The sequence below is a fragment of the Thermobia domestica genome, chromosome 6 (genome assembly GCF_964235325.1).
Source record: "Thermobia domestica chromosome 6, izTheDome1.hap1.1, whole genome shotgun sequence".
In the NCBI taxonomy this organism is placed as follows: Eukaryota; Metazoa; Arthropoda; class Insecta; order Zygentoma; family Lepismatidae; genus Thermobia; species Thermobia domestica.
In genome coordinates, this window is record NC_137459.1 from 236,730,133 (window position 1) to 236,802,221 (window position 72,089).

Below are 72,089 nucleotides of genomic sequence, written 5' to 3' on the forward strand. Positions count from 1 at the left end.
TACAAGATTGCATTTCTATTTACATAATGTCTGAAAACCACTGAAAAGCCTCTTTAGTTACGGAGAAAAAATGGAGAGACTGATCCATCCATCGTGAACAACTTTCTGAAAAAAAAATAAATAAAAATAGCCCCTTACCTTGTATCAGAGAATTATACACGAAAGTGCTCAAAAACCGACTTTTAATATTAACAATTTCCAGCGGGAAAACTCCTGGACCACACACTCGAATGAGGGGTATTTCAAACTCCTGTAAGATTCGCCCCCACTGCAATCCCCTAAATCCGCCCACGCTCAAACCACGACGCTTATAAGACTTCAGACAAGACGACATACCAACATACGAAAGAAACAATTCAATATGGCACATCAAAATATAAACTAATGAACTTCTTTGAAAACACCTCATTTTACAAACAAAAGGTAGAAAAAGGTAAAAAAAATGTCAGTATTGTCAACTTAGAAGTTACTTCTACATGAGAAATAAAATCTTTGTCAATATATAAAAATGGATTTATTAAAGGTATTTAGCATGTATTCTTCCCTGAAGGTATATCTTGATCACTAAAAAACCAGAAACGGTATGTCTCTATCACTGAAAAAAAAAACAGAAGGGTATGACATACCAATACATATAGTCTCACTTGGTTCACTGCCAATAACATTTCACCAGAATAAGTTAAATGATATCTGATTGCACATTTGACATCCTCAGAACATTTTAGTGCATGGCCATATATCACACTACCCACTTATCATCCGTATTACAATTTCGAATCTAAGATGGCGACCGTCCGCGTGATGTAATCCGAAAGTATCCCTCTGGGCCTAATGTGTATCTCTTATCTCGCATTCAATGAAACTACATCCCTGTAGTTTTCAGAAAGGATGACAAGGGACTTCTGATGCATCCTGTATATAATAGTTGTATCAATAATGAAGTTGGAAGTGTGTGATCTAGATCGTTGTTTCCAATTTAACCTAATGTCTTGCTGAAAAGGGAATAGTTGTTGAAATCTGAGTTTTACGTGCGACGGGTATACCGGCTAGGCTAAAGGAGACGCTGATGATGATATAATGAATGAAATGGTGGAATGAAGAAAGTGGGAGGAAACGGGAGAACCCCGAGAAAACCCACTCACACGGGGTTTGTCCACCACAAAGTTTACTTGGCGCGAGCTGGGATCAAATCAAAGACCCCAAACACCAGAGGTGAACGCTCTACCACTGAGCCATCGAGGCCCGATAGGAATATTTGTTGAAGTCCACTGTCTTCTTCACTACCAAGGTTACACAAAAATGAGCCTATGGTTTGATGGAATTCGAACCAACATTATATGTATACTCTCTAAGCGAGAATCAAAGCTGGCACCAAGTTTACATATGCGCGCGCATTGTATGTTACTTATATAGCTCACAGAGCTATGGGCGAGCAAGCAAGGCACGTGCCCCGGGCGCGTGGTTGGAGGGGCTACTAAAAGAGAGGTTATATATTAGTACTTTTCCGTTTTGGTGTTTAATACTTTTCATCAGAGTGCGAAATCATGAAATCAAAGTGGGGGAGACTGAAGGACTGAAGAGAGCGAGAGAGAGGAAAAACAAACAAACAAACAAACAAAAAAAAAAGCTGTGCAGTTTTACACTTCAAAGAATTGTAGTGAAATGAGAAGGTCAGAATTCAAGATGACATTCGGATGCTTGGCACGAAGAAAAACATTGCAAGCAATTAAAAAAAAAAAACTTAAATAATGCGATATATTTTGTAGGCTTTGGATATGTATGTTTTAGTTGGCATCAACAATTATTGGTGTGTTTTGTCACAATTGACAGTTTAGCGAGAGACTAGGCTAACTGACAATTTTAACTTTCTGAAAGAAAAGGAAACAAATGAAAACAGCACGTTACAAAGGATACGTCTGATATTCATAGTTTGGCTTAGTATACAACAGGAGTGGATCCAGGATGGACTACTGGGGGGCGGTGGGTTGTAATGCCACTACTTACAAGCTATCGCTACTTTTAAGAGATTCAACTCTGGGTGGATTTTATTTTATATTAAAATACACAAAGTTTCGTCTTCTTGGGGGCGATAGACCCTCCCTGGATCCGCCCCTAACTCAGGACAAGCTACACCGACAAGTGGTTGAGGCAAAGGTCAATTAATGACATTGGTATGCTGTTCCGTCAAAATCTCAATCTTGACCTGGATGTAGGTTAGCCTGGTCCTCACTGAACCCCTCAATTGAATGTTTAATATGTAAATTAGGCACTCCTACATAACAAACAGTAAATATAACCTACCTTATTCTACGTTTTTAAATGCATTTCTACAACTGATTGTAACTTTAAAGGTTCTCGTGAAGATTAGCTGGCGGAGGTTACCTAACATAACCATGAGTTATCAAATTAACAGTTGTGCATCGTGGGCGATAATAATGATCCTGAGGTTAGATGTTAAATTGAACTCGAGAGCGGAACAAGGGCTGATGTTATTCGTGTCTCAGACAGCATCAACAATTATTGGTGTGTTTTGTCACAATTGACAGTTTAGCGAGAGACTAGGCTAATTGACAATTTTAACTTTCTGAAAGAAAATGAAACAAATGAAAACAGCACGTTACAAAGGATACGTCTGATATTCATAGTTTGGCTTAGTATACAACAGGAGTGGATCCAGGATGGACTACTGGGGGGCGGTGGGTTGTAATGCCACTACTTACAAGCTATCGCTACTTTTAAGAGATTCAACTCTGGGTGGATTTTATTTTATATTAAAATACACAAAGTTTCGTCTTCTTGGGGGCGATAGACCCTCCCTGGATCCGCCCCTAACTCAGGACAAGCTACACCGACAAGTGGTTGAGGCAAAGGTCAATTAATGACATTGGTATGCTGTTCCGTCAAAATCTCAATCTTGACCTGGATGTAGGTTAGCCTGGTCCTCACTGAACCCCTCAATTGAATGTTTAATATGTAAATTAGGCACTCCTACATAACAAACAGTAAATATAACCTACCTTATTCTACGTTTTTAAATGCATTTCTACAACTGATTGTAACTTTAAAGGTTCTCGTGAAGATTAGCTGGCGGAGGTTACCTAACATAACCATGAGTTATCAAATTAACAGTTGTGCATCGTGGGTGATAATAATGATCCTGAGGTTAGATGTTAAATTGAACTCGAGAGCGGAACAAGGGCTGATGTTATTCGTGTCTCAGACAGGGCATGGAATGGAACGAATATGAAAATAAGGTTCCTGTAATAGTTTTCCACAGGGTTTGTAAGATTTTCGAAACACTTGGCATTTTTTTTTTATCAAGACTTGACATTTTTTAAAGAAAGAAACCAAGACTTGGCAATTTCAAGTTTCATCCCCCTCAAAATCTTGTAATGCTCGCTACGCCGCTGTAAGCAATACATATTTTCGACAATATTCGTTGTTCATCCATTTCCGCTGGGTTACAACGTGGTAAGCTGCATATGGGACTTTTAATAGTGTTATTATAATGAGAAAGAATTGCAAATTATGTTGATGTTCCTAAAAGAGGGAAATTGAAAGAGAAATTAAAAATAAATAAGGGAGAGAAAAGTAATTGCTTGAAAATAAAAATAAAGTCCTTGAGTTTAATGTCCCACGATTATGCTGTTAGGCTAAGGGAGACGGTGATTAAAGCAAGTTAATGGTTATAGAATATTTGGTGGAATGAGAAAGTCGGAGGAAACCAAGTCCCCGAGAAAACCTACAAGCACGTATATGAAAATGAAGTAAAACATACACTGGACTATGCTTTTTTTGTCTAGCAGAGTCATAGTTTGGAATCGAAAATGTGTTTTGAATCCTTGTATTTAGAGATTGAGAGTGTAAGTAACGAAATCACTTAATACATCCATTAAGATTTCGGAAAGCGAAATCTAAATTTAGGTAAGCTAAGTCCATGTACTAACTGCTTGCATCCGCTTCGTACATTGTTCGAAGGGTCACGAAGCAAATCACCTCATTTAGTCTACACATACCTAGTACTAGTGTTAATTACCTGCTTCGTTTGGGTTCGATCCTTCTAAACTATTTTACTGGTAGCATATATTCGTTCGTTTAGCCAGGATTTCGTAATGGAAGGGGGTATGTGACTTGAAATACTGTGGTTACAACACCACAGGGGATCGATCAATCTAAACTATTTTACTGACAACATATCAATATTGATTTGTTAGGACAATAAAATGAGGATATGTTAGTAAGTATTTTAATTAAAGAATTATGAAGAAATCTTGCGTAAAAGAATAGAAAAAAGTATTAACAAAGACATAGTCTTCCGAGGTCATTCGAACTCGGTTCTTCTCGTCTTCTTTCTATTTCTCTTATCTTAGTTTAATGCCGTCAAGGATAGCAACGAGATCTCTTTCGGGAGTAAAGACATCCTATAAAATGGATTAGTGTTGCCGCGAAATTCAAAATGGTTCATATTATTGGTAATTCTGGGCATTGCTTAAGTTCTAACTGACAGGCTATCTGAAAGAACCGGTTTATCGATCGTCATTTTAGTCCATAGGGTTACCGGCGCAAATCCCGGGGGGATGAGGACATGTCCCCTCCAATCTTAGAACTGGGGGGGGACTTTCCCCTCAATAATCCGATTTGAAATGCGTTTTTGGGGGAGAAATGTGATGATTTGTGTCCGATTGCCACAAAGGAAAGTAAGATGAAATGATGTCCCCACCCCAGAATAAGCCTTCAATCTGCCCGCCTCACAATTTTGAAGACAACTCTGCTCCCCTGATCCTCCGCAGCATTGTTTTTCAACTTCATAAATATTTTAAACATCTTTAAAAAAAATATGAGAACTGTCTTACGCGTCCCTCTCAATGTTGAAGACAGATTTGCGCCGCTGCATAGGGTTAACATGGAGCTAGATGGAATTCGGAATGTTCCGTTACAATAATATCCAATTTCAACGTGATCCCCCCCCCCGTTTCCTCCACACAAAGCTCCTCGTAAGAAAGAGTAACCAAACGCTTCTTGTAGCTTTATATTTTTGAGGCTGATTCATCTGTTTCATCTTTCCTTAATATTTTTCATTTCTGGATCCAAAGGGGGGGTCTGGACCCACCCCTCGGCTACGTGCCTGCTTCCCGTAAAAAGCTTCATTCGAACCCTGAATCAAACAACTCCATCTGTAAAGCAGTGCTGAGTTGATTTTAATATCCTTTCCTGCAACGAGGCTGTATGAGACGTGGACTTACTGATTAACATGGACTCCGAACCACTCCCGCCGGGAATCGAACGCGGGTCTCCCACACCAAAGGCGCGTACGCTAACTACTTAGCCATGAAGGAGCTCATCTCTAAAGCAGTGTAAGCAACAACAACAACAAAAAAGAAACAAACACACACACACACACACATACATACATACATATATATATACATACATACATACATACATACATACATATACTAGAAGTTTGCGCAATTGGGGATCAAAACATTCTCAATGAAGTATGAGAAATAGTAAACGTCAATCAAAGTGGGCTTCTGCTTATTCTTTACTTCGTTAATACTTAATTCCTTCTAGAAATAGTGAAACAATACTATGAAGTCACAGTACTTAAACATAATCGAAAGAATAAGACAAGGAAACAGAGTAATTTCCGACTGATTAAACTAGTCATATATACTATACCTAACTGTTACATTGTATTTCTTACCATATTACGAAAGCGATATAACTTTTTTACCAGCGATAGAAGCTGGACGCAATCCAATACTGCAATTTAGACGCTGTAACGAAAGCTGCAAGTCAAACGCCTGACACTCCTAACTCTTCAAGCTGTGTAGTAGCTGTTTCAAGCGGTCTGCAACTTATGACCTTGAAACTAAGTGCTAGTAACCAAATTAATGCCAAGGTACGATACAAACACCCCAACTTGCCACAATGACGTCAACACAAGGAAAAAAGAAAAACATCTAATTTTTGGTTCCAAAATTATGAAACAATAATAATAATGTTTTAATTCTCAGTAACTCAAATATTAGTTAACTAGAGAACATAACAAGCAAAACAAAACAAAACAAAAAGAACTGACTGCTGTTTTTAAATTTCAGTGAGGCTGTAAAATATGTTTTGTTTTATTGTTAAAAAACAAAAAGAAAAAGAAAAAGAAACAAAGAAATGAAATAAATTTTGTTGCAAATATCCTAGTAAAAATAAATTTTCTAGACACAAGTGGCTCCGCGTAGCGTAGTTGCTAACGCTCTCGCCTTCGGTACGAGCGGACCCAGGTTCGATTCCGGTAGGGGCACTCAGTCGAAAAAGTATCAAAAGCTTTAAAGTCCATCCTGAATGAGGCTTTCTTGGGTTTTCCTCATTTCACCAGGCAAATGCCGGGTGGTACCCAACATATAGGTCCCAGGCCGTTTGCTTCCTTCCCTTTCCCCGGATAGTGTGCTCACCGAGGGACGTCATAACTCACATGTGACGGGCTAACAAGGTCATTGATGCCGAAAGCCCAGAAATCTAAATCCTAAATCTTCATTCACTACACAAGAAAATGTTCGCGCTGAAAACGGTTTCTTAGCAATTATGTTAAGCAGTCCTGTAGTAAATCTCCATCAAGTAATAAACCGTCACATATAAAAAGGAATGAATAAACACATAACATTCATTTTGAGTACATTGAAATGTAAAAAGTTACAAAACATTAATATTCAAAGATTTCTCAAAATTCAGATTAACCCATTCCTTTCTCCTCAACCATTAACGAGTTACAATAGTAAGAATTGTAGTCATAAATCACATTACTTGTTTAGTACTATATTAAAGCAAGTTATACTAAAGAAATATATAATTAATGGAATATTTAACTAAAGTGATAGTTCACTATTGCACTTACCCAGGCTTTTGTTTCCTTCCACTCTTCTTTTCCGTTTGTAAACAACCTCGTTTATAAACCAACTCGCAAGCAAACGACCGTTGTTTCATGACGTCATCTATGGTGCAAGAAAGAGGTGTCTATAGGAGGTCAGGACCTCACACACAGATGGACGTATATAACATATAGCTGAAGTATTTAACATACGTATACGTATGTAAAATACAGAAGATTGTTAGATGTCAGACATCCTGCAGCGACATGATGTAATATCTAAGCGGGTAAAAGGCAATACCTGTGTAGCATATGGATAAAGTACGCTCCGTACAGATTTCCTTAGTAAACATAACGAATCCTTGTATTTGTACATTATACCGCTGTCCGGATAATGGATTTTTCTCAGTGTATATGCTACTATATATTCATAATATTGAAAAGAAAGGAACGGGGTCATTCCTTTATTTAAATGATCAGAGTACCACCAATAATTTTGGCAAGTCGGTGCCAATGATATATATATTGTGGTTGTTTTCACGAACTGGTGCGAGCGGTTCCATACTTTCACGAACTGGCGAATGTGCAAAAATATGGATCTGAGAAAATCGAAGTTAAAAGATTGATAACTTCATTCCTTGGCGTATCTATGTAAAACTTTTCATAAATGAAAAAATATTACTAGAGATCAATGAATGACATCTTAAAATACAGTTCATAGCATATTTGCTTTATATTTGAGATTGTAAGCTGAAATTTATTGCTTTTAATCTATTCGTCGGTTCGTGAAATTTGTATTTACAAATTTGCCAGTTGATCGTTTGGCAGCTTTTCATAATATACAATAGCGAATTCGTATTTTCCGTAATTCGTAGGACACTAATAACGTAAGTTTCGAACAGTACAACAACAATCATAGGCGTGCGCAACGTGGGTGCCATGGGTGCCTTGGCACCCCCATTAGAAAAACTTTTTTTATGTAGAATTATTACAAACTGAGAAGAGATTACGCGTAAGTTATTTCGCGTCTGCATGTGTGCCGTTCGTCGCCGACGCAGCGTCGGGTGCAATGACGCTATATTTTCTTAGGGTAAAGGGGGGAGGACGACATTCCATATGGTGGTACTTTAGATCTGGCACCCACACTCCCAATGTCCTGCGCACGCTAGTGACAACAATTGCTTCAATTCAAGTGCCTACGCTACTACTGTACACTATTAATATATACAAGCAGGTTTTCAGTAGCGTTATTAACATCAGAAAATGTAAGTACTGGACGCATTTATTGAAAGTGGCATACACACCAATATTTAAAGTTTCGTGAAACATCCTTAAAATTGAAAACTAATTTATAATTACACACATTTACAAGGGAAATAAGGATAACAATATTCACTTACATTCATTGAGTGGACCCGCCTTGAGTAATTGCTAACGCTTTCGGCTCTGGTGCGAGTGGTTCCGGGTTCGATTCTCGGTGGGGCCACTCGGTCTAAAAGGTGTAACAGGAGAGAGGAATGCCCAAGATTTCCTGGGTTTTAATTCCTCACAACAGGGAAATGCTGAGGTGGTAGCTAATACAGATCCTAGGACACCTCCTTCCCGAATTATGTGTTCCTAGCTACGTCATTTCTTGCACATGATGGGCTTAAGGCCGTAGATGCCGGTAATGCCCATAATTCTGTATAAATAAAACTACATTGACTGAAACCAGGGTTGCAATGGAGCGTTTACTGGAGCACACGGCGTATACCCGCCTAAAATTTTCTAAGTCCAACGTATACTCAACCTTAAATTTACGAAAGAATGGGTCTATATGGGGATAGGTATATTTTATGTTTCTGAAAATGGTAAAGTACAGAGAAACAAAATGTCATCATAAGATAAGAAACATTTTCATTTTGTAACAAGCCATGGCGAGCATAGTGAAACAAAATCTTTTGATTGCAAGTAAGAAGAATAAAGTAAAAATGAGGAAAAGTTATTTTACTACAGTTTTCTTCATTTACTTTCGTAAATGCGACCACGATTGCTCTTTATACGTTTAACGAAGAGAAGAGTTTGCATTCGCCAGTTCCTGAAATTGTGGATTTCATTTTCTCAGTATTCGCCAATAGAATATTGCTAATATCTCAAACACTAAGCAGACTTCGGGTCTAAGTTTTCGCTCACTAATAGTACACATGTATCTACGAGTTTTCGTAGCACAAACTCAAAATATGCATTTTTTTCACAATCACCGATTCCTGAAAGTTTGGAGAGACAAAATTCGCCAGTTCGTGAAAACAACAACGATATATATGTCGTAATGATTTGAATAATTTTCTTCATAAATTTCTTCACATCTATTTCGAAGGTCTATATGCATTTAATACATTTAATCAAATTTAACAAATACTTTCAACAGTAACAATAGGGTTGCAGTTTCCATTGATAACTTTTCCGATCACGAGATTTGGTCTAAGGTCCAATCAGGTGAAACTGCGGCTGAGTGGAACTTTGACAAATTCCCGTGTCACACCAAAGCATTAGAACGATGCGTGAAGCTGGTAACTGAGGCGTCACAAAAAGTCGTCGGTTACAATTCCAGGGATGGTTTTATAAGATATTTAATGCTAAGTTTTCAAGCAAATCATTTTTCAAACTAACAAAATAAACTAAAGACAAGTAAAAGACTGTATTTCATTACAAACTTAAGTTTTACACAATCAGGAAAAATGTCTATTTCAATGGAAATTTGTCTTTTTTAAGTGTTTTTATAAGTGTAATACGCTGCTAATAAATTGTAAAATGTATTCCTTATACATTTATTTATCTTTTCTATAATTTTCTCTATTGAAATATGACTATAGGAACTTGTTATAGAAGTTATCTGAATTTTCTCCATGTATTGGAAAAGTTACGAAAATAGTAAATTTTTTTCAAAGTTTAGGGTCGTTACGCTACCGCCAGACGTAAACAAAAAGACATATTTCTTTTGCATTTTATTTATCTACCATAGGGGCAAGTTTTCCGCAGTACAACTTTTCAAACAAAGAAAAAAATAAATTTTCGGCCCACACTAATGTATGAGGGTCACTACGAAAGTTTTGAGATATGAAATAACTTACATACTTAAAATCAATTTAACACTTATATTTTCTCATAGTATTAACCATTACACTGTATACACTTTTGTATCCTCGAGAACCACTTTTGGAAGCAGTGTTGCCAGTCTTTTTCTTCAAGTGTTGAAAGTTCATTCTCGTAAGCCACTACAGCTTCTTCAGGGCTGCAAAATCTCTTCCCACGCATGCGATCTTTGATCCTGGGGAACATAAAAAAATCACACGGGGCCAGGTCAAAGCTATACGGCGGATGAGTCATAAGTTTGACCTCCGTAGATTCTAAAAACTGAATTGTGATGTTGGCCGTGTGTGCGGACGCGTTGTCGTGATGAAGCAGGATCCCACGCAATCCAGTTCTTGGCGCCGTTCCCGAAGCTTCTGGAACACTTTTGTTAGGCAAACAGTGAAACAGTGATGTGCCACTGAACAGTAACAGTCCTTTGTTCTTCAAGGGGAACAGTTTCAACATGGCCAGATTTGGAGAAGAAAGTTGCGACCATCTTCTTCCCCCACTTCGCGGTCGCTTCACTTTCGTGGGCGGAATTTCGTCTGGAAATATCCAAACTGAAAACTGGCGTATATTTTCAGGGTCAAATTGATAGATCCAAGTCTTAGATCGAGAATTGCCTCCACCAAATCTTGCAAGCATTTCTTCACACCATTCCATACGCATGCGTTCCTGCTGTTCAGTCAAAGTGTGAGGCATGCAACGAGATGAAACCTTCCTGAGCCGAAGATGATCATGAAGAAATTTTGTTACTGCTGGCGATCCAATGTTCACTGTAGATTCAATATCCTTGAAAGTTGTTCGAGGATTTTCTCGAATCATTTGTTCTACATATGCAATGTTTTTATCTGACACAGCTGTTGCCGGATGTCCAGCTCTCTCTTCATCTTTAAGCTATGTCCGGCCTCTTCTGAATTAACCAAACCACCGAAAAATTGTAGAAGGGAGGGGCAGGAACTACCAACCTTTCAATTACTAGTTTCGTGCTCTTCCGACTTGGCCACGGAGGAGATGAAGAAACCGTCGCTTCTAGAGGGATAAATTCTTGAGGTCTTTTGAATTTGGCTAATCAGAGTGCTCCTTTAACTCGCGTATATTCCACGATAACCGTTCGGGATAAAATCTGCTCGCCATGTAGACCTAATTTTATAACAAAATGACGACTGTCTATGTACTTTATTTTATATTTCTTCCATATTCACTTTCAAATGATCGGCGCCAGTTGCCATCTAATAAAGTTGATGCGTTTGTCGCTTCTAGTACACAACCGCTTAGAAAAAGAAGCAATAAATGCATCAAATGTGGGAGATGAATTTAGATCACCTAAATGGCACATGCCTAGCACATCTTGTGCTGTTAGGGTTTCTTCAGAAACATTTTGTAAAACAATTGAAAACACATCTAACGTGGGTTCCTGTCACCACGGCATGGCGCGTCCTCAGGTTGCGGATCGAGGAGAAGGCCTCTAGATATAGAGGTTAGCTGCGAATATACTGAATAAGCAGTCGCGGACAGACGACTAGGAGTGGTCCTCCAGCTTGGGGGTTTGGGTAAGGCTAACACCCTCATCCTGTAAAAAAAGGTACTTGTTCAGAAACATTCACAAAAGCCTCGGACAAGGACTGATAACTTGGCACGACATCAGCAAAAGAAATTGGACATGAGATTTGGAACATGGAATATTAGAAGTCTTTATAGGGCAGGCGCGTTAAAATCTGTAACGAGTGAGTTAGAGAAATACAGGATGGACTTAGTAGGAGTTCAGGAAGTTAGGTGGGAAGGAAATGGATCTGAGAATTCCGGAAATTTCACGTTCTTTTACGGGGAAGGAAATAAAAATCACCAGTTAGGAACAGGGTTTTTCGTTCACAAACGAATATTACCAGCAATTAAACGGGTTGAATTTGTTACTGACAGACTTTCTTTTATTACTCTTAAGGGACGGTGGTGTGATATTATTGTTTTAAATGTACATGCTCCAACTGAAGATAAGGGTGACGATATAAAAGATAGTTTTTACGAAGAAGTGGAACGGATATTTGACCAACTCCCGCGATACCATATGAAGATTCTATTAGGGGATTTCAATGCGAAGGTAGGACGAGAGGATATTTTCAAACCGATTATAGGGAACGAAAGTTTGCATAAGGAAAGTAATGACAACGGTGTTAGACTCGTGAACTTTGCAACATCCAAAAACCTAATCGTGAAGAGTACAAAATTCCCACATCGCGACGTTCATAAATACACTTGGACATCACCAGACGGAAAAACACATAATCAAATTGATCACGTTTTAGTAGATAGAAGAAGACAATCTAGCATAATTGACGTCCGGTCGTTTAGAGGGGCTGATTGTGACACTGATCACTACCTGGTAGCAGCGATAATACGGGAGAGATTATCGTTGAATAAAGGTAACACTCAATGTCCGAAAACGGAGAGATTTAATTTAAAGAAATTAGAAGAGAGCCAGGTAAGAGAGGAATACCAGATTGAAGTTTCGAATAGATTCTCGGTTTTAGAAGACTCGGAGTGCACTAGTGTTGAGGATACTTGGATTGAAATTAGAGATAGCATTAAAAGTTCAGCAGTAGAAAAATTGGGACACGCGGAAATACGTAGGAACAAACCATGGTTCGACCAAGAATGCATTAAACTAGTAGAGAAGAGAAAACAGGCAAAATTACGGTGGCTACAAAATCCGAATGAAATAACTACACAAAATTTCGTAGATATCAGGCGGGAAACTACCAAAACTTTTAGAACAAAGAAACGGGATTTTTTGAAAGCTAAAATTAAGGAACTTGAAGATAATAGTAAAAATAAAAATATTCGGGACATGTATAAGGGGATCAGCGAATTTAAGAAAGGCTATCAACCTCGTGCTTATATATTAAAGAAATCTGACGGAACAGTTCTCACTGATACGGATAGCCTCTTAAATAGATGGAAAGATTTCTTTGACGATTTGCTGAACACGCAGCCAAAAACTAATGTGCGTGGAGAAAAGGAGATACACACCGCAGAACCGTATATTGCAGAACCCAATCGAATAGAAGTGGAAGCCGCTATAAAGAAATTAAAGAAACACAAATCTCCGGGTGTAGATGAAATTCCGGCTGAGTTAATTTTAGCTGGAGGCGAAAAATTGTGGAACAAGATACACAAACTCATTCTCCTTATCTGGAACAAGGAAGAATTGCCACAAGAGTGGAAAGAGTCAATCATTGTTCCAATTCACAAGAAAGGCGACAAAACTGACTGTAATAATTATCGAGGCATTTCTCTTCTGTCAACATCCTATAAAATCCTTTCAAATATTCTGTTAGCAAGATTGACCCCATACGCAGATGAAATTATTGGAGATTATCAGTGCGGATTTAGACGAAATCGATCAACTATCGACCAAATATTTACCATTCGCCAAATACTCGAAAAGAAGTGGGAATACAATACCCCGGTACATCAACTATTTATTGATTTTAGAAAGGCTTACGACTCGGTTAGAAGAGAAACATTATACAACGTTCTTACAGAGCTTGGAATACCGAGAAAGCTAATTAGATTAATTAAGACATGTTTAAGTGAATCCCAAAGTAAAGTCCGGGTAGGAAAATTTTTGTCCACGAGCTTCCACGTCGAAAATGGCCTGAAACAAGGAGATGCGTTGTCGCCATTATTATTTAACTTTGTGCTGGAATACGCCATAAGGAAAATCAAAGATAGCAACCAGGGCCTAGAGTTGAACGGCATTCACCAGGTTATGGCATATGCTGATGATGTAAATTTAATAGGGGATGATAGGAGAACAGTAGAAATAAATGCAGAGATATTATTAAACGCTTGCAGGGACATGGGTTTAGAAGTAAATGCAGAGAAAACTAAATACATGGAAGTGCGTCGGGACCGTAATACGGCAAATTCTGGAGGCGTTAAAATATTAAATAATACTTTTGATAAAGTGGATACTTTCAAATATTTAGGATCAATATTAACAGACGAAAATCATATTCACGAAGAAATTAAATGTCGACTAAAAGCAGGGAATTCGTGTTACTATTCGGTTCAAAATCTCTTGTCGTCGCGAATTCTGTCGAGGAATTTGAAACTTAAAATATATAAAACGATAATCATGCCTGTTGTTCTGTATGGTTGCGAAACATGGTCGCTTACTCTGAGGGAAGAACATAGACTGAAAGTATTTGAGAACAGGATCCTGAGAAGAATATTCGGACCCAAGAGGAACGAGAATGGGGAATGGCGGAAGCTTCATAACGAGGAACTACATAGTTTATACGGTTTACCCAACATTGTTAGGGTCGTCAAGTCTAGGAGGCTTAGGTGGGCAGGTCATGTAGCTAGAATGGAAGAAAGTAGAAACGCTGTCAATGTCTTGACTGGTAGACCCATAGGAAAACGACCATTAGGAAGACCTAGGCGCAGATGGGAGGATAATATTAAGATGGATCTCGCAGAGATAGGAATACAAAGTAGAAACTGGATCCAATTAGCTAAGGATAGAAGTCAGTGGAGAGCTTTTGTGAACGCGGCACTGAACCTCCGGGTTCCATAGGCCATAGAGTTAGTTAGTTAGTTAGTTAGTTATTGAAAACACATCGCGCGGTTTGTATTTTGAAATTTTGCGAATACTTGGATTTGTTTAAGTATTTGTTTCTACTGTGTTTACCTGTAGCTTCAGTTCATAAGCCTTTATAATTAGATGCCCAACATATTTGGCAATCACGCAGAAAACAACACCGAAGGTTCTACACTTGTGTTAATGTAACACACAGGCTGTGTGTCATTTCAACTAGCGGCATTTGACACACAACTCCAAACGGAGTGTGAGTTGTTCTAACCACTTGTTTGTGTTACATTTTAACACAATCATGTTAACACATAGGCATGTCGTTGAAATAATACAACGATTTTTTACAGTATAGGCACTTCCAGTAGAACTACAACGATTAAATTTGGCAAAGTCTTTAGCCTCCTTGGACTATATGGAAAATTTCCAAAAGTGAATATTTTCCATTTTTAGCAGCTTTAAAGAGACAAAAAACTGTGTAATTTAAATAGACTTTTTGGATGTATAAAATCTCATATTTTAGGTACCGTAATTGAAATCGGAATAAAAACGAGGAAGTTTGGTATGTTAGTAGGTTTATGAGGCGCGAAGCCGTAGGATGAGAAATTTTGTATCTGGCGACAAATTCCCGCCTACTTAAAACTAGACTAATTATATAAACATTCAATTGTGCCAATTGCCAAGTTCATAAAGAAATTGAAAATCACAGCAACTGGGTAAGTAAGAAAATGCTAATCCAAATGTCAATTGAAAGTAACGTCAGTCTTTTAAGTAAATATTGGTAATAACGCATTCTAATTTTCCAACTTGGTCAGAAGTTAGCAGGGTTGGAAAAAATAGTTTTAAAAAAATAACAAAACGCGTGTTTAAAACATTAAAAAAGCGTTTAAAATGTTTTAAAACACACACGAAAAAATACATGTTTTAAACATTTTGAACGGTTTAAAACATGATTTTAAACATATTTCAAAATCGTGTAATCACGTATTTATTAAGACTTTTTGCTTTTGCAACCGATCTTTTCATTTATTTTATTCTCTTTAAGACTACACAGTGTTGGGTACAAAATATTTCAGTATAGATTAGTAATTCTTAACTTATTTCATATAGCGACCCCTTTTATTACACCCTCTTGCCAGTGACTCTCATAAGTATTTTCTTGGATATTGTAAGCTTTTAAGGAAGATTTCAAAATTTACCAACTATAGAAGTTTCACACAACCTATCAATATACTTGGCAAAACAAAAGTCCTCACCATCCTTGTGCGTTCAGAACGGGTTGAGAGAGAATGATGAAACTTGGAAGTGGTCTGACACATCATGCATCAAGCATCATGCTATCAAGCGTGCTATCAAGCATCATGGCGAACATCTTTGCTTAGTATTCGAAATTTCAAATACAAATGGTGTCATGTTACATGAGGGCTAGAATTTTACCAGAAATGCTGTTGTGCGGTTATTTTAACCATAAAGAAAATCATTTCGAGTTACCGCTTCTAAAAGTTTTGTAATTATGCCTTTAGGGGCTAAGCTAGCGTTTCGTGGAGGCGGGTGAGATTTTTGTTGCAAAATTTGATTACTATTTCATAACACTGATGCTAATAAAATTATTTTATAATAATATGGCTACGTTTTCGAAAAGTAATATTTGAAGCACACTTCATATTGTGCTAACTTTATATTTTCTGCAAGTCTGTAATTGGTTGTTTTTTGAGTAAAAAATTTATTGAAGAAAGGTAATATTTGGGGCGTTCAGAGCACAATAGATCGAAATCCATTTTGAATAAATTTCAGTTTTCCTCAGCAAATGAATTCTATTTCAAAAAATAATACTTCGCAGTCAAGAATCCAAAAAAATGTAACTAAAACCATGCGAAAAGGCGTGGGATAGTTTCATATAACAGCCGCTAGTAGGGGCGTCAGTGGAACAGGAGGGCAACCGCCCTCATCCACACCCTGCATTTCAGATTTTGGGGACAGTAAGACAGTTTTAGAAATCTTTTGATAAGCAAAGTCCAACAGAATAAGCTTGAGGTAATTACACCGAATAAATACGAAGAACATACAGATGATTAAAACTGAGAAGTTGCTTTGGTCAAATTTCCTGAATATTAAGCAGGCCCGAAACTCGAAAGTAGAGCCATCTTTGAAATCCTTGGGTAAAAAAAAAATATACAAGAAAGCAATATAGGCCTATAACTCCTTACGGCCAATGATCAAAATCCGTATTTATTCGGTGCAAGGACTTCAATTTTTAAATGTTGGACTTTGCTAAGCAAAATGTTTCTAAATCTGCATTACTGCCCCAAAAATCTGAAATTCAGGGTAGAAGACGGATGACTTCTAAACGAACGCCCCTATCCAGCGGCAATCATACAAAATTCTAGATTCCTTTTTTTCATGTAGTTTTTTCTTTCTTTCATCTCGGATTCGTGGTTGTGAAAATATGATATTTTACGTCGATGTATTCTTTTGGGCACATTCTGCATTTATGTAACGTAATTATAAATCATTGACTATGACATTCGGAGCTTGACTTGTTAATCATTCCAACGCTGCAACATACACAATACAAATATAATGTTAATATCTTAAATGTATGAGCAAGGAGGGGGAAGGGAAAATTAGCCCTCCTCCCCATTCCGTCAACGCCCTTGTCTAGCGGTTGTCCTATGAAACTCTAGTCCAGACGCTTTCCCGTAGTTTTTGTTTCATTTATTTCATACCCCATGCTACGAAGATATTACATTTGCTGAGCAAAAGTGAACCTTTCTGAAAATGAACTTGGATCCCTTGTGCTCTAAATGTTGAATTGGAGCCAAATGTATCCTGCAACCCAAGTTTGTTCGAAACATATAAAATTAGTTTGTTTAGTTTGATTGATTACAACTTGCATCAGTAGCAAGGCTATATGAGACAGGGCTTTTTGTTTAAAGTGGGATCCGACACACTAATTTTGAAATTTTACGTGGGATCGCAGTCAAAATCTATACAGCAAATTCCGACGTCTCGTGTCTCTATCCTCAAAAATTAATGTTAAAAGACTGAATATTGCACCCTGTAGCGTGGTATATACATACAAACAAACAAATTGAGATCAAATTTTCCAAGACCTTGACGTTCAGCACTAACGTTATAATAAGTATCTCACTTGGTTATTTACATGAACGACTGCCATACCTTGCGTTTCTCGCCTCGCCTCTCATACAAGCTATGCCAAGTTGTAAAGTTTCAAAAAAAAAAATTAGAACTGTGGTGGGGAAGAGGTACGAATAAAAATTTTCATAATATAATGAAAAATATATTGTTGATACAAAATTAATTGTTACCTGAAGTTTCCAGTTGAATATCAGCCACACCACTGACGTTAGATTCATCAGAAGCAATTTTCGGATCAACATTTTTACCATTTGTTTGGGTTTCCATTTTTCTACGAAGCATTGCACATTTCATAATGATTTTCGTTCTTGGAACTAAACCACCCATTTCTTTCTTACACGTTTTGCAACACACTCGTTTGATCGTTTACTTACCTGATTGAGTTTGAGTTACTCTAATAAATTTGTACCAAATTTTCGGATCAACAATTTTACCATTTGTTTGGGTTTCCATTTTTTTTTTTTTTAATAATGATTTTCGTTCTTGGAACTAAACCACCCATTTCTTTCTTACACGTTTTGCAACAAACTCGTTTGATCTTTTACTTACCTGATTGAGTTTGAGTTACTCTAATAAATTTGTACCAAATCATGTCCTTCTTTTCTTCCCGTATAACCCATGTTAAACGATTCCATGTTGTACGGAGACAGAACTAGCATGTACTGTACAAACGAATGCTTGCAATATTTTAATTTCAGAACATCAGCGTCGTAATGAATACAACACAACAACTTGTTTCGGTGGTAATTATTTTATTTATTTTTTAATATCAGTTCTATAAGTAGTCCAAGCTTCGACTACGACACTTTCTGGCAAGTTAACTGAGAAGCATTTAAATAATACGATATACGTTAAAAATAAGGTGGAAAAGAGACAAAATAAGTTGTAGATCACCACATTGACCTGCTGTAGCCACGAGAAATCAAACCATTCACATGGGAAGAAAAAAGTCTTCTGATTGGGGAGCACTTTTGGACAGTTCTCTTGCTCTGGAAGATTTTTTTTTTACAAACATAAAATAAAATGCAAATAAACATATGTTTAAGATAAGTCTTTAAAATACACGTGTTTAAAACAAAATTGTTAAAACATAAACAAAATTTGTTTTAAACAAAATCAATTGTTTAAAAAAGTTTTAATCATTTGTTTTTAATATTTTGTTTTAAACAAAACAATCCTGAAAGTTAGTAAATTTGGGACGAAGCCCAAACTAGCAAAAACTTGAACTAATTACATGAACCTTCGATTGTGCCACCTGCAAAGTCTATAAAAGAAGTGACAATTCACAGCAACTTGGTAACTAAGAAAATGTTAAGCTAAGTCAATTGAACGTAACGGTAATCTTCTGAACAAGGAATTTTCCAACTTGATCAGAAGTAGTGGCTTTTGGGTGGATTCTTCTCCTTTCTCCCCCTTTCTCCCTGCTGAGACAAGACTTAGCTTTTTCGGCCCTCCTGAATAAGTCCCCCAAGTCATAGTCCCCCAAGAAAAACTTCCTGGGTACACCCCTGTATGAATATTAATTATATTTGTCACTATTTTATTATTCAGTTTCGTTTCTATGCAATTTGGATCGTACGCAGTGTGGATCCTACGCAGTGTGGATCGTACGCAGTTTCGATCGTACGCAGTTTGGATTCTACGCAGTTTCGATCCTACGCAGTTTAGATCGTACGCAGTTTCGATCTACGCAGTTTGGATTCTGCGCCGTGTGGACTCTTCCCAGTGTCGATGCTACGCAGTTTAGGTCGTGTGGAGTCCATGAATATAACCCTAATTGATAGCTGCACAGGTTAAGAAATTAAAGAGAGAGAGAAAATATATATATATATATATATATATATATATTTTTTGAGCGCATAATTAAAACTTGAATTATTTCAGGGCAACTGCGTAGGACCAAAGCTGCGGAGGATCCAAACTGCGTAGAATCAACACTGCGTAGGGTCAGCACTGCGTACGATCGAAACTGCGTAAGATCCAAACAGGCTTTAAGCTGATTTTTTTGATCCTACGCAGTTTCGATCGTAAGCAGTGTTGATCCTACGCCGCATTCCCCGGACATAGATGTCCTAGAACACCTCAGATACTTATGTATAGCATAGTTTGGAAGTCTAATAATTTCTATTATGTTTTGTTCTCAACACTCCTACATTTTGTCGTACACGAAACGATGTTGAAAATGCAATCTGGGTTACATGGATTGGAATATTAGGAAAAGCGCCATTAAAATATGTCAAACTTAAGGTTCATGAAACCTCTTCTTTTTTTTCTTTTTTTGTCATATACTGTATTTTAAGGTAGGCTATATAAAAATGAATAAATTACATTTCGTTTTGTTTTATTATTGTTATTAAGTATTCTGACTGTCGACAGGTCCTGGGACTAATAATAATTATGTGTTTCTCTGCGCGTGTTTCTGGATGTGTTTGTGTGTTTCCTCAGGTTCGGGTCCCGAAATGTTTTCTCCACCTTTCTTGAACTTCAGCTTTCTATTTCAACTCCCAATACTTTCTTACGTTTCTCAAATCACCGACCAGTTGCAATCTTCTTTCTCCTACTCCTTTCATTCCTTCCATCTTTCCTTCTATGGTGTTATGAAGGAGATAGTTTCTTCGGAAGATGTGCCCAATCTAATTAGTCTTCCTACGAAGGATGCAGTTTAAAAGGGTCCTGTTCATAACTATTTCATATCGAGTTTTTCTTTGTTCATCTGATACCCACATAAATAAAAGGCTTTTTATATCTTTTAAAAATATAAAAAAAAATGTACAAAACGCTCAAATGAAACTAAAAATTAATGACAATCGAGACTGTTAAAGTAGGGATATGGAAACAGTTTTAATATGGGAAAATTGAGACTTTAGATTTCAGCTATTTACTTAAACACGTCCAAGAATCAGATTCATCGCTTATTAGGATTAACAATCACATATACAGGTAATATCATTCTTTAATACATATATGTGTACTTCTTTACTTTTCTTAGTATTGCAAATCCTAACGATAGTGCTTCATTTCTACACTTGAAATTGAGGGGTGTTGAAAGACAAGGTTAACCGACAATGTCAAATTTTCGAGGGAAAAGAAGAAAATGAGAATTAACCTATAAGAGAAGAAATCCAAACATATTTATTATTATTATTATTATTATTATTATTATTATTATTATTATTATTATTATTATTATTATTATTATTATAGTGGCCAAGAATTCTGTTCTAGAAAATGCTACTCCTATCAGCACAAAATATCCAAACTCATTATTAATGTATTATACACTCCAATGACACTGCAAAATGTATTACGTACCAGCGTTAGTGCTATCCAAGGATCTTATAATATACAGAATAGTATACAGAACTTACCTATCTTTGTCCCCGTAACTCAATGAGGCCAAAAAACATCTGAGATTCGCTACTTGGTTCCTCTTACTTCGCTTAAAAGTTGGCCAGGACATTTGGAATGTTAATAACATCATTACTTACCTAACAATAACGTTCTTATTCGAGCAGTTATTTGCAGGAAAGTAACTGCAAAGATTCATTAGTTAGATTGTCAAATTTAGCAATTTTGCCTCTATATCTCGGCTCACTTAAAGTTCATACATGGTAATACAAATAAGAATAATGGCGTTATTAACCTGGCAATAGAGTTCAAATTTGAGTAGTTTTCAGCAGAACGGTAGGCAAACTTATATTATTCAAATTTGTGATTTTTAAGATTATGTTCCTGTTAACTTGACATCAAGTTGACAGGGAAATTTGAAACATGAATAACAGCGTTATTTGCCTACAGTAACGTTCAAATTCGAGCAGTTATCAACAGGAAAATAGAAGTAAATATTCATGTAGTCATATTATCAAATTTAGTCAATTTGCTATTCCATCTCAGCTCACTCTACACAAATACTAATTATAGACACTCCAATAACAGCGTTGTTTACCTAGCAGTAACGTCTAAATTCGAGCAGTTTCTATAGAGATCAAAACAAATACGATTTGCAAAGTCAAATTGACAAACTTAGTAATTTTGCTTCTATATCCCAGTTCACTTAAATTTAATACGTTATAATAGAAACTCCAATAACGGCGCTATTTATCTAAATGATTGCCTTCATTCAGAGACCTTCTCCAATTCTCCTCATTCCAACATCTTTTTCTTTCTGGAGGAGAGAAGATCTTTCTTGTCACACTGAGTATGTATTGAAACTGAAATTGAAACATTTAAAAAAGATTCAACCTTGCAGGGATTCGAACATGGGTCCGCCGAACAGAAGTTCAATATGCTAACCACTTACCTACCGCGCCACTTCATCTTCTATCTAAACTTTTAGCTAGTGAAAATCGTTGCATGTAAGACAATTCAAAATACTAATGTTCGTATAAGAAGACGTTCCTTATGAGTGTCACAATGACTTACTCGAGGTTTCCTTCTTCAACTCAAAAACAAGTTATATAGACCTTCGTCAATGAGGAAAATATCACGAAACGTTCTTCAAGTTGAGACTACCTAATCGCTTTTAACTGTTCCCGATTTACATTACAACTATTCTTCATCATCGTAACTTCTAATTTCCAAAGAAGAAGAGCCGGTAGAATTTACGCCGATCGCAAGAATTTCAATATTCGCGCGCTACCCTAGCCAACTGTTTGAAGTTGGTCATGTAAAATGTACAGAAAAAAATCGGAAAGAGAACAAGTCCTAACCAACCCCTACGGGGCTTCTAACCCATTCCTACTACTACTAGTACTACTACTACTGCTGTTATTATTATTATTATTATTATCATTATTATTATTATTATTATTATTATTATTACTGTGGATCCGTATAGTAAAACTGCAAGCTTATTTTAATGAAAAAAAGTATTATGAAAATTTTAAAAATCCTTGGGAAGGGTTCGAACCCACGCAAGAAACTATCTTCATTACTAGACTGTTGCCTTAGTACGCTCGGCCACGATGGTCGACAAGTTGGCTTTAACTTCCGATATATGTACGTCATGACTCTTGATGTCCTATCTGTATCGGCCAATACGATCAGAGGATATCTGAAATTCTTGGAATCTGTTAAAATGCAAGCCGGCAAACAGGCACGTAGCCAGGATTCCGTAATAGCGGGTGTCCGTGACGAAATATTTAGGTTATCACACCAGGGGCTGGGTTATTCTGAACTATTTTACTGGTAAAATATTTTGGTTCTTTTAGCCAGGATTTAGTAGTGGGTGTGTGTGACATGAAATATTGTGGTTACCCACAAAAGGCTCGTTCAATCTAAACTATTTTACTGACAACGTACACATATTGATTGTCAGGGCAATAAAATGAGGATATGTTAGTGAGTATTTCAGTAACAAACTATGAAGAAATCTCGAGTAAAAGGATATAAAAATATTGATAAATACATAGTCTTCCAAGGTCTTTCGAACTCGGTTCTTTTTGCATATTCTTCTTCTTTTTCTTGTCTTCGTTTAATGCCGTTAAGGATAGCAACGAGATCTATTTCGGCAGTGAAAACATCATCCCGCGAAATGGATTACTGTTGCCGCAAAATTGAAAATTTCTTTAACAAGTGTCACTGCAATCTATGTGGCCAGGCTCATATTGTTCGGGATTATTGGTATTTCTTAAGTTCTACCTGGGGGTCTATCTGATCGTCATTTGTAGTTCATAGGATTAGCATGAAGCTAGATCGAATTCATAATGCTCCGTTACAGTAACATCCATTTTTAACTTGACTTACCCCCCTCCCCTGTTTTCCTCGAACAAAGCTCCTCATAAAAAAAGGGTAACCAAACGTTTGCTGTAGCTTTATATTTCTAACGCTAATACTTCTTTTTCTCGTTTCTTTTTGTTTCATCTTTCGTTATTTTTTATTTCTGGTCTCGAAAAGTGGCTTCGGACCCCCGGACCCCACCACTTGCTTACGTGCCTGCGGCAGAGATTATTTTCGTGTTCTTTGAATTCCATCAACACGTGTAAAAAAATAAAGTTGTCTTTTTATATTCCGTAACTACTAGTTCATTGTTTTATCTTTGTATGAGTAATCTGTGATAGATTGGCAAATTATGAAACTCGTATTGCAGAGACACGGAGTTCGAATTCCGTCGTGGTAGCGCCGTAACTCAGATTTTTTCTGGGGAGGGGGCAGGTGTGCTCTTATTTGTGCCCCCTAGAAAAAGTAGTTTTCCTAATTCTCGTGCACCCTCTTTCCACCCTTCTATTACTCTTTATGGACCCCCTGAGCTTGTGGGCCATCCCACACAGCAACGTATGCGGGGTCGTTAGTTATGCCTTTCCATACAGACAAATTAATTAAGGGGACAATATTGACAAATCTGACCATAATATACGAATATATATTATTTCTCGGGTTCCTAATACTACATATTTTTTTTTTACTGAAATTGACCCACACTCACTTTTGTTTTATTTACCTCTTGTGTGCTGTACTGTTTATATAATTTAGTGAACCTGTTTGATGCTTCACTTATAATTTCATGTTTGTATCGTATATGGAGTAAGAAAATTTTGTCTTAAAATGGGCCCCCCCGGTACGGCGGGGAGTTTGCCTGAGGGCAGTGCCCCCCCTGCCCCGCACAAGTTGCGACACTGCGTCGTTGCAATCATTTTTTTCTTAATTGGAATGTATTGTTTACGTAATTGATTTTCTAAGTCTATTATTTCTTTATTATTATTATTATTATTATTATTATTATTATTATTATTATTATTATTATTATTATTATTATTATTATCATTATTATTATTAATATCGAGACTTGGCTACATATTTTATATTTTATGAATTTTCTGAATGGATTTCAAGTCTTTCTGTTGAATAATCAACACACTCCACTTTAGAATGTTTGGGGGAGGGAAATATTATCCTGTTGCATTTCGTTTGTTTACTTGTACGCTACACCAAGCGTGGATACTACATTTCACCTTTCTATATCTAAGGGAAGTACCCTAAATGTTTTGATGTTCATAAGAGAGTAAAGGAATATCAGGTTGTCGGAAAAGTCATGACGTATTTCGGTAAAATATGACAAATGATGATTTGTGGATACACTAGAGTTATTCGGATCATACAATAGTTATGTCATGAACAGCTAAGATGTTGAGCGTTTTGTGTATTAATACTACTCTTTGTTTGGTTTGGTTTTACAGATTTGATCAGAGACAGCGTGGGTCAATGAAAACTTGCCCCACGACTCAATTACCCACCACGCACCGTGACCCACTGTGACCCATGATCCACCATCCACCGTGGCCCGCTCTGACCCATTACCCACCATGTCCCACTCCGACCCACCACCCACTATGAAACACTGACCCACCAAAACACATCGTAATCAACTCTGACACATGATCCATGGCCTCTTCTTTAGCGACTAAAGAGTTTATAATTGTAGTAAAACCAGGTTGTCAAATTCTAACTAATAAGAGCTTGAATTTCTACGGTAAATCGCTCAAGTACCACTCTGTTACAATAACGATGAATTTGACCTTTACGATATAAAATGGTAAAGTGTTTGTCATGGGCAAAATTATGATGAATTTAAATTAAATTATCATGGTCTAATTATTTCCTTCTTGAATTTTCAATACTTATCAGTGGAAAAAAGGATGATTTTTTTTAAAGCTCCAAATCAAGGTAAGTAGACCAACATACAGAAGCTTACAGTACAAATTTTATGTATATTTTTCTCACAACTTTATGGGTTGATTGTCCTGTGCTCTAAGCGCTCCATACAATAAACAAGCTTTAGCAATTATTATAAAGCGCATGGTAAGCATATATGGATATATGATGCGAAGTACTGTATTTCTTGTTGAGTTGAGTTTAGTTGATTTTGAGATTAACTTCCGTTTCAAGAGCGAGGCTATATAAGACGTGGACCTACCTCATGCCGTAAACGTCGCCAACAAGTAGTGGCACACTTACGGGTAAACATAGATCGTCAATATAGCGACGAGTCGTAGGATTGCCACCAGTGTCCCACTGCCGGTAGGGTTTCGTCGAGTTGGAACAGATATCTCGAGTCGAGGTGTTGAAATTATCACCGCGAAGCAGCGAGGAATTCGTTTTGGACCGCGTTCCTTTGAATCGTCGCGGAGAATTGCTAAGGGACGAACACGAACTATAGCCAGTCATGTGCATGCGGTTATTATTATATATAATTCTTTTCCTGACGAATTGTTCCTAAAGTGAGCTCCGGGGGTCAAGAATAAGATCTGCCTCCACAACATGAAGTGAAAAATCTTGAGATAATTGCGATAATTCCATTAATTTAGATGGCAAATGTCGTCGATCATTGAAAAGGGCGAAGAAAGAAGAAAAAAAGAAAAAAAAGAAATCTCTGTAACAAAAGAAGGTTGCGAAACACTTATTGCGCAAATGAGAGGCATGGGATAAGTCGTGATTGGGAACCCTTCACCCCTGGTGGGGGAATGCTCATGAAGCTATCAGCTTATATCTAATTATATATATATATATATATATATATATATATATATATATATATATATATATATATATATATATATAATTCATTTCTTTCGAAACCTACAAGGTTCAACCAAACTGAAAAAAAAATTATATCGGACTTCCGAAGAAAAGTAAAATAAATACATGACCGTGTTTATTATATATGGAATTCCCAGTTACGACCCCCTTTTCAGTTTTATTAAAAAAATAGAAGAAGATGAAGAAAGGAAAAGGAAGATAGGACAGAAGAGAAAAGAGGGAAATTAAGAGGGTGAGAAAGAGGGAAACTGTTACTGGATATTTTGAGAAATATGGTAAAGGAAAGTGAATAATTATCGAATTGGGATCATTTCCAATAGCTATTGGTTGAATATTTGGTATTAAGGTGATCAAAGGTAGACACATGTTAACCCATACCTCCCAGACCTAGATCCATGCAACCCCAACTACCGAATTATCCCAATCTAGCTCTGAGATAGATGAGAAAGTTTAATTTAACAGTTTATTAAATATTTCCAAAATTCTTGACGAGTATCCAGTACTTGAAGTATAAACGATGAAGTGGACGGCATGCTAGAATCGACCACAGGAAAAAATCAGAGTAACATATATTTGTCGAAGATTTTGACTTTCACAGTTCTCCCATGATGATCATTCGTTCAGGCTACTTCGGTCCTTTTTGCTTCCTTTATAGAACCAACTTAAGTTAGTATTGACTTTCAACGACTTTAATTGCCAACTACCATTAATTATAGTAAGTCACACATATATGTCAAAAGAATTGGTGCACTTAATACTAAACCTACATTTCACTCACACTCACATTAATACAGGACAATGTATACTTCAGGTTGCATTTAGTTGAATTAAACTAACCTAACTACATTTCTATAGACATTTATTACATTTCAAGGAAAGAAATCTTAGTTTGACATAACAGAAAAAGTTTGATACATGAAAAAAAGAAAATAATTAAAATATTATGGTTTTTAGACATGCACAGAAATCTGTTATTTTCAACAATATAGAATAATACATTTCTCTTTGTAGATGCATTAAAAAAATTGGATTACGTTAAAAAAATCGACAAAACGAAAGAAGGAGAGAGAAAGAAAAACAAGGGTTAACATTGAACATATTTGATATTCAGTACAAAACGAGTACATATCAATGAGAAAGAAGAATAAATTGGTTACTTATTTAAAAAAAAAAACTTTGGTAGCACTTTTTTTGATTCTCTATCCCAAGAGTTGAAATTTTGACAATTTTATGAGTCCTTTTTCTCACGTCGATAGTAACTCCTTTATCAACTCTCTTTATGCACTATGATTGGTGTCCATGAGAGTATTTAATCGTTTGTCTTAACTACAGACAAAAAAAAAATAGTTTCTTCATATTATATATAATTTTCATTTCGTCACTTGACGCACTTGGTAGAAAATTTCAAAATTTATTATAATTAAAAAAAAAAATATTGAATCCAGTCCCAGACATTGGGAACATATTTCCATAATACTATATGATATCTCAATGGAGTTAGGTTTTTGGACCTGTCTAGGTCCTGTATTCGCATTACGAAATTATTAATCACTTTTAGTTCAAATTAAGATCCCTAAAATTTGATTTTTGGTCTAAATCGTGGAGTCAAAAGATTTTAGTCACTGAACTGACGAATGACAAATAGTTAAGTTTCCGATCGTAGGAGAAGGATTTGCGGCGCACTGTTTCATAGTTTACTGATTTCACTATGATTTCGCAAAATAACTTTAAATACGGATTAGGGTTATTTTTACGACATGTTACTTGTTCTATTTACATGCAATATTTAACATAGTATTAAAAAATTTAATAGTTACGGACATTACTACGAAATCAATAAGGTGTCATGTTCGCAAATGTGTTATCACAAATTGCGTGGCAATATTTTAGAAACACAAATAGTTGGTCAAATATCAGGTGTCAAAATCTATGGCAACCTAAAACAACCAGGGAAACTACCGAGCCCTTGACATAAATACTCGCATATATATATATATATATATATATATATATATATATATATAATAAATTTAACTCTAATATCAATCTTAGTATTTCGTCGGCATTTAAATTCTACATAACCTTTTCATATTCAACAAGTATTCATATTTTCTTGGCTCAAAGCAAAACAAAAACCTTGACTAACAAAATTCTTTTTCTTTTCATAAGGTTGCAACATTGACATGTATATATAAACTCGATAATCATTTACTAAAATCTGCGTATAAAGAAATAGTTGATGTTATTTAATAAGTTGACACAAGAGGTGGAAATACACCAAATAGAGCAGGCACGTAACTTTTCAAACTATGTAAGTACATATATATATATATATATATATATATATATATATATATATATATATATATATATATATATATATATATACAGAGAAAGAAAAAAATCAATGTTATTCGAAACTAGTGGGCCCAAACTACTAATACATACACCATATAACCAATCAATAGAAAGAAAAAACAGAAATCAGTAATCAGCGGGTATAAGTTGTACGATCAATGAATAGCAATTAAGTTTCTGGGAATCTGAAAGCATAGTGTACATTCTCGCCAGTTTCTCCCGTGGTGGATTGAATATCGCGAAAATGGTCCTGAGTTGTGCTGAAATACCTCCACGAATTGCATCCTTCGATGTCTCAGTTAGTACATACGATCGAAATAAGTGATATGAAAATTGTATGTTTTCATGAGTTTCAAAACCGGGGGGGGAGGTTGAAATTTAAAAAAAAAACTTTAGAGAAGAAGTAGAAGAAGTATAGGAAAAAAAAGAGGAGACAAAACACTACAACTACGAAAGATAAGTGGTCGAATTTACGTATACAACATACTATAACCAAATATTCTCTTTTATACCAAAAGGGGTTCGGCTTACCAAATAAATAGCCGAAAAACAAATGTCTGCAACGACGAGACGAGTCTGCGCCCTCGATGGAATTTTCGGAAAGACAAAGGCTTTAGGGAAATCCCACCACTCACCGTATCCGGTCAACGCCATTGACGACCCCGGAATCCACCGGAAGGTTAGATAAGGCTCTAATTTAGAATTTCAAAAAGGAAAAAAATCATCCGACCTCTTAGAAACTAATAAAGTCCAGAATAGTAATGAAACTAGAGTAACAGCTAAGATATCCCTAACGATAATTTGCCAAAATAAAAAAAATAAATAAACTGGATTTTGAATAGGTGATTTCAGTGACCAAACATCACCGATGGCTACCCTGCGCAGACATGCCAAGGTCTGGGATGTCGTTAATTTCCATCATCTAATTAAACTAAGAAAAGAAACGAAAAATACTTAAGAGGGTCAGGGGTCGACATCCGGGTACGCAATGGACATAAATATTAGTTTAGTAGCGGTTGATTTAATCGGATAGCCCGATCTGAGCTGTTAGCTATATGAACACTGCACGGTAAATAAGGTAAGCAACGAAGAAAAAAGTCTCGGAAAGTCAATGAACGTTAAAGGTACAAATGACCAAACCTGTACTTTCCGATGATTCCAGGATATAGCAGTTATTTTTCTCAATTATCATTTCTGTCAAAATTTAAAAGTAATGCCCACATGATGCTACCCTATCTGATGAAAGGCTTAAGATCCGGGGCTGTTAGTATGAGGTACTTAAATACGAAGTAAAATATAATTCCAGACTACACTTTGCTATCCGATAACAAACCCAGTTGAATGAATGCATTGGTGTAGGGGCCTAAGCGCAAGAGATGTATCATCAAGCATATTCGTATTTTCGATATATATATATATATATATATATATATATATATATATATATATATATATATATATATAAGGTACACTGGGCCTATTCATTTGTTTACAGGTGTCCTATCGTCTTATTCATTTTATATTATACTCATATAATCACTATATTTTTACATCTATTAAGTTGTTTACTCATTTCCATACACGAAGCAATACTTCAGAGACACCCTGTTATGTGTATTTATGCCCAGGCCATACACTCATTATATTATACAATAACAAATCTATAATTATCATGATATGTCACGCTTAGGCCGATACACGACAACATTTATCGAACTACAGACTCTTATTACGAAACACCAAATTATATATACTTCGTAGTTTTGTTAAAAAAAAGTCATACGTGCACACACTGAAAGTTAAATTGTCAACGATGATTTTATTTCTGATTTGCTGATAAAACTAAAGCAACAATGGTATTTTTCTACAGCCACGGGAAGAGAGAATTTAATATTACATTTTGAACAAACAGTAACATCATGTGGGCGTATTTATATTAAGTAAAAAGTTGTTCTTGATTTCAGTGGATATTTCGATTGCTAATTGACATAGCAAGCTCTAATTTTCAGAACAGTAAGGTCTCATGCTATTTTATATGAATGTAGACTCATATGAACCGAAAACCATGTCCACGGGATGTAATTTAAGAAGAAGGGGCCAAAATCAAACAATCTAGATCACTAACTAATGCGATGTCGTAATGTCAACAAACAATTGACTACCGAAAACGGACACGATGGCGCTGTAGTAGAGAAATAATTCGCCGTGTACTAAAATATAGCCTCACACTTGCTAATCAAATCTATAATATTTATTCTGGTTTAGTTACTTTTAGTTAGAAAAATGGTAATGAGTTTACATACGTAACTACACTGTCCTCGCACAGTAACGTCACACATTCACAGAAAACTACTATCTACACATAACAATATATATACTAAACTACTAAACCAAACAAGCACCATTTAATCACATGCATGTTGAAGACAAGTACCTTCAAATACATTACTCCTTGTCGGTATATGAAATTGGCTATATTAAATTTTAGGGGGACAAAATGAGAAGAGTAAACCCTAGGTCCAACTGACCTGACCAATCGTTTAAAGCATGTTTACTAGAATTTGATGCCCTGAGGACACCTTAACAAGGTTTATTGAGGGACCTTTCCCCTGAGAGGGGAAAAGGCCCTAAAACAAACAATAACTAACCCATCCCTCGCTAGAAATGGTTCAATTCCGAAAAGGAGTAGGAGCCCCTTTTTGTTAGCTTAAGCTGCCATTCTGCTGATTAGTGTTTCAATATTAGTACATTCAATTACTACAAAAAATCACATTCACAATATACACTATAGAATGTACGAAACCAGGTCGTATTTCCCTAATCCCTAACTGAATTTGAAAAGATCAGAAAATCACTCTCCTATATTGTCTATCCTATTTGGGCAGCAACATGGCGTCCTAATAAACTGAAATCCGGAATTTCACAAATTGTCCACTGTTTCTTTAATGAAAATGCATATTTTGGTGCTCCTAAACAGTTGTCAATCTTCTTAACTATTAAATTAACTTAGATTTTACCTTGATGTAATTAAACTGTAGGTTCTTTGTGGCAGAAATTGAGCAGTTGATGAGCAGTGGTACTCCTTGACGCGTCCTTGCTTAGAATGATAATATTGCGCCGAAAACGGCAAGGGTTGAAGGATTCCTCCAACCAGAGCGAAATCTTTAAGCCGCGGAAATTACAAAGCGAATAGAAATTTGAGGAAATCCAGATATAACCGGATCTGGAAGTGACTATGGACTAGTGAGAGGGGGTGAGGGAAAGTTTGGGTACCTGGCCAAAATCTACATTGGTCTGAAATTAAGAAAATTTATATCCAATGGCGGAACTATATTTCGGTATGGCGTCATAATGGTAAACCTTGTAACTATTCAACTTGTATATGCGAAAATGGGATTTACAATTAATCAAAATATAAATAAATATATTATTCAGTTAAAATATGATTACTAATAAGACCTTTCGATTCATTACATTTAATTTGAAGTAAAGAGAATAAATAAATTGTGTAATTGAACCGAAATCGAATTTAAAAAAAAAATCACTAGGTACGGGGTGAGTAAAAAAAGTTGCCATTACTTTCAACTGTAATGGTACATTACATCATTAGAAAGAGAGTATGGGAGAACTATGAAATAAAGTAAATAGACACGCGTCATTTTGTTATAAAATTACATGGCGAACGCATTTTATCTTATCCCAAACAGTCATCGTCTTATATACTCGGTTAAAGGAGCACTCGTGTAGACCAAATTGAAAACCTCTCAACCATTTATTTCTTTACAAGCGACGTTTTTCTTCATCGCCTCCGTGGGGAAGTCGGAAAAAACACCCGCCTAGTAATCATAAGGTTAGTGGTTCCAGCCCTCTCCGGAGTACTTTCTCGGTACTTTTTTAGTGTTATATACACCTCAATGTAAACAAATCGCACATATATGTGATTTAACATATTTTGGGAGAGTAATTTTGTGATGCATTGGCGTTTTATCGCGTCTCTCCCACTGGTAAGACGCTGGTGGTATAATTTTCAAAACAGAAGAGGGGGCACTGCGGATCGACGCTGCGGGGCCGCCAATTTTTGGCGAGATGTCGCTAGTTGCCCATCGGTGGTCCACCGACATTTACGGCATGGGGTACGGATTAACATGAATCCGAACCACAAGAGCTTCCGACGGGAATCGAACCCGGCTGTATTTATTCTTTTTCAACTTGTTTCTCAAATAATATCGATCGTTTTCGATTATTTTACAAACTAACCCACTATCTGTTTACCATATATAGAAAGTGCACTCCTCCTCATAAAGGAGAATATTTTAAAAAATGCTAGGAGTCGTTCTGTACATTTCCAATAAAGAGTTAAATACGGAATTTGAGCTCCGTAATTTTAACAGCTTGTGAGATACTGAATTTTTTTGCAAATATTCGGATCCCCACTATCCCTTAGAGTATTATAATAATAGCCTCAATATGATAACATCACACTTTGTATTAAGTCCTAACTATATACCTAAAGTCATTTTATTTGACTGCAATTTTCCAATGATGATTAGGCACATATAGTAATATTCATTTTTATATACTAATTTATATATTACAGTGATTCAAAATGCATTGTTTCCAGTAGTGAGCTCCTCTAAAACTAACTGGCTGTATGTCTCGAAAGCCAAGTAGTAGTATACGTCCTATTGCTATTATTACAATTGCAAATATCAATATCCAGAAATGAATCAAGTTCTTTTTTCACTTACGAGGAAGGTCCATAAACCGTGAGAGTTGAATTTTGATGAAAATTTGTGACAAGATTCAGTTCGAGTTGCTAAGTAACGTAGTAATAGTCACTCGATGCGCAAATGCTTCGTTGAGCTGCTACACCGACGCCATCTTGAAATCCTGTAGGCAATGTCCAAGAATACCCTTTTAGCACAAAAATGAAAAAGCTTTTGATATATCTGACTCCAGTATTGTAAACCAAGGTAAATCATCTATATGTGAGAGTACTTCCAGTGCATGACCGCCATCTTGAAAGGCGCCATATTGAATCGTCGTCAAATATTATAAATGGCAAGGGGGTCAGGTGGGGTATCAAATAGAACTGGAATTTACTCCTGAATTCAGTTCCGTAACCAAAGTTTAGATATCTGTTTTCACTTCAGAGTTAAGAGCTCTCTCGCTCACAGGAACATACAAAAACTGAGCAAGTAAAATTTGTGATATGAAATGCGGTCGTGCAAACATTTGCTTAATTTAGCTAATGCAATAGTAGTCACTTGATGTACAATAGCCACTATACCAATCAGATCTTGAGACTAGTGAGAGATATCGTTAATTAAATTGAAATGCCTGTAGTGAAAAATGGAATAGCAGCACTGTAACTAATTATACATATTTCAAAATCGCTATACATATGAGTCTGTGTGTTGCGATTATGCATAGCATTTAAATGCTGTAATATAAGTTAGTGCAACGGCACATATGACTTTACAAGAATATGTCTTGAAGTTATTAGAAAATTACTAGAAAAATAATAGAAAAATAATATAAACTGGTGCACATAGGCAAATATTATCCTACTAATCTTTTGCTCTTCAGTTGTGATGATGGAGATCTAAAACGTAGTGATTAGCACACAGCATCATGGAGCAGTGCAAACACTTAACAAATGCACTTTCGTCGCAATCTTCATGGCCACAGACACTATTTTCTACTAGTCTTCAGAACATTTGTAAATGAACCAACTATTGCTCCTGTTACGTACTCACATTTCTGCCATTCATATGAAGCATGTCCTTTAGGTCTGGCGCACAAAATTGATGATACACAACAGAATGCATTTTCTTTATGAAAATTCTACCATATAACTTGTACACCGAACAAATGAATACCTGCTACAATAAGTTATTTATCACATTTTTGATATGAAAACTAGTCTTGCCCTTATTATAAGCAAGTGTTTTATCGTTAAAGGTGGAAAGATGCAGATTTTTAATTATTTTATATTGAAGGGAAAAGGAAGAAAGAGGCTTGCTTTATGGATTGCAACTTGGAATTGAATCTCGTAATAATCATTACTGCCACATATTCTTAGCAGTTGTGCATGCATTCTCTTATCACTAATAGCAGAACAGACACAAGAAAAGTGAATTCTAAGTTTCCAGTTGTATCTTCTAAGAATTGGCTGTGAACTGATAATTTAAATCTCCTTCATTGTTCAATGTGGCAGCAATAAATCGATTGTATTTAGAGAGACTATCAATAAATATATTAAAGTATTTTAACTTCGTAATATGCACGGTAAATTATAGGTCGTCAAATATGAGTATTGGAAAGGAACGCAATATTCTGTAACAATGATGGTCTTTGCGTAAGGTTTCTAGATTGGAGAATAAAACTTAACACACTATAATGGAACACGTAAAATTGCCTAAAAGAGATTTTTAGTTTGATACAATTCAACATCCCACACGCCTGCTACGCTAAAGGAGACGTGGACCTACTGATTATAGTGGAACCCGAACCATTTTGGTCGTTCAACTAATGCGTACCAGTTTATATAATTTTTCTAATACATATCCGAACAATCCCTTTGGTATTCTCTGCTTGTCAGTACTATTAGGCATGTGTTTCATCGACCAACAGTCTATTCCATCGCACTTTGAAATAGGTATAACTTGTAGCATGCTGATATTCCATTTATCACTACAGAAATTTCAATTTAATTAACGATTTCTCTTACTAGTCTCAAGATCTGATTGGTATAGTCGCTATTGTACTGCATTAACTACTACATTAGTTAAAATCATGCAAGTGCTCGCACTATCGTGTTTCATGACACAAGTTTAACTCACACAGTTTTTATATGTTCCTCTGGGTAAGAGACCTCTGAATTCTGAAGTGAAAACATATATCTAAATTTTGGTTACGGAAATAAATTCAGGAGTAAATTCCAGTGCTACTTGATACCCCACATGACCCCCTTGCCATTTATCATATTTGACGACGATTCAATATGGCACCTTTCAAGATGGCGGTCATGCACTGGAAGTACTCTCGCGTATAGATGATCTACCTTGGTTTACAATGCTGAAGTCAGATATATCAAAAGCTTTTTTCATTTTTGTGCTAAAAGGGTATTCTTGGATATTGCCTACAGTATTTCAAGATGGCGTCGGTGTAGCACTTCAACGAAGCATTTGCGCATCGAGTGACTATTACTACGTTACTTAGCAACTCGAACTGAATCTTGTCACAAATTTTCATCAAAATTCAACTCTCACGGTTTATGGACCTTCCTCGTTAGACATACTCATCTCAGGTAAATAAACAGAAACAATTGAAAAAGGAAAGAGAAGGTCTTAAAGTAAAACGTAGATAAATTGACCAGTGTTCAGAAGCATATTTTTAAATCACGCTCGACCTTACTAACCCTTTCGGGATCCGGGGTTTTTGGAGTATTTTTTTAGACTTTTAGTCAAGCAGCTACTGCATCGTCACTATTTATTCTAGGATCATCGTTCATACCTCATTCTCTTCAGAATAGAGCTGGCTTTCAAATGGTACCACTTGCATGCTCATATCATATACCACGAAAGGGAAAAGTGATGTCAAATGGAAAAGTTTTTTCCCCATATTTTGGGCCCCTCTGGAACGGCTCTGTGTGAACGTAGAGATCTCGAAAACATCCGATAAATAGTACTTGGTATACTGAATGTGTGTGCCAAATTTAGGGTTTCTATCTTGAATACTACGGGCGGGAGAAATTTTATCAAGAATCACCACAATGCCCCAAATTACCACAAAACACCACGATCTCAGGTAAAAAAATTCCTGAGACATCTCTATTTACCCTAGGACTATAATCCGCCAATCAATCTCTTCAGAAAAGAACTGCCTTTCAGGCGGTACAATTCACGCGTCTCTATCGTGTATCTAAAGCGGGAAAATCCCGCAAAAATGGATTTTTTTCGGTCTAAATATCCCTTTTTTCAAATTTTAGCCTACCTGGACCCCCTGTTTTAACTCAGAGATCTGAAAAAAATCTGATAAATACTACTATGTGAGCTGAATGTTTATGCACAATTCCAATTTTCCAGGTGCAAAAGTAAGCCCGCCAAAAAAATATATATACTGACAATGTTCCATATTCCCGTATACAGAGGGATATTTTTAAACATTCCCTGAGACATCTTTAATTACCCTAGGATCATGGTTTGCATATCATTTTCTTCAGAATAGAACTGCATTTCAGGCGTTACCACTCGCATGTCTCCATCATGCATATAAAGCGATAAAATCCCATGAAAGAGATTTTTTGGTAAAAATATATCTTTTTTCAACTTTTAGCCCCTCTGTATCCCCCTGTTTTAAAACAAAAATATGAAAAAATCTGTTAAATACTACTCGGTGGACTGAGAGTTTGTGCAAAATTTCAATCTTCTAGGTGCAAAAATAAACCCGGAAAAAAATACCGAAAATGTCCAAAGTTCCCCTATACAAAAATATATTTTGATAAAAATTCCGTGACACTTCCCTAATTACCCTAGGGTCATGTTTCGCCTACCATTCTCTTCAGAATAGAAGTGCCTCTCAGGCGGTACCATTCACATGTCTCCATCATGTATCTAGTGCGGGAAAATCCCGAAGAAAGGGATTTTTGGTAAAAATATCCTTTTTTTCAAATTTTTGCCCCTCTGGATCCCCCACTGTTTTAACGCAGAAATCTGAAAAAAATCTGGTAAATATTACTCAGTGGATTGAATGTTTGTGCAAAATTTCAATCTTCTATGTGCAAAAATAAGCACTCCAAAAAATAATGAACATAAACGAAAAGAAAACGCATAAAAGAAAATATATATTATAGAATTATGACGTTATCACCTCCTATGTCTCGACGCAGGAAGGTGTGAAACTATATGTAGGGTCTTCTACAATGCCTCTGGACTTGAAAACAAACAAAAAAAACGGACGAAAAAGCTCAAATAGGAGAGTTATAACGGAATGTATCATGAAACACCCTTATGGTACAAATTGTACCATAAGTACCCCAAAGGGCTAAGAGGATCTAAACACGCGGTTCTTGTAAGTTTCTCGCCATCTAGCACAAATATAGCAAAATAAAGTGTTCATTACTGGATGTCTTCGTGGCCGAAAGTACTAGCGCTATGAGCCACTAATTATGATTAATTTGGTGTGGGTTCAAACCCGGACCAAGGATTTTTTAATATTTTATTTTTAAAATTTTTGAAACATTTGTTTCCTTAAAATAAGATGAAAATAATACTCAAAAAAGTGATTACGTTACGTCTGCACTTTTGAGTTGAGTTGATTTTGAGTTTAACGTCCCGTTCAGCGACGAGGCTATATGAGACGTGGACCTACTGATTAACGTGGAATCCGAACCACATGAGCTCCCGCCGGGAATCGATCCCGGGACTTCCACGCCAAAGGCGCGTACGCTAACCGCTTAGCCACGGAGGAGCTCCGTCTGCACTTTTGTTATACGAATCCACAGTATAAGTAATAGTAGTAGTAGTAACAAGAGTAGGAGCGTATTAGAAGCACGGCAGGGCTCGTTTTGTGTCACCTTGACTGCCATGATATAAATTTAACCTCATGTTCTTCAATTTTCTTCTTCAATTCCAACAAAGTGACAATTTACATTTATTTCTACTATAATACACAATACATACACCAGAAGGTTTGGACAACAACATGCTGGAACCAATCAGAAACGTGCTTTTAGTGTCTATGGCTAGGGTCGCGGGTGAAAAAAATATATACTGCTCAGAAGATGCTGTCTACTATCCAGTGAGCAGAGTGGGTCGGTGGGTCAGAATGTGTCATAGTGAGTGGTGGGTCACGAAGGATGATGTGTCGCAGTGGGTCACATGTTGTTGACCAACAGCCCACTGACGAACTCAGAAAACTCGATCCATTTGACCCACTGACCCACTCTAACTCTGGATTTGACACCACATAGAAGATGGAATACCAAAAATTGCACGTTCACCATATTTTATTGTTTTACTTCTGGCAAGGGAACAACGCTCAAATAGTGTTTGTGTTTTTTACTGTCCTCCATGTTTCTGTGTTTTTGTCCCTGTTCTTAGAGTGTTAGTGGAAAAACTATAAACGTGGATAAATAGCAAAGAAGGTACTGAGGAAGTTTCGCTAAATAGTTAACTTTAAAAGAAACAATCCAGTGCCCTGAAACACCAGATTTCAATCAATATAAGTGTCTTTCCAATGTCGTGCCGTGAAAAGTCAGGGTCAGAGGCGAGAGCATACAGCACCGCCTCTATACATATGATTTGTCAATTTAAAGTTGACTTCTCTGGACTATTATTTCTGCATAATACTTTACGATTTTATCATGACTGAAATCAGAAAGTTTCAGCATTATTACAATGGAATCGTAAAAGTGTGCAATTACAGAATTCACTGCAACTCCATATTTTCTTCTCCCAGAACAATGATGTCTTAGAGTAGTGGCTTAAACGTTAGTTTCATAATGTTGGGGTCGCGTGTTCGATTTCCGCTGTGGCAATTCAGTAATTTTTATATCTACAAAACTGATACTTCTGATGTATACTAACATGAAAAAAATTCAATTTCTCTGGGTCTAAGAGTTGAGACGACTTCCTTTACAGGTGAAAGGCCAACAACAAAAAATTACCTCTTCCGTATCAACTTTTGTTCGTAACTGTAATATAAGTAATGTGTTTGGACAAGAATTGATGAACACATAAGGGTTAAACACGTCCTTACTGCTATAGTATGGGACAAATATGAGTTCCAAGGAATTGCTCCTAGCTGTGCACAAATTGCAAATATTGATCGAACTTACAATAGGGATCGCTAGTCACGAGAATGATCCTATTTAAGACGTCACCTCGCCTTTCTACTTAGAAGAAAGGCGAAACAAAATGCCTATGAGCTAACAAATATTTATATTCAATTTCTTGTTCTTATAAAATGATAACTCTATCTGTAAATCCATAAACGTAATAACATTAGTGCGTTCAAGTGTAAACCTAACAAACATTTGACATACTGTATATCTTTTCTGTTCCTCTGAATACCTTCGACTATGTTACTTTTTCTTTACATTGTGATAATAATAATAATAATAATAATAATAATAATAATAATAATAATAATAATAATAATAATAATAATAGAATAGCAATTACAATTACAATTACATAAACATTATCTTCTCATTCAGAAAAAAATAATAATTGCTACGACTTGATTTGAACCCAAGTAGCTGCAATGTGAGTTTCCTGGTTTCACAATTTTTTTAAACAAATCTCCCCAACCGGAGTATTGTTCGCCACTGGCAGCTCATGTTCTTTCGACGTATTCCAAACACTACAGGAACACGAACAAAGAAATACTGAGGACAGTTAAAATTCCGACCTTGCTCTTAAGAGGAATTCGAAACCCGTAGTGGATTGCCCCTCTTGATCAGAAGCCGAACGCCTGAGATCACTCGGCTAGTGCCACCGGCTCAATTTACCACAAATTCCTCATATGAATATAAGAAAATAAACTAGTAGTTATGGAACATAAACATAGAACTATTTATAAACGTGTTGATACAATTCAACGAATGTGAAAATAATTTCTGTCGTCTTTCCTTCTTTGGAAATTAGAAGTTATGGTAAAAACGAAGTGTAATGTAAATCGGGACCATTCCTGAAACCGATGACACCAGGGCCGTAACTTATATTTTTTTGTGGGGGCAAGCATTAAAAACCTTTTTTGGGCACCCTAGAAAAGTTGTTTTTTCTAATTCTTGGGCCCCCTCTTTCCAACATTCTCTTAATCCTTATGGTCCCTCTGAGCCTGTATGCCCTTCCGCACGACAAGGTCTACGATTCCATTAGTTACTCGCTGGGCAAATTCCATATATGACAAAATTATTAAGGTGACTATATAGATAATTCTCAAAGCCATATGAATAATCATTATTTCCAGAGCATCTAATAGTAGACATTTTTTACTGAAATGTGTCCAGGACTCATCTTTGTTCTATTTTCGTTTTGTATGCTGTTTTGTTTATGTAATGTAGGGGCCCATTTTGAGACAAAATTTTCTTTCTTCATATACGATACGAACATGAAATTAAAAATGAAGCATCTTTCTTATCTCATGATTTATCGTATATGGAGTAAGAAAATTTTGTCTCAAATTGGGCCCCCTCGAACGGCTGGAGGATTCTCTGGGGGCAGTTGATCCCCACAAGTTACGGCTCTGCCGATGACGTAGTCTCAACTTGAAGAATGTTTCATGATATTTTCCTCATAGAGGAACGTCTATGTAACTTGCTTACAGTTGAACAAGGAAATCTCGAGTAAGTTATTAAGACACTCACACAAGTTGCTTATATTTTCTTATTTATATTTTTATTTATATTTTGTTTAGATTTGTTTGCTATTGTTATATTTCAGTATCTTGTTATATTTTCCCATGAAACGATTTTAACTAAGTATTAGTTTGAGTGGAAAGTTAAGTGTCGCGGTTGGTGAGTGGTTAGCGCATGGAACTTGTATTCGGCATATCCGGGTCGAATCCCGGCCAGGGTGAAACTTTTTCAAGTGTTCCTGGTTCAATTTCAATTTCAATGCATACTCACTGTGATAAGTAAGATCTTCTCTTCCCTAGGAAGAAAAGGATGTTGCAATAAGGAAAATTAGAGAAGGTCTGTTAATGGAGACAGTCATTTACATACTTATTTTCAGCAGTTGTTCTAGATTTGATATTTTCGTCAACTTTCAAGCATTTTCTCGTTCATGTGTGATCGGTGTTTTTATTTCTTTGAATATACAGTATATAATGAAATAATACATTACATACACAGCAATATTGAGATTAACATATGATGTTCATTGGGGTACACGTTTTGAAACAGAGAGATTGATCTCAGAATGGTGAAATGTTTCGTGCGCCATCTACTCACAATTTTACTTGCATAAAGACTTGACTCAGTGCTACCAACCGCTGTCGGTGCCCTTAAAATTTACGTGTAAGTTGGGTTGCATACGTCTAGGTGTTCCCACAACTGCAAATGACCTGGACCACAAGTAATGGAATTAGAGCGCTTAGGGGGAAGATACTTTTGTGAGTGGCTGTACATTTTCCAACAAAATTTTCTGGGTGCACGTCTGATTTAGTTATATTGTATTTGGAATTGTACTTGCATGAGGCAAAGAAAACTTGTTTAGTGTGTGTCGTTGCATTGCATTGCATGACGATGTTAAATTTTCTTATCCACTTTACTCGAATGGTAGAAAATAACCTTTGCCATTGTCTTTAAGATCATTTAAGTTGCACAGAATAAAGTTATGCAAAGTAACTAATCAAAGAGAAAAGAAATATAGATTAGGAACATTCATTCCATTTTTAATACCTTGCCATAAAATCACCTTTAAGTCAAACAAGAATGATTTTTTTACAGTCTACTAAACTAATAAATGTTAAATTACTACTGATTTCACAAACCTTAGTATAATAAGAATAGAATCAAGAGTCAACAGTGTAAGCTGTATGACTGTGCTGTACATTGAATTTTCCTCTTTAAGCAGCACTAGAGCAGCAGAAGTGCCGAGCTTGTTTCTCTGGCAATTCGTTTTGTGGAGAAGAAAACAGTAATAATTCACGTCAAAAATTTAGTGTATTCGAGGAACTTTATAACTTCTAGAATCGTAGACCAACTTGGGAAATAATCTCATTAAAATTTCCTTGTGGATAAAGACGTTAATATATATAAATTAAATCTTCGTCAGCTTTGCTCGAATGCGGAAGTATCAACAATGCAGATATACAGAATGAAGCCATGCATATGAAAACTCATTTGAAAAATTTGATTTAGTTTGAAAGTCAGTGTACCGTTTCTCAAATTCACGAACACATATAAAAAACATACGGTTTAGCCTTCCTACACAATTGTGTTGGTATGAACAAGGAACTTGCTCAGGTGATATTAACAGTGAAGTCATTTGCTGAAACAGCTTGACACCATCAGTGGTCAACCTTGTCAGCGTCTTTTGACCTCTTCTAGAAGACTTGTTGTTTCTTGTATTCTTGACAATTATTACTGTTCTTATGGTTCAATGTTTATTCTTTGAGGAATATTGCAACAACGCTACATAGAGGGAAAGGAGTACAGTATATTAACAACATTCATGGAATCTGTGGGAAAGTCTTCATCGTTGGTTCCGTATAAATTCTACTCAACAAATAGTCATCTCTAGCAGAAAGTTTTAGGTGAAAGAGCGGTATACACCATGTATCATTTTTGTGTGTGTGTGAGAGAGGATTCCGGAAATCGTTAACTTCTTTTGTCTTTGCTTCCATAGTCACGTTGAACGATCACCAAAGCTGCACTTTGAATTTAACCAAATTATTGCGTGTGTGTGTGTGTGTTGTTAATGAGCCAATCACAGAGAAGACAATCTAAGAGTAAATTAAGGGAAGCACAGTCTTAAACTGATAGAAATACCGGTGATCACAAATGATTCATCAAGCCGCTCGGATTCGAATTCCCACTGGTCAAAATTTTTTACTATGCTTCAATTTCAATAACATAATAGGACCAGGGCTCTTTTTTTTAAATTAATTTCTTCCTTTCCCATCTCACCTAGGAACGTCAGCCCTCATGCATGACCAGCTAAAATGGCTATAGATTTCAAAATCCTACAAATATTATTCCAGTTCCACAATTCTGCTTCACATAAAATTTTGGTGTTCAAATACAATGTCATATTGCTTATTGCAGTATGTATATATTCGAGATTTTAATACATGGTCAGGGGAAAAATCAACCTAAATTCCCATGTTCCTACTTTTGAATTGATTTACAAAACAATATAAAATGTGTAAAGATAATGTTTGTTAAATTTATAAAACTAAATTTTCAAAAGGCATCATAAAAATAAAATACATTTATTTAGTTGAAATAATATACTCGTGATTTTAAAACGAGCTATTTTAAGTGCCTATATTGTCCGCAAACTTTGTTTCTTAAAAAAAATGCAATTATTCATTTATACTTTCAATGTATGAGAAAATAAATAAATACATAACATTATATATATTATAGATCATTTATCTTGATACCACATTGCAACTTTTAAACTAATAAAAAAAAATACTAAAATTTCGTACCATGCAAATCGGAACATTGTTCGGCATACTTTGTGATATCGCGAGAAAAACCGTGTTGACAACCCAACATAAAATTGTATTTATTTCAAATGGCACTACACCAATATATTCCTTATTTAAAATCTACATGTACGAGTAAAAGAAAAAAACACTCAATACTTCATTTGTCGTACAGTGTTGCAAACTAAGGACGCTACAATATTACAAATATCCAAATTTTGGTGTCTTTTACAGCAATAATTACCCAAATAAGATAGACTGGGCTATGCACATCAAAAGTGCTTTAGTGTCTAATACTATGATCATGTTATGGCAAATTTGAAATGAATAAGAACAAACAAATAATTCGATATCTGACTTTTCCAAAATCATTTATTGGAGAAACTCTTAGATAAGTGCCTCATTCAATTGTTGTTTCCAACACATGTGAGAATTACAGTGCCCTTTACATCAATTTGATATCCAAAACCATTCTGGAGATTGGGTATTTTTTTTTAGTTTCAAACACTTTTAAATTGTTAAAAATTATGTCATTCCGAAAATTTATTGTAATTACAGATATAAAAAGAAATATTGTTGTATTGTCGTAGATGCAAAGTAAATCAAACATTATTTTAGAAAGTTCCCGTAAATACGTCATTTTGAGAAACAGACCAAATTTTAACAATTTTGCTTATTTCCCGAATAGCATTAGATGTCAAATTTCTGTAAACTGCATTGTCCTTCATGCCCATTGGAAACCATGTACACTTTTGTTCACAGAAACCTAGAATCCCTTGCTGAGACTAAGTCTAATAAAGTGATCCATCACAATTACGACAGATCTGTAAAGAGGAAATTGCATTACGTGTTAAGGATCGTCAGCAGCACGGTCTCTCGTACTCGGAAAAACGCATGTTGTGATGTTTTCCTTTCACTCTTATAAGTGAACAAAACGTGAAATATACCGTGACGAAAATACATTTCATCTCAAGTTATCCCGAACAAAAAAAAATAAAAAAAATGGAGTTGCCAGTTCATAACACTTCCGACTTCCCTCCGAAGCACTGGATATCCATTGTTGTGAAGGCTTACCTCCTGCCTACTTTGTACCCTTCTAGAAATCAGGGTATATCTGAAAACATTATTAAGAGCATATCTGAGAATTACACCCTGTAGGGAGTACCCTCTACATCTATTGACAATTGATGGAATATACATTTTGGATTGTGTATAAGTGACTTCCTTCACGCTGATAACCACCATCCACAGTTTCTGGAGTTAGAAATAGGCCCTATTGAAATTTAGCTTTTTCGTGATTTTGGACAGCCCTAGCTCTGAAACTGTGCACTTTTCGCAATAGGTCCATATGAAATTTTTCTTTTATTTTGATGTGAGGAATCACCTCTTAAAGTTTGACGGTATAGTTCATTAACACCCTGCATATATAAGGAGCATTCAAATGAAACCCGGTCACTAGTGTAATGTAACAGTAACTATTGTATTCACTCAAAAATGTAGTTATACACAGTGCACATACTCAAAAATAGTCGCCAAAACTGTTGGCACATTTATCCCATTGCAACACTAGCCGGTCGATTCCATCCTTGAAGAAGGTAGTAGGCTGCTGTTGGATCTAGGCCTGGACCCAGTCACACACTTCGTCGTCCGTTGCGAATCGATGTAAGCGAATAGTTTGTTTTAGAGGTCCAAACACATGAAAATCACACGGTGAAAGGTCGCGACTGTACAGTGGATTTTCCAGCGTTTCCCACCGAAACTTCTGCAATGTCGTCTTCACCGCATTGGCCGTGTGTGGGCGGGCGTTATCATGCAGGAAAATAACGCTATTAGACAACATGCCTGTGCATTTCGACATGATGGCTCGTCTAAGGTTCTGTAAAGTGGCTTGATAACGTTGGGCATTGATGTTGGTACCCCGTTCCAGGAACTCGACAAGCAGTGGGCCCTTGCTGTATGAAAAGAAGGACATTATGAACTTACCAGAACTGGTGTGCACGGTCTTTGATTTTCTTGCAGGTGGTGAAGTCGCATGTTTCCACTGCTTGCTCTGACGCTTGCTTTCAGGTTCAAAATGGTGACACCATATTTCGTCCCCTGTGACAATACACGACAAAAATCCGCACTCTTATTCTTCCTCATGATAACGTTGCGCATGACTCAAAGACAGCGATATTCTAGTATTGCGCTGTTCGGTGGTCAGTTGGTGGAGAGCCCACTGCGCACAAATTTTTCGAAATTTCAAGTGTTGATGCAGTATGGTGTGGGCGGCTCCCACGCTAATACCCAGTCACCGATGGATCTCGCCCACGGTGGTTCTGCGGTTATCCAACACTAAGGCATTCACTTCTGCAATCATTTCAGATGTGATGACACTATAAGCCTGTCCAGAACGAGCATCGTCTTCCAGTGATTCGAACCCCTCAAGGAATATTATTGCGCCGTTCAACAACACTTGCACGACTCAGACTGTACTCACCGTACACAGGCTTCATCCGTCGATACGTTTAACGGCCTCCAACTCCCTCCGCCGCCAAAAATCGAATCACTACTCGTTGTTGGTGCTTACTCGCCTGCATGTTTGGTAGTGGACGATAACTTGTCTCACCACCTTCTCCTCAGCGTGAAACCACACTGGCTTTGTGCAACGACAAACGGTGCACACGCGTCAGAATCTCTACCAATCGATGGCACCACCATACCCCCAGTTACGTGGTGGTACCTTACATATAAGGTAAAGTTACACGCACTGACCGGGTTTCATTTGAATGTTCCTCATATATATATATATATATATATATATATATATATATATATATATGTGTGTGTGTGTGTGTGTGAGTGTGTGTGTGTGTGTGTTAAAAATTTACTGCGTCATTACTATTTGGCCTAGAGTCATGGTTCAAACGTTATATTCTTTACTATGACACACTATAATTTTAAATGCAAGTGTATAAAGCTGTGATATTAAAACTATTGTCCGTGGACCATAGGTAGTTCTTGAAATCTAACCTTCTGGTCCTCTTAAACAATAGTCCGAAAAGAACAAATAAGATTCATGTGAACTGTGTATCACATACTATACTAAAATTCTCAAACAGTTATTGATAGTACTGTAGCATTATAAAATATTCTTCGTTGTCTTCAAAATCGTTCACTTCTGCTGCGTAATGGGTCCATGGTTTGATATTAGGCTATCAAGCGTTTATTATGGTTGACACACAGCATGTAAGCAAGTTTCCTCAGGATTCTCAAGTTTCCGTAATGAGAAATCAATCCACCTCAAGTCAGGGGCGGATCCAGGACGGATTTCTAGGGGGCGGTGGGTTGTAATACTGCTACTTAGAGCTGCTTTTAAGAGCTTCAAACTGTGGGATGGGTGTTATTTATATATAAAATAAAAAACATTTCTTTACTGGGGAGGCGATCGCCCGATCGTCCCCTGGATCCGCCACTGCCTCAAGTAATATTTTTTTATTGTTTCCAAAGAAATCGCAAACTAAACTAAAATTTCAATATGCATTATTTAATGATAATTATAAAATATGATCATAGCCTCGTGATGATTCTGTTGCAAGCGAGAAAGAAAGATCTAATTAAAGATGTTTCATATACAACTAAAACTAATTCAATATTTTGAAAGAATGAATATAGCTGTTCCAAAGATTGAATTTTATTTCGACAGTCACATCTTACCAAAGCTTGCAGGAACATGAGTTTACTAATAAGTACATGAAAGTTCATCAAATCGTAAGGCTAGAATTATAAATGCTTTAAAATACCAAATAATACTTTCGACATTGTGAATGCTCTTAAATATCTAGCATAAGTATTAACAGAGCGAAATAACATTGACGGAAAAAAATAAATGTCGACTATAATCAGGGAATTCGTGTTATTATTTAATTCAAAATCTTTTGTCGTTTAAATTCTATCGAGGAAGTTACGGTTTAAATATATACAACCATAATCATGCCTGTTATACTGTATAACTATGAAACATGGAAGCTCTGTTACTCTGAAGGAAGTCCTTTAGGTTAAGGGAGACGCTAATTAAGCCATTGAATGAATGTGGTATGAAATGGGAGAACCCGGAGAAAAAGGGATAATGTCCACCAAAAAGTTTACTTAGTTTTGAATCATGAACATGAAAAATTGTTGTTCTACCACTGAGTCACCGTGTTCTCCTGCTCTCCCACATACTACATCATTCGGCTATAAGCATAATTTTTTCCCATATCCGATTATACCACACTGTGGGTCTACAAGTTTTAATATGTTTCCATAAAATAGTTATTCCCAAAACCAAAAAAGCGTCTGCGTTGTGTCTCAATCTGTTATACTTACGTTTTCCAGTGATTGCCTAACAAAAGGGTTGTGTTTGATTTTCAAGTCCAAGGTAATTATTCACAACAGTACAAACTTGTCCTTTTACTATATAAAACGGAATAAGTATTTCACGTTATCATTTTCATAAGAAGAAATGTTTTCTGCTGTATAATCCTATCCATTTCATAAGTGTTTTATCCTTTGGCTAAAAGTATTGAGCTCTCCAAGCTTCATTCTTTATAAAAAGCATATACCAAGTAAGTGTCTCCACACCTTGAAATAATTTGAAGGGGGATCCAGCACTAACAGTCAGTGTGTTAAAGCATTATTGAAGTAGCATTATTCTACTTTCAATAAAACGATAAGTAATTTTAAAGTAATGTCATCTATATTCTCAACAAAATAGCACACTAACTTTTTTATATAAGAAAAGAAAGACTACAAGGGTAGTGTGTCATAAACCTTTGTACAGTATATCACGGATTTCGCTCCTACAACAACCAAAATTTTCTTAAGAAAGTGGTGAAATATTCGTTGGGTTATAAAGTTTTAAATGTTTCAGGGTCCAATTGATCCTTCTCTTGGGTGCGCCCTTGAATCAGTTTATTCTCCATACAAGATTATATGTTGTGTATCATTTAAAGTAACTGAGTAAACAAGAGTTGTAAAGTCTTCATATTGTAACCTAAAGACAATGTATCAACCTCAGTGAGTCCCGCTCAATGGACAAACAGTTCATCATTCACTTACGTTGGTAATGTCTGTAGAAAATCTAAAATAAAGTATTAGATATTTTCAGTTTCCTACCATATTCTTTGAACACAAGTATTTTCTCTTCTAATGCATTGCTTCTTAAAATAAATTCCAGTTCCTTCATTAGCATACAAGCAACTAGATTATATTTGTAATATCAATTTATTTCTTTTTAAAGAGAACAATATGTAACTCTCACTGACAATTAAGTTGCCACTAATCCAGTATTTAACTCTAACTATTATTTACATGTGTTAGTTCAAATGTCTGTAACCTATTGAATTCTTAATGTTACAATATTATGGATTAATCCGTTTATAAAATCATATTTACAGTTGGAAGTTCAATTCCCTGTAACCGTTTGTAATTTCACAACTTACATCAGTGTATTTAGCCCTAATATATGAGGACAAAATATGCTATTCTATTCATACACAATTGAATGCATTTGCTACAATGTCTCAGTGTTCAATTACAACATTAACTAATTGTTTATCTCTCTCCAGAAACATTTCTACTAATTCTTTGATATAACATTCACACTCTGTAATGTACTCATATACCAGATTATTTTTTTCTCTAGAGAATAAGTGTTCTTAATGTTACAACCTTTAAAATACTTCTTTAAATAAAGTTTAAAGATTTACTCTCTCGTTTCACGTTTGATTACGATCGTACACACCTTTTCTAATAATTCGTGATCATACTGCAGCAAACAGTTGTCTTCTTTTTCATTTTCGTTATGTTCAGAACATGCTTTACATAATAATACTGAATTTGGTGTGTACTCTTTAAATAATTGCATAATACAGGTATCACTAATACTTTTTCTAGTGCACTCGCACTCATTAAATTCCACTTCAAAACAGTTAATATTTGAAACACTGTCATCATAAATTTCCGGGAGTATTTCATCTATATATCTATTATAGCGTCTAAAATAATACATTTCTTCTATTTCTTGTGATGGATATATGACTCTCAATTTATCACGTAATTCATCTGGCAAATCGGGGTCAGAGGATGAATTAACACTATATAATTTTCGTTTTCACGTTGAATTTCTGTTTCTCTAGGTGAAACATAAGAAATCTCCCTGCTAGTAATTTTTCTGCTCTTCAACAAAAACAAAAAAAACATCAATTTTTCACGTGTGATACATTTATTTATATACCACCATAGATGCTTCGGGGCATGTCTAAAACATTTTCTCCCTTATGTTTAATAAAGTGTTTTATGCATTCCCCGTCTTATCTTACAATCAAATATTTTATTTGAATTTACTGTTTAATAATATGTTTCAAGGCGGTACAAAATAAACTTTTCCCAAGAAAACAATTGGTTAATATGATATCACAACGTATGTTTTATTATTTCCAAATATACGCCATGAATTTATATTCCATTATAATAAAATACTTAAATGTATAATAGTAAAATACAAAATTATATATTTGTCTTGTTATTGGAAATGTCTTCTACACATAATGAACAAACTCTAATTCAAGACAAAAATCTTTTACTCACAATAAGGTTACTTTTAACGTACTTTCGTACATTCTTCTTGTGCATTTTACACCATGTCAGTATATTTCCCAAAGTATTTTTATAGTATCATTTTAACTAGCGTCAGCCTACATTCAGTCCCACACAAGGTCTCGGAAACGTTTAATAAAGTTTCATATAGTCACAAACAGATGTCCATGCTTTTTTCTATAAATTGATAATAATTCTTTACGAACCTCAACTTTTGTTACATCTATAGATTTTCGGTCAAGCGATTCCGTATCCAACATGAAACAATCGTGTTTTAACTGTCCACCTTCCATAAAACTGCACCCAATACAAATACATACATCGTTTGGTTTCCAGTATATTATACACTCTTTTATACAATCCAATGATGTTCGTTCTAAAATACACTCACATGGTAACTTCAAAAATTCTTCCAACTCCCAATTCTGTACCGGGGAATTACTCACTGTTGGTGAAGGTGTAGGGCGATATTCTTCTTTTTCATGATCGACATCAAGTGACGGAGTAACTTCTGTTTCCAGTGGCGGATGTTGCGGGCTCACCACCGGTTGGGATAAACACACTGCCCCCTGCAAAAATAACGACTCCGTAAAATCATTTTCACCTCTTGTACTAAGATCCAAATGTTTCAGTGAATCCATGTTTTAAAACCAATATATAACTCCTTTACCCTAAATAAATCCGCTATATTACGACTTTTCAAATTACAAACACGTAAAATATAATATTCAAAGTAGCACCAACGTTCCCAACAATATTAGGTTTGAATGTGAGAAACATAAATTCGATTCCCGGTGCGCATTCTGCTGACTTCCTGTAAGTTTGTTCTTACACAGTAAAATCTATAACATATATAACTAAAAATTCGCACTGCAAGCAAAATGTTTAGCTTACGGTTCTCCATGTAAAACATCCATACATCGTTTCCCGCTAGTGTCATGGCCCCCTGTCCAATATAACTTCCATCTTAACATATACTTTATAAATACCACTTATACGTCTTACACAATTCCTAGCTACATATAAGTAGCAACAATTGCTAAGCAAAAGGTTTATCGTACGTTTTTCAAGTGGGAAAATCCTAACTCGACTCCCGGTGCAATAAACAATCTTGATCCCCTGTAGTCTTCATATTACATTACACTATACCTTAGTCAAGTTATGATTACATATAAGTACATCGAGTCATATTGTTTTCAATGCCAGAAATCCACAATCAATTCCCGATAAAGGACAAACACTTCCGTCCCCTTATACTCCCGAAAATTACAATATGTTTTACATGTATTTCATTTCCAATGTCACTTACCATATAAAAATGAACAAGTTTAAAACAAGAAAAGTACAAAGTTAGTACTTACCAATCTTCCAGTCTCTCATAGTAGTAAAATATCTTCTTCGCAAACTTAACACTTGTTCTTTATATGTTCTTCTACGTAAGTGTACACATCATGCAAATGAATCGGTATTTATATAACTCTAATACCCTTGACACCAAACTCGAAACTTCCAGAATATTCTTTCCCCTATTCCAACGAGTATGACCTTGAGAGCAAACCTGGAAACTTCCTTGAATTTTCCTTCCCCCATTGCAACGACCAAAATTCCAGAATATTCTTTCCCCTTCCAACGACCAACATCCGCTGCCGTGTTACATGTCATGCATATAAATCAAACAACAATATATTAATTTGTTATATGTGTAGGAACTGCATATTTCATTTCTAAATTCCTTGTTTATATCTTGCTTATCAAATTAGCATTTCTTCAAGCGGAAAACATTTATTATACGTGACATTCTCTTCCCATACACAACATCCGTACGCTTAGAAATCCATAGCTGCATATATTATTGCATTTCTTCTGTGTCATTTACAAGATCATTAATATGCGGAGGAAGGTGTATCAATTATTCAAACTGTCATACTATAAAAAAACGCCCGTGTAAACAATTTTTATGTATCATTAACAACTGCCAAATGTAGAGAATCTCCATGGAATATGTAATTCAAAGCTATTAATCACTGTGGAGAAGTTATATACTCATGAATATTCATGAGTGAGAAGAATTGTCTAACGAACTACTCTCTTGATCGTGTGACAGAACAACCTTCGACAAGCGCTAGAGCATTAGCACATAAAGTGGGAGTTGATCACTGTACAGTTTGATCAGTACTCCATGAGCAACAACTACACCCGTATCATCCTCAGAAAGTTCAAGACTTTGCATCCCGTGTGGTGTTTAGTGAGTGGAAAGTGCAGTGCTGTTTGCACGACCGCAGTTTCTTGCCGCGATACTCTTCATATATGAAGCCTGTTTTACGAGATAGGGTGTATTCAATAGTCGGAATAGTCATGTGTGGGCCGACGAAAATTCCCATGGTACTAATGTACGTAGACGTCAACAGAGATTTGGGGTAAATATCTCGGCAGGCAAGCTTATAGGCCATATCTCTTTCCACCCCGCTTAACTGCACCAAAGTACGTATCGTTCATGTAAGAAACACTTCCTGAGTTATTAGAAGATGTACCTCTTGATGTTCGTCAGCGTGCGTGGGTTCAGCATGACGGGAAACCAGCACACTTTGGAGTATCTGCTCGTCAGTGCCTAGACTATTACTTCCCGCATAGGTGGATCGCATGGGGAAGTAGTATTTCTTGGCCGGCAGGATCCGATGATCTGAAACCAATTGATTTGTTCTTGTGGGTTTATGTAACATCTTTTATCTACGACACACTTGTACAGAACGAAGTAATCCTCCTTGCACAAACCCTCGCTGCCTGTCATATCATTAGCACGAAACCAGACATCTTCGATAGGATAAGACAAAACTTTTTACATCGAAACCATCGAAACCAGAGGACGCCATTTTGAGCAAATGTTGTGAATGTAAGTATATTTGCTATTCCTACCAGTATAATTTTCAGTCTTGTCTAGCCTTAGTATGTGTAGTCCACCATGAGCATATACACACTGAACGATTGTTGCACCAGACCTCTAATGTCACTCCGTTGTCATTTATGCGGTAGTATTTCTTCCTTTAAGAATCCTGCTTCCTAGCATCGATCTCAATCTTCGGTGCTATCCTCACTGAGAAAAATTTACGGGTAAAAAGTACGTAAATTCAAGTGATTTTTTAGGACCTTTCGTAAGAATGACTTTCCAACATTACTGAGAATGTTAATTGTTCTTGTCCGTTCTACGTATGTTTTCTCCTTACTTTTCCAGATAAAAATGATGACGTCAGAACTTATGAAAGATATGACGTCATAGTTAATAACAGTAATAATGGAGCGACATCATTACCGGTCATGTTAAAACTCAAGTGGAATGGAAAAATCACAAAACAGGAATGTTATATTTCTAGCTGTTGCTAGACATTTTCCGAGGCAAACATGGAAAAATCACATGAAGGAATGGTAGAAACTCCGTCTTTGACTGCATTTAAATCTGTATGTGGAGACTTACGCACTGTATGTTCCAGTTAAATCTGCATGCACTACTGTGAAAATGCCTTGACGAAAGGATATGAATACATGCATATACTTTCTTACCACGGTATAATGAAATGCTTGTAACAGTCAGGGAGGAAATTAACTTAATCGAGCAATGTGTTTTCCGCAAACATCGAAATAAAGCTTGCAGTAAATAGTGCACGCAAACACTAATAGAATGTAGACTCCACTACATAGGATCGCAACACGCTCCTTCGGAATATACAAATAATAAGCACCCACTTTTTTTTGTCCCAATGCTGGCGATTAGCCAGCAACCGTGAGAAGGTTGCGCCTTCTGTGCGGTACTAGATTTAAACGTATTATTGGAGGTCTATATTTTCGATGGGCTAAGGGATGTTCGGAGAGCTGGAGTAGAAGTGTCTAGTTTGATTGCATTAATAGGGATTTCGGCTGTATAGTATTGGTTTACTGTTGCATTAGTATCCTTTATCTGTAACTGGAGAGAGGAGAATGAAGAATGAAAATGGAAGTGCAGTGTAACGACATAACACATAGGTAATGATTAGTGTGACAAGTGAGATCTATCTTCTGTCCAGAGGCGACTCTGGACGTAATGAAGACAAAATGGATTTCCTGTTAAGACATGAGGTTCTTACTGTGCAGTAAATGATGGTGCTATGTATGGAGGAACTATGAATGTTGAAAATGCTGCAACTGCGTCCAAATCCGGATGATCAGGAGGGAGTGTATATCGGTAAAGTGCAAACAGAAGGGATAAAGGCGTTTCCAATAGCTTGCGAGGTGGATTGTATGGAATGTCTGCTTGCATGGTTGCGAGAAGTAATGGATGTCGGGACTCAAATCTGCTAGTAATATACTTCGATCGCAAAGCTTCAATATGAAATAGAAGGTGTGGAAAAGGCAGGACTTCTTAAAGCTCTTGAGTAGGACTCGGGAGCTTTATTCTATAGGCTAGTCGTATGGCATGGCGTTCAAGTATCTTCAGTTTTTCATAATGGGGTTGGAGGGCGGATATCCATGCTGTGAAGCCATATGTCAGGACTGGTCGTAGGAATACTTTGTAGGTATTAAGAACAGTATTAGCTCGTAGTCCCCATGTAGTACCTGTGAGACGTTTGAGAAGATTAAGCCTATTATATGCTTTCTGTATTACATTCTGAAGGTGAGGACGCCAAGTGAGGTGTTGATCAAAAATAATTATCAGATATATGACATGTTTAGTTGGATGAACCCGCGTGTTATGTACTTGGATGTTAAGTAGCGAAGGATTTCGATGTACACGAGATCGGCGTTTTGGCGGGAGAAAGACTATAGCTTGGGTTTTATCTGGGTTGAGTTTCAAACGCCATTTCGTACATCAGGTGAGAAAGCTTTGAATTGCTGCATTAATTTCAGTACTGATGCGATGGATTGTTCGGCCCAATGTAAGAAATGCAGTATCATCTGCATATTGAAAAATGTGTGTGTTAAGTGGCAACGGCGGCATATCGGCTACATATAGAAGATAAAGCAAAGGTGATAAGGCAGACCCTTGTGGTACTCCAGAGAAAATAAATATGGGGGTGTGAGAGAGTGTCATTAAGAGCGACATATGCAATACGGTTGTGAAGAAAATTATAGATAAATCTGATGTATGATATGGGAAGTGTCAGACGGATAAGTTTATATATGAGAGCTGCATGCCATACCTTATCGAATGCCTTTTCCAGGTCGAAGAGTACTAGACAAGATGGAAACTGTGTATTAAACTGGTTGGTAATAATATTAGACAGACGAAGTAACTGATCATTGATACTAAAACCGGGGCGGAATAAGCACCCACGGTCACGGTCACGGTCACGGTAATTTTCAAGTTTTGAGTAGATTATCGGGACGAAGCCCCTGACTCCATGAGTTAGATGGTATAAAAGATATATGCAACATGTGCAGGTGGTTTGTTGGGTAGTACTATTGTTTTGTTAGGCGTGGTAGACTACATCGGCAACTGTCGCAGAGTAGCAGATGATGATATCAGTGCGATCGCTGGAAAGATTAAATGCGTGGCGTGCGATAGACATTTCGTAGAGCGAATTCGGTGCCGATGTTAGCTATTGCTGGATTAATGTGTCTGGGTAAAGTACGCCAGAACTTACTGTGAAGATGTCTCTGTAGTTCTCTAACAGTAGGAAGTTCCAAATCTTCCAGAATTTGTCTGTTTCGGGTATATCTGTCGTGACCAGTGATTATACGACCAGCTCTAGTTTGCACACTTTCAAGTGTTCGAAGGAGACTGTATGAAGCGTGTTTCCAAGCAGGGCATGCATATGTGAGGGTGGACAGAACTATCATCTTAAGTATGTGAACGCGGACCTCATGAGAAATGGAACTGCAGCGGAAGATGGGATATAACGCTGAGATTTTTCGTAAAGCTCTTTGCTTGATGTTGCTGATATGTGCGGCGAAAGTTAGCCCACGGTCTAAGGTCACTCCCAGGTATTTGGCGTGGGTGGCGTGAGGAATATGTGCGTTCTCATAGATAAGGTATCGAGGGACGCGGATGCGTCGTCGGCTGTGGATGACAGCACAACTTTTGTCTGTATTTACTTTAATCCTCCAACGTCTTGCCCATTCCTGAAAACTTGTTAGTTGTCTTTGCATATAGCTGTAGCATTGTGCAAGAGAGCTACTGGTTGTAAAAAAGGCAGTATCATCGGCATACGTTGCGAGAAAGCAATGTGGTAGGGTCGGAAGATCTGCTGTATACAGAGTATATAAAAGAGGTGAAAGTACAGCGCCCTGTGGAACACCTGCTTTGATAGTCCTAGAGGAGGATTTGACACCGTCAACAGACACATGAAATTCTCTGCCAATCAGGTAAGAACGAAGTAAATGCAGAAGACGATCTGGAAGACCCTGGGTGTATAGTTTATATAATAGCCCTGCTAACCAGACTTTATCAAATGCTTTGGAGACATCCAGATATACTCCAAGGGTGTGTTGTTTTCTGTTGAAAGCCACTGTTAAGTGATCTACTACGCGTACGAGTTGCGTAGTAGTACTATGTTGTGCACGAAACCCAAACTGATGGGATGGTATGAGATCGTTATTGACTACATGCTGTCTTAGCCTCCAGAGTAACACACGCTCAAATAATTTACTTAAGTGTGACAAAAGACTGATTGGCCTATAGTTTTCCGGGAGCAGCGGATTTTTTCCAGGTTTGGGTATGGTAATGATTCGAGCTTCATTCCAGGTCTTTGGGAAGTAGCATAGTTGAAGGATGGCATTAAATAAATAAGTTAAGAAGACCAGTAATTTCCTTGTTGGGTGTTTCAGTATCTCAGTTCGAATCCCATCAGGCCCAGATGCTGTCCTTGCCGGCAGACGTTTGATATGTCTTTCTATTTCCCGAGGTGTTACTAAAGTGATATCATCTGTGGGGTTTTGTTTACTTATGGCATATAAGGTGGTTCGAATGTGCTGTTGGAAATAAGGATCGAGAATAGCTCTGTTGGGCTGGAACTGCTTTTCCAAAGAGTCGGCGAAAATATCCGCTTGCGACTGAGGGTCTTGAGTCAGTCCTTGAGGTCCGTGAATTACTCTAGCTTTTGAAGCGTTTGTAGTACGTTGGAATGCTTTGGAGTACGTCCAGATTTTGCGATCATTTACTGTAACATTTCGAAAAGTGTCTTCCCAGTATTGTTGGTTTCGTCGCATAGTCAGTATCTTAAGCTTTGCACGCAGTTTGTTCCAGAGTGTCTTATATGCTGGATGTAGTGTGTGCTGCCATCGACGCCGAGCCCAGCGTTTTAGATGGATATACAGTTGTAGATGAAAGCTGTCGCATTGACCGATTTGGGTGGAAGAGATTTTGATGGTGGTGCTCGCTGCCTCTGCAGTACGAAGTGCGAAGGTGACGTGAGAAACTGCTTGTTCGATGTCCTCAATAGTGGCTGGTCTATCTCGTAGATCGATCATATTGTTTAATTCCTGTTTAAATACATCCCAATCAGTTTCTGTTGTTTTGATGAGAGGGCTGGTATGTGCGAGGCTGCGGTGTGAAACGTGGAAAATGACAGGATCATGATCAGAATCTAAATCCGAGATGACATAGGGATGTACAGTAAAGGATACATCTTTGCAAATAGCGACATCAAGAACATCGGGTTGACCACCGAATTTTGGATGATAAGTCGGGTCTCGTGGAGCACTTATAATGAAATTAGACGTTAGGATATATTGGTGTAAGGCGTCCCCTGCGTTGTTAGGTTTAATTGAGTGCCATTCGCCATGCTTAGCATTAAGATCTCCAGCCAAGATGACTTTTGGTCCTAAGCTAGCTATGATATCAAAGTCTGTGGGCTCTAGTTGCGTGGCTGGGGACCTGTACCCAGTGACCAACATTAGTTGAATGCCTGGAGTTATTAGCTCAATAGCAAGGGCCTCCAAAGTTAGTAGGGGTGGTACTGTAATCAACCTCACTGGGAATGACTTTTTGATGATAAGTAACAACCTCCTTTCTGTCTACCCACTCTATCCTGTCTGTACACAATGTAGTTAGGTAAGCGCCAGCTAGTGATTCGAGCAGTAAAATGCGTTTCTTGTACAAACATAATATCAACTTTATGTTGGATGAGAAATCTAATAAGTAGGTGTTTCTGCCCTTCAAGACCATCTGCATTCCACGTAGCAAGAATAAGGGAGTGATGGAGAACCTTGGATTTAGAAGCAGCCATCGTCAACCATTTCCGCTATAGTTTCTATTACAACTGCAGCCTTAGAAGCTGAATCGACTGCTTGTCGGAATCGTGTAATCCCACGTTTAATATGAGTTATTATTTTACGGAAAGGTAATTCCTTGAGGAAGGAAAGAACGGACTTTAAGTCCAGATCTTCTTTAGAGTTCCCTTGATTGAGTGCAGAAGTTGACTCGATGTTGGAAGAAGTGGGAGCTTCAGGATCATTATCTGTAGTCATTGGCTGGTTATTAATAGAAGTGGGAATGGAGGTTTTCTCTGTCGTTGATTCTTGTAAATTTTTCTTGGGTGCTTCTGGGTGGTTCTTGGGCTGCTGTGCCGGTAATTTTAGTGCTTCAGAGTAAGACTTAAATACCGGGCAACCACGGTAATTTGCCGGGTGATCCCCCTGACAATTTGCACAAGTGGCGGGTGTTGATGTGTCTGGATTACTGCAAGACTGTGTGAAATGCAGTTGTCCATATTTGAGACACCTCGGGTGAGCTTGGCAGGTATCTTGAGAATGCCCCAAGCGTTGGCACCTGTAACATTGCAGCACTGAAGGAGGCTTATAGGGTTCGATCTGGACCTTGTAGTACAGCAAGTTATTAATTGCATATATTTCTTTAACAGCTGCAGTTCTCTCCAAAGCTACCAAGAACAGTGGCATCATTATTTTCTTATCATCAGTCTTGCTTTTGCGAGACATTTGGTGGACACTTATTGGCTTGAAGCCTAATCGGGTAAGTTCTTCCTTCAGGTCATCTAATTCGGTGTCAATAGGCAGTTTACGAACAACTACCTTTATGGACCTTTCATTTTTTGCTACTCCTGTGGCATATTCAGTTTTTGTTTGCTCACAATAAGCTTTGATAGCGTTATAGTCATCTTTGGTAGCCGGTTTGAATTCGGATGCGCTCCTTATTGGGCTGAGCTAAGGGAGGCTCCTTCAATGCTCGCGACAAGGTCTTTATAAATGTATATGTGTTCGTTATTCCGTATATGAAAATCGGAGGCGGCCTGTAACTGGAGAGCTTGTTAGTCGGTGCATTGTTGTTGCTGGTACTAGTATTATCTGCTTGTTCAGGTGACAAAATATCGAACCTATTACTGGTGGGAAGAGGTGGATATTCGTGGGTGCTATTAATTAGTTTTTCTGCCTTGTTGAGGTTCTCCAAAGAAGACCTTCGTCGCTTGAGTGTTCCCACCACTGTGAAATCCATATCGTCAGTGTTATTGGACGTTGATGGCTGCGAATCACTTGACTGTTTAAATGTAGTTGTCGTTTTCACTTTTTGCTTCGCTGGAGCGGTTGATTGCTTCTTCTTGCCTAAAGGCAGAAGAAAATCTTCCGGTTTATACGTTGATCTTATTATTTTGCCCCTGATACTAGGATTTTTGGAAGATTGTGTCTTCTTCTCTGTCTTGACTGGGGGCTTCTGAGAAGCCATCTTGATAGCGTAAGTGGGAGATGGCGCCAGCTTACCACTAAGGAGGGTAGTGGAGTACTTAGGAAAAGATATGTTCTTAGAGCGCTGCTCTAAGGTTGTACTTTAATAATACTATGGCTTTTCCTCCGAAGAGGAAGCACAAAAAAAAGTAATCGTTAGCCGGTAGAGATGCCTGAGTCGTCAACTGGTTTGTTCAACTACCTCTGCCTCCGAAGAGGAGAGTATCAAAATAATTCGTTAAGCCTAAAGAATAGCAAGGTCGTCTAAAGATAAGATCAATTTATTGTGTCCGCCTCCGTAGAGGCACAAAACAATTCGACGGTTGTTTCCTTTACCTCGATGAGGTAAGTAATCCAACCGTATGCAAGATGTTCGCGAATAAAATTCAACCAAGGGGGATGGAAAACCTAAATGACTTGTTTATTTTTCTCCGTCAGCTACGGATACCCTATTTTTTTTACCTGGTTAGAGATTCCAGGTGGCCAGTTCCAGCACCCACCTTTTTTTATTTTTTTTTACAGTCTACCCGTTTAAAGGGTTGCACCCTTTCTTCGGGGAAGTGTTGCATTGATATTGTGGAGGCTATAACAATTATGGGTGGTCTAAGGGTTTTTCTCTTTATTCATTATTTTTAAAGACATGAACATATATACATTAGAAATAAACTTGAACTGGTTATATACATAAATAAAATAATAATAACAGAAAATGTGCAGGGAGGCGATGAGTAATATGAAACAAGAAACAAGAAAATAACAAAATTAGTGCAGTGTATTAGGTTCAGTGCGTGAATATAACAACAAATATGAAAAACATTAAAAGGAATATCAAGTCAATAGCAAAACAGCAGGAATAATAGAACTCATAGGAATAATTGTTTGAAATGATGATGAAATGAGGATGAATTGTTCTGGACGCCACAACACGAGGTTCTGTTAGTGAACAGATGAGGTTATCTTCTGTTCCTGGGGCTATTCAGGAACTGATGTAGACAGGAGAGGCCCATGTTAGTAGGTATTTACTGTGCATATGATGGATATATGGAAGATGACAGATGACGTGGATGATACATAGCAAATACTTCTGGGTCGCGGTCGGCAGGATCTATTTGCAAGTGGTACAATGTAAGATAGTGCTGTAGCGGAGAATCAACGTATCGTGGTGGTACATCATTGTCTCGGTCATAGCGTATTACGTCCTGAAGCATGGGGTGTTGTAAGTCAAAACGTTGCGTAATATAACGGATGCGAAGCTGTTCTAGATGGGTAAGCAATGGTGGAAAATCTATGAGGTCATAGAGGAGCCTAGTTGGACTTGGTAATTTAATTCGATAGGCCAATCTGAAAGCATGTCGTTCCATTATTGATAATTGTTTATAAAATTTGTCGGGGGCAGCGGCCCAAGCTGTATGGCCGTAAGTTAAAGTACTCCTCATAAAAGCTTTGTAAGTATGGAGGACAGTAGGTGGTCGTAAACCCTAGCTGGTTCCAACTAAGCGTTTAAGGAGATTTAGTCTGTTCTTGGCTTGAGTAATAATTTCCTTAAGATGAGGTGTCCAAGTGAGCTTTGTGTCAAATATCACCCCAAGGTAGGTAAGAGAAGATGAAAGAGGAACTGGCGTGTTGTCCACATGAATGTGTAATAGATTTGGATTGCGAAGCACTCTGGATCGTCTACCAGGTGGTAGAAATACAATAGATTGTGTTTTCGCAGAGTTAATACTGAGTCTCCATACGTCACACCAGTGGACAAATGTGTCGATGGCTGGCTGCATTAGTCTGTTGATACTTTGGATAGTACGAGCCGTTGTTAGAAATGCTGTGTCGTCAGCGAATTGATAGACTTGGACGTGAGTGTTGGAATATAAGAGTACATAGACAGAAAGTGTTTAAAAATGTGCACTAGCCGTTTCTAAGGTATTTTGGGCATGAGTATGTGCAAATAGAAAGAGATAAGATTTAACGAAGATATGGATTATTGATGCTATGTAAGATATGATTTAGGGTTTCAAGATTACAAGAAGATATGATAATGATGAGTAATATGTTTTAAGAGATTTATATGAAACTAGGTTAAAGGTACAGATAAAGAATAAACAAGATTCAAGAAGATTTACTAAGTATTGATTTTGGTGTAGATTAATGTTGTAGTAAGATAGATACAAACAAAGTGATCTAGATACGATATAAAGATTTCCGATTAAGCAATTTAACCTAACAATTTTGGCGCAGTCTACGGTAGGATATAATTCAAGCTCTAGGATACCAGTATTGATCCAAGAAGAATTACAGTTAACAGATTGTATTGAAGGATTAAAAGAGAGAGCTAGATTGCACAATGTCTTCATTGCCAAGTTTTCCACCTTTCAACTGTGAAACCGATCGCCTGCAAGCATATCTGGATCGCTTTGAACATTTATGTATAGCCACGCAAATCCCAGAGGACAGAAAGGTCTCAACTTTGTTTGCTGTTATTGGTTCCGAAGCGTATGAGCAAATCTGTAATATGTGTTGGCCAGCTTCACCATCGGAAAAGTCATATGAAGAAATCAAGACAGCTATGAAAACATATTATGCAGCAAAAGTGAACGTTATTTCGGAAAGATTTCAATTCCACAGCATGAAGCAGAAGCCTTATCAGTCGATTAATAGCTTTGTACTAGATCTTAAAAAGCAATCATCATATTGTGGCTACATTTGTTGCTTGGATGAGAATCTTCGAGACCAGTTTGTGTTTGGAGTCACTGATGAAGCGATTCGGCGCAAGCTGTTAAACACAAAAGATTTGACTTTCCAGCTAGCTATAGACATTGCGTTAACTATGGAAAGCACCGCTCAACAGTTGAGGTTGTATAAGCCTAAACCAGAGTCTGGTATAAATATGGTGCGTCCGACAAAGAATCGTTTTGCAAAAGTTAACGATCGGCATGGGTCTAGTTCCAGTTCAGCATCTCCATCATCATCTCCAAGATCGTCACCGAAATTTCCTGCTCGATGTGTTTTCTGTAAATTACAACACAGGAGAGGAGCTTGTCCTGCGTGGGGAAAACAATGTTTTAAATGTGGACGTAGGAATCACTTCGCATTAGCCTGTCAATATGACACTTTTGAAGCCTCTGAAAATACCATCAGGAAGTCGGAACAGGACGAACTAGTTGAAATGGCAAATCAGCTGAAGTTAGATAACATATTTTGTGACACGGAAGAGGAACGCTCATTTTCCGATTGTGATCCACACTATGGCATAACGGACATATTGTGGTATGATCAGTGGAACCAAGAGAATTCACAGTGCAAGGATGAACAGCGTGACAGGACCAAATGCACGGATCAACAGCAAGACAGGATTGGGTTGGCAACAGTGGCAACCGACGGATTACAACAAGGGCATATGTCAGAGCTGCATGAAGTAGAGGTACCGAACTACCCAGATATAGGAGTTTTAGAGGATAAGCATACGAATTCTCCCAAGAGATTTTAACATGTTTGGGCCAATTGGTGGTACAAAAAAAGGTCACGAGATCATTGGAAAGGGTCTGATAGCAAGGAGAAGAAATGTGATTCTATGGAAGCCGGCAAGAACACTTCGTGGACGGAGGAGCTGCAAGAGCGTGACGTAATTCTTGCTCAGCTGATGGAGAAACAAAAGTGCATGCAGGCACAGATAGATTTTCTGCTGGAGAGATGGCAGGCGCTCCAAAGAAGAAGGAAGTCCAGAAGATGGAAAGGAAATGAAGATTATTTTGATGATTCTTAAATTTCTTAGATTGGATTTCTGTTTCTGTGATTAGCTTCTGTTGCAAGATTATGTTACTAGATGTTAGATTAAGTTGCAAGATGTAGAGTTTTGTTTGTAAAGAGGGGAGAATGTTGGAATATAAGAGTACATAGACAGAAAGTGTTTAAAAATGTGCACTAGCCGTTTCTAAGGTATTTTGGGCATGAGTATGTGCAAATAGAAAGAGATAAGATTTAACGAAGATATGGATTATTGATGCTATGTAAGATATGATTTAGGGTTTCAAGATTACAAGAAGATATGATAATGATGAGTAATATGTTTTAAGAGATTTATATGAAACTAGGTTAAAGGTACAGATAAAGAATAAACAAGATTCAAGAAGATTTACTAAGTATTGATTTTGGTGTAGATTAATGTTGTAGTAAGATAGATACAAACAAAGTGATCTAGATACGATATAAAGATTTCCGATTAAGCAATTTAACCTAACAGTGAGGAGTGACTCTGAGGTCAGCAACGTAAAGTAAGTACAGCAATGGAGACAAAGAAGAACCTTGAGGTACGCCAGAGTGTAAGAAAATTGGGTGTGATAGAGCGTTGTTGATAGAGATGTATGCAATACGTCCGGTTAAGAAGGCATTGATTAAGCGTATATAAGATATGGGTAGCAGATAATTATGCAATTTGTATATCAAGCCAGGATGCCAGACTTTATCAAATGCCTTTTCCAAATCAAATGTAACTAAACAAGAAGGAAATCCCGTATTGTATTGGTTATAAATGGCAGTGGTAAGTCGCAATAATTGATCTAGTGTGCTGAAACGCGGTCGGAAACCAGCTTGATGGATTGGCAGAAGATTGTATGTAAGGAGGTGTTCGTGAAGCCGTCGAACGAGTATACGTTCGAATACTTTGCAAAGACAGCTTGTTAAATGGATTGGACGATACGACTGGACATCAGATGGTGGTTTCTTTGGCTTAGGAAATAAAAGAACTTTGGAGTATTTCCAATCGGGCGGAAAGAAGCCAGTTCGAAGGATGAACGTGTAAATATGACTGAGAATCAGAATGAAAGAAGGAGGTGCATGTTTGATGAGAGTATATGTAATAGAGTCGAATCCAGGCGCCGTATTGCGTTTAGTTGCTAAAATAGTTCTGATGTCATCTGAGTCTATAGCCTGAGTTAGTGGATTATTATTTTCCAGAACATGCTGGTCAGATGGTTGTAAATGAGCAGATGAAGGATCAGCGTGACGGTTGATCGAAGATTGAAGGCGTTGCGGTGTGTGCCATCCAGGAAGCGGAGTGAAGATATCTTGAAAAAATGCAGCAAAAAGATTCGCCTTGTCGATGTCAGTATTAGGAGCTTGGTTGTTGTGAATAAGAGGATAGGGCGTGCGAGACGTTTTTCCAGTGAGTTGATGGAATTTACGCCAATATTTGCTGGGATGAGTTTCCGTGCTAAGGGTGTTACACGTGTGAATCCACTGTCTTTTCTTGTAGGCTATAATATAGTTGTGTGTTATTCGGAGATATTGACGGTGTAAACGAAGTGCCTCCAAGTTGCCGCTTGTTCGATATTCTCGATAAGCTCGACGTGAAGCAGAAATTAATGTAAGATACCTTGGCGGCAAGGTAGGTTTATTCGGATGGACATGAGTAGATGGAATGGAATGATCTGCTGCACCTTTAACTGCGTCAGTAAGTTCCGTGATGACGTGATCAAGACTATGTTGCGAGGTAGGTACAGTGAGTGCGGTAATGGCATCATCGATGGTAGATCGATATTGATCCCAATTAGCCTTATGATAGAGATAAATCTTCCTAGCTGGTAAGGGATTTGTTGGCTTTGCTGTACATTGTAGTTCCAGCTTAATAGGAACATGATCACTACCGATTGAGTCCAGTACAGTAATGTTGATAAGAGGAGATAAAGAAGACGAAGTTATTACTACGTCAGGAGTCGTGTTACTAGCTGGTCTCGTAGGCTGTGGCAAATTGTGAAATTCCCCAGTAGTGGATGTATGTATAAAATCAAGGAAGAGCTGCTTGTCGCGTTGTGTTCGACTATGGAAATTTAAGTCAGCCATGATAATATAATGCCTAGATTGTGTATCAATGAAACGAAAGAAATCGTAATTGATAATCTTTCCGGGGCGAACATAGATTGTAGCAAATGTGATTGTGCGACCGCGAAAGTAGATAGTTGCTATATTGTATTCAGGCAGATTGAAATCATGGGGTATTGTAACAGTGCGGTATGGTATACGACTACTAATGCCGAGAGCTGTACCCCCATACAGTCGTGGTCCGGACGGAGAATCATGGCGTAGTATATTGAATTTTGGTATGTAAGACCGTAGGTAAGGAGCCAGGTAAGTTTCATTGAGCGCAAAAGCTGATATATGTTCTTCCTGTAATAACTGCGTAAACAGCACTTGATGTGTCAACAGAGAACGAATGTTCATAAATAATAAGTTGTAAGTCATCACGAAAATACAGAAATAGTAGCAAATAGGAGCTGCCATATTATACGTAGACTTCAAGAGGTTGAATTTGAAAATGGACTGTCGGTCCAGAATAGGTGGCATGTAGCTGGAGATTAAACAAGATTTTAGCTGCGTGAATGATTTGGTTGAGAATGTGGGTGCGAAGAAACGGATGGATATTCTGTAAACTAATTGTGAGAAAGCGGAGCAGATCTTCGACAGTGACCGGATGAAGTAAAGAATTAGCAGGTGGAGTTGGACGGTCAGCAGATCTTATGGGTGCTACAAGTTCTGGTTTGGATGGCTCAGGTTGTGGCTTAGCCTTACATCTGTAGCTATAAGTTGGATGCTTCTCAGGACATGTACTGCATTGAGGCGGTGCCTTTTGATTGGGACAATCCTTGGTAGAATGTTGTAAGGAACAATATCCACATTTAATATCATTTGTACATTCGGATGTGGGATGTGCATTATAGAGTTGGCATCTCTCGCATCGTAACGGGAGAGGATGAGGTGTGCGAGAGGGTTCGACCTTATAACGTCGTCGATAAATGTAAGCTCCCGTGGATAGCAATTGGTCTATTAATTGTGGCTGATCTGTGAGTACCCTCACAAGATAAGTGGCACCATTGTTGTTCCTTATCCTGATACATCGTTTTACAGGGAATCCTTCTTGATGTAATTCCTCACAAATTTCCTCATCGGTGAGGTCCGGTTCTACTCCGCGTATAACTACTGAGAGCATTGGCGATCGTCTAGGAGGAGGAGGAGTTTTGGGTGTGGTAGGAGTTAGTGCTGTTAGTTTAGCCTTTGGCCCAAATATTTCAAAAGTGGCCTTGTTACGCACATGCGATACAAAGTTTGAATTGCTAGACTTTATGATTATACCTCTGCGAGTTTTGACTATTTCACGTATCTCAGGACGAGGTACATATTTAGCAAGCTGCTGAAAAACTGCGCGAACTGTATCATACTTCTGGTCATAATCTGTTAACAGAAAATTGTATACGGGTTCTGGTTGGTTGCGTGTGTTAGAAGTATCGACTGAAGTTGATGCCCAATCCATGTTGGAGCTGCTACTACCCTGATCGATTATAGGATTAATGCGTTGTTTCTTGGGATCCAGAGATTGTTCTCCATCCGAGAGAGACCGAGATCGAATGCGATGGCCTTTACTAATGCAATCAGCGTAACTAAGCGAACCAGAGGTGTTGAGTCCTGATCGTGAAGTGCCGGTAACAATCCGGGGTTGAGTTTTCTGGCGTCCATTTGGTCCGATATTAACAGGAAGTGGTCCGGAAGCGTTGCCAAGGTCAGTCATGATGATTAACGAGTCTAGGGCCGAAGCCCAAATGAAGATGGAAGCGAAAAGGAAGATGATTAAATGATGTTCAAAAAGCAAGCTTGCCCTCCTAAAGTGAAAACTTTAGTCAATCCCCTAAGTGTCCTAATTGTGTTATGCTCGCAAGTACGTGTTGCAATACTTGATCCTCGCTGACACAGTAAGAAACACAAGAGAGGCTAGGCTTCTTGGTTAAGTATGCAGCACCCACTTTTTTTTTGTCCGCTAGCAAAAGCTAGCTACTGCCCGAAGAGGGTTATGCCCTCTGTAGGGGAAGAGATTCAGAAATATTATGGCAGTCAGAACAACATACAGATGGGATATGGGTGGTTAAAGGAAATACTTTATTGATAATCAATTAATAGGTCATTATGGCCTTTAACCATAATCATTGTTAAGGTGCAATAGGTACAGATAGAGGAGAAGCATCAAGTTTGGATGAAAGATGAAATGAAGTGCAGTTCACATCACAACACAGAGGTTCGGTTAGTAAGACGAATGTGTGTTATCTTCTCGCCTAGGGGCGACGCTAGGCATTAATGAAGACAGGGGTGCCCTGTTAAAACAGTAGGTGTTACGGTGCAGATGATGGCCAGATATGAGGGAGATGAGCATCTGAAGAGTATGGTGCGTAATATTGGCTGTCAGGATGGTCAGGAGGAATGGTGTAACGGTACAGAGTAAGCAGTAATGAAAGCGGAGGAATGAGAGTAGCAGAAGGGGAGAGCTTACGGGCGTGTTCTTCAAATGTTTGCTGGAGAAGTGGATGATTCGATTGCAGACGGTGGGTAATATATTTGGTGCGAAGTGTTTCCAGATGGTATAAAATATGCGGAAATGTGAGTCGAGCATAGAGGTCCCGGGTTGGACTGGGCAGCTTAATGCGAAAAGCTATACGCAAGGCATTTCGTTCAAGAACGCGTAGTTTCTCATAATATGATGGTGGTGCTGATAACCAGGCTGTTAGACCGTAGACAAGTATAGGGCGCAGAAAAACTTTATAGGTATTCAGGATAGTAGTCGCAGAGAGTCCCCAGGTTGTTCCAGCAAGACTTTTCAACAGATTTAGACGACCATACGCCTTTTTTGAAATATCTTGTAGATGTGCCGACCAGTTAAGGCAATGATCGAAAGTAAGGCCAAGATATTTAACAGTACGAGAAGGCTTGAGTGGTACATCTTGAACAGTGAGATTTAAGAGCCTGGGGTTACGGTGTATACGGGAACGACATGTTGGAGATTGGAATACAATAGCTTGAGTTTTCGTCGGATTTATTTTCAAGCGCCAGTGAGAGCACCAATCGACAAAAGTATTGATTGCTTCTTGTAAAGCCAAATTGAGTTGGTGGATAGTGTTACCAGTGGCGAATAAAGCAGTGTCGTCTGCATATTGAAATAGCTGTACTGTGGCTGGAACAGCAGGAAAGTCGGCAACATATAGAATGTACAGTAATGGTGACAAAGCCGATCCTTGTGGAACCCCAGAATGTAGAAAAATTGGAAATGAGGAGCTGCAATTTATGTAGACGTAAGCCAGGCGACAGGTGAGAAAATTGAAAATGAAGCGAAGATATGGAAGAGGTAATCTGAGCTGTTTGAGTTTATATAGAAGAGCAGGATGCCAAACCTTGTCAAATGCCTTTTCTAAGTCAAACAGAACCAAGCAAGATGGATGTCCTGTATTAAAATGATTGTAGATGGAATTTGTAAGGCGTAATAATTGGTCGTTGATGCTGAAGGAGGGTCTGAAACCAGCTTGTGCGAGAGGAAGACTGTTGTGAAGTGCCAGATAGCAATGAAGACGCTTGACAAGGATACGCTCCAAAATTTTACAGAAAGTTGATGTTAGCTGAATAGGCCGGTAAGAGCTGACATTGTGGGCCGGTTTGCCTGGTTTGAGAAACATAAGGGTTTTGGACGTCTTCCAGTCAGCTGGGATATAGCCGGTGCGAAGAATAAATGTATAGATGAGAGAGAGCAAATATAAAACAGTGTAGGGACTTTCTTGAACGTGCCTATATGTGATAGAGTCCATGCCTGGAGCAGTGTTGCGCCTATGAGAAACGACAGAAGTGATGTCAGAAATTTGAACTGGCTCAGTAAGAGGATTGTTCTCAGGAAGAGTGTGTTGAATATTTGGTTGTAAATGCGGAGATTCAAGGTTTAGTTTGTCGACGGGGTGACGACGAGGAGGCAAATCAGGTGTGAGTGGTGTAAATATGCCTTGAAGATAGTGTGCAAAAGCATTTGCCTTGTCAGTATCGGTATGAAGAGGCGTATTGTTGTCTATCAGAGGGTAAGTTGTTCGTGTAGTTTGACCAGTGAGTTGCCGGAAACGCTTCCAATACTGCGTTGGATGAGAAAGAGAACCAAGATGGTTGCAAGTTTTTATCCAGCATCGTAGTTTGTAAGCTCTAAGGTAGTTATGAACGGTACGTTGTAGTTGTCGGTGATGATGCAAGGAGTCTAGGTTGCCAGTAGCAACGAAATCCCTATAAAACTGACGAGAACGTCTAATCAGCGGCAGATATTGAGAAGGCAAGGATGGCCGAAATATAGAAGCAGTAGACTTAGGAACATATTTGTCGGTAGCGTTTTGCATGACAGTAACCAGAGAGTCGAGAGAATGGTAAAGTTCTGACTCAGTAGTAGGTCGCGATAGATCAGAAAGATGGTCCGTGAGATGCGATCTATATGCAGGCCAATTTGCTTTATCATAGCGATAGCGGTAAGTAGTTCGGTTATGTGTATCCTGAGAAGTATTGGCTGAGCGAGTTGTAATAAGTAGTTTGATGGGAGCATGATCGCAACCAATGAGATCAAGGACCTCAACACTGCTACGATGATATAGGTTATTCGACACAATAACGATATCCGGGGTAGTCTGACTAGAAGGCCTGGTATGTTTTGGTAGTGGCAGAGTCACGCCAGTAGTATGGCTAGAGATGTAATTAAGGAACTGATCTCGCTGATTGGCTGGTCGGCTATGTAAATTCACGTCTGCCATGATTATGTAGGTGCGAAAGTTATTCGAGATGTATTGGAAGAAATTAAGAGGAATATCATGGCCAGGACGGATATACACAGTAGCAACGGTCACGTAAAGTTCCTTATAGTATAAAGATGTGACAAGATGTTCAGGAAGATTTGGAAAAGTTGGTGAATGACTGCGGAATGGAATGGAAGGAGAAAATCCAATCGCTACTCCCCCGTTAGCTCGCCTTGCTGCTATCGTGCTATCCTGTCGTAGCAATTGAAATCGAGGTATGCGGCATGTCAGTTTGTGTGTGAGATGAGTCTCATTTAGGAGAAATGCATGGATCTTTTCTTCGAGCAGAAGCGCTTCAAAAAGCGGCTTGTGTTGTGGTAGAGAACGTATGTTCAAAAACAAGAAAGAGAGCGCCATAGTGCAATGAAGAAAGATAAGATGGCTTTCAAACTTCGGTTTCCAATACATTTGAATGATAATAGACATTATTACCAGAATATGTAGGACGGATGTTGGCGTGGAAAATTGCCTTGGCTGCATGCTGAATTTGTTGAGCGATGTGGTTACGTAAGAACGGATGAATATTTTGTAAAGAGAGAGTGAGAAATGTTAAGAGCTGATGAACAGTTACAGGCTGTTGAAGTGCTGGATTTGTAGGTGGTTGGATTTGTTCAGGTATGCGCAGTGGCACTACTGTTTCTGGTTTCGATGGCTCAGGAGCTGTTTTGGATCGGCATTTGTAACTATATGTCGGATGTGAATTTTCTTGACATGTGGAACACGTCGGAGGTAATTTTAAATTTGTACAACTGCGTGTAGGGTGTGGACCTGAACAGTAGCCACACTTAAATGGATTTTTGCACTGAGAAGTAGAGTGCTGACCATAAACCTGACAGCGCTCACAGCGAAGAGGTAATGGGGAAGAGGTGCGAGACGGTTCTACACGATGGCACTGTTTGTAGATATAGGCACCGCGAGTAAGCAAGTCATCAATAGTCTGCTGTGAGTTAGTAAGGACGCGCACCATGTATGTCGGACCATGGTCGACTTTGATCCTGATACATTTGATTATATTGTAGCCTTCTAACTTGAGTTCTTCAAGTATCTCATCATCAGTATAGCTCGGATCTACACCACGAATAACAACAGATAGAGTGGGCGATTTTCTCGGTGGTGGTGGCTGTTTGGTGCGTTGGTCACTCAGCTTGGTCATGGTAGATTTTACTCCGAAAATTTCGAAACTGAATTTATTCCGGATTGTACGGAGAAATTCCGGATCCGGTGTTTTGATTATCATCCCGTTCCTGGTCTTTATGATCTGATTGATATTGGCACGAGGCATGTACTTCGTGATCTGAACAAAAAGAAGTTTCGTATTAAGGAATTTCGGATCAAAGTTTTGAAGTAAATAAGAATAAAGAGCTGGTCGACCCGGTGGAGGCAGATTAGGAAATTGGTTACTGTCGTGAATGTC